The sequence below is a fragment of the Arachis stenosperma genome, chromosome 5 (genome assembly GCF_014773155.1).
Source record: "Arachis stenosperma cultivar V10309 chromosome 5, arast.V10309.gnm1.PFL2, whole genome shotgun sequence".
NCBI classification, from domain to species: Eukaryota; Viridiplantae; Streptophyta; class Magnoliopsida; order Fabales; family Fabaceae; genus Arachis; species Arachis stenosperma.
The window spans coordinates 112,510,979-112,583,067 of record NC_080381.1 but is presented as its reverse complement, the minus strand read 5'-3'; the positions used below and the strand labels follow the sequence as shown (position 1 = coordinate 112,583,067).

At 31.1% G+C, this 72,089-nt stretch overlaps 4 protein-coding genes across 4 annotated transcripts; 1 reads left to right on the top strand and 3 right to left on the bottom strand.

Moving 5' to 3' along the window:
* Window positions 1–923: 923 nt before the first annotated feature.
* On the bottom strand, window positions 924–6,732 carry LOC130983175 (probable 3-hydroxyisobutyryl-CoA hydrolase 3). The gene is made up of 13 exons (XM_057907362.1): window positions 6,710–6,732; window positions 6,356–6,424; window positions 6,103–6,166; window positions 5,777–5,856; window positions 5,298–5,381; window positions 3,181–3,265; window positions 2,484–2,569; window positions 2,132–2,253; window positions 1,978–2,038; window positions 1,774–1,875; window positions 1,577–1,678; window positions 1,406–1,447; window positions 924–1,287 (listed from the first exon to the last, which is right to left on the bottom strand). The coding sequence occupies exons 1-13, from the start codon at window positions 6,710–6,712 to the stop codon at window positions 1,147–1,149; spliced, it is 1,041 nt and encodes a 346-aa protein (XP_057763345.1). The 5' UTR covers window positions 6,713–6,732; the 3' UTR covers window positions 924–1,146.
* A 16,884-nt stretch (window positions 6,733–23,616) lies between these two features.
* LOC130981085 (probable 3-hydroxyisobutyryl-CoA hydrolase 3) lies at window positions 23,617–29,849 on the bottom strand. The gene is made up of 9 exons (XM_057904717.1): window positions 29,808–29,849; window positions 29,175–29,255; window positions 28,668–28,736; window positions 26,274–26,337; window positions 26,057–26,136; window positions 25,880–25,963; window positions 25,115–25,199; window positions 24,299–24,384; window positions 23,617–23,742 (listed from the first exon to the last, which is right to left on the bottom strand). Exons 1-9 carry the CDS (start codon window positions 29,847–29,849, stop codon window positions 23,617–23,619), a joined length of 717 nt encoding a protein of 238 aa, XP_057760700.1.
* A 17,084-nt stretch (window positions 29,850–46,933) lies between these two features.
* LOC130981084 (3-hydroxyisobutyryl-CoA hydrolase 1-like) lies at window positions 46,934–52,036 on the bottom strand. Its single transcript, XM_057904716.1, has 14 exons — window positions 51,995–52,036; window positions 51,492–51,572; window positions 50,861–50,929; window positions 50,162–50,225; window positions 49,751–49,830; window positions 49,556–49,639; window positions 48,846–48,930; window positions 48,499–48,584; window positions 48,173–48,294; window positions 47,970–48,030; window positions 47,772–47,873; window positions 47,575–47,676; window positions 47,285–47,326; window positions 46,934–47,148 (listed from the first exon to the last, which is right to left on the bottom strand). Exons 1-14 carry the CDS (start codon window positions 52,034–52,036, stop codon window positions 47,011–47,013), a joined length of 1,158 nt encoding a protein of 385 aa, XP_057760699.1. The 3' UTR covers window positions 46,934–47,010.
* A 4,443-nt stretch (window positions 52,037–56,479) lies between these two features.
* Window positions 56,480–58,464, top strand: LOC130981083 (secoisolariciresinol dehydrogenase-like). The gene is made up of 2 exons (XM_057904715.1): window positions 56,480–56,523; window positions 57,687–58,464. Exons 1-2 carry the CDS (start codon window positions 56,480–56,482, stop codon window positions 58,462–58,464), a joined length of 822 nt encoding a protein of 273 aa, XP_057760698.1.
* Window positions 58,465–72,089: the final 13,625 nt, after the last annotated feature.

Here is a 72,089-nt window from a genome sequence, read left to right as displayed (position 1 = left end):
TTGGAATTTGAGGCCAGATTCTTATAGCTATAATACATTGTTAGACGGATACTACAGAAAAGGGAAAATAGTAAAGCATTAATTATGCTTTGTGAGGAGATGTTGTGTGCAGGTATTAGTGCATCGGTTGTGACCTATAATACTGTTCTGAAAGGATTGGTTCGTGTGGGATTATACGATGATGCTTTGTGCCTTTGGAATTCAATGATACAAAGAGGTGTGGCTCCCAATGAGTTCAGCTACTGTACACCTCGAGAGACTTGGAGGGGTCTATGAGGCTGTGGAAGGAAATTTTAGGCAGGGGATTCACTACGAGCACAGTGACATTCAATACGATGATCAATGGATTATGTAAGATGGAGCAAATGGTTACCAGATGAAATAACATATAGGACCCTGGGTGATGGCTATTGTAAATTCTCCATCCATTGAAATGTACAATTCTCTTATTGAAATGTTGCCAATCTCCTTGTTGAGATGCAAACGATTGGATTATTACCAAATGCTGTTACCTACGGAAGCCTAATTTATGGATGGTGTGACCAAGGGAAGGTGGATAAAGCTTTTAATTTATATACTGAGATGATTGAAATGGGTTTCAATCCTAATTTAGTGGTATGTATCAAAGTTGTTAGCAGCCTTTATAGGTTTGACAGAATCAATGAAGCAACTGTGATTCTGGACAAAATGGTGGATTTTGATCTTCTTACAATTCATAAGTGTTCTGATAAGTTTGTTGAAAATGATATGTGTAATTCTGTTCCAAATAACATTGTGTACAACATAGCTATTGCAGGGCTTTGTAAATCTAGGAAGGTTGACGAAGCAAGAAGTTTAATTTTTTACCAATATGGTCATCTAGAGGCTTTCTTCCTGATAATTTCACATACTGCACCTTAATTCATGCTTATTCCATGGCTGGCAATGTGGATGATGCTGTCAACTTAAGGGATGAGATGCTGGGAAGAGGGATTGTTCCAAATATTACTACATACAATGCACTAATAAATGGTTCATGCAAATTAGGAAATATGGGTCGAGCACATAGACTTTTCACTAAACTTCGTCACAAGGGCTTGGTTCCTAATGCTGTTACCTATAATATACTAACTAACTCAAGCTTAGCAAAAAAGTATAGTTTTCAATCTATAATTTGCAGCTTGTTATGGATTGGGAATTATTGGATCTATCTGGAAGTTGCAGACGCTCCCATTCATCATGGTTGACACTTTTGAAGCACTGATCCACCATTTCTTCACTAACTAACTCAAGCTTTGAAGGCTCCCACTTAAAATAAGAGAAGAAAAAGGAAAATAAATCAACATTTAGTTGACAGATATGAAAATAAATTTAAAACAGAATTATTTCTCTCTATACAAAAAATGGCATATATATCCTTAATTACCTTGGGCTTCTTGTCCTTGTCAAAGAGCTTTGCTCTTGAACCCTGTCCGTACGATTCAATTAATTTGAGTGAATTGTAAAATAAAAGGAAATTATTAGTTAAATAATTAAAAGTTAATTTCATGATCCTTTTTATTTGGACAAAAAATTGTAGTGGTGTTAAAATATTTACCTCAAAGAGATCATAACTAACGGTTCCTCTAATGACATGGCTGGCAATATTATAATCCCGATAAAGACATTCTTCGATATTTTGTATTCGACTTTTTCTTATCTGAAAGACATCAAATGTAGCATTTTTCTCAATAATTAATAATTAAAAAATTACAACTAACTAATAATATGTTTTTTAAGGACTAACATACTTACTAATTTAAGAGTTATTTTGAGACTTATGGGACTTGCTGAACGCATTGAGTTTAATGCATCTGTTATCCACTTTTCTGTTCCATTTTCTAATAATTCATTTTCCTATAAATATAATTAACCATTTAAAATTAAATAATACTTTATTTATTCCAAGATAAAATGTATAAACTTTGTACATCTAATTAACTTGATGCGTATACTTACCAAAGTATGGATTATATCTTCCACAGTTTCTTTGGAAAAACATTTGTTTATAATCTCCAATCTGTTTTGAGTTGTTGCTCTTCACACTATCAATTCTCAAAGTGCAGAAAATCTATAAATATTTTTTTTCTTTTTATATCAATTATTGACTTACCTCATAAAAGAGCTGTTTTTTCTTGCATATGCTTTGTTAGCAAAAGTTTCTATTAACGTGGCAATAGTTGATACATTTGAAGAAGTAACAGCTTGCAGGGCATTTTCCAAAGATTGTAGCCTCTATTACCAAAAATAAATAAATAATTTATGCAAATATCTAATTATATATTATTATAATTATTTTCAAACTTACTAGTTAAAGATATTCATTCAAAAATATGATGAATTTAATTAGATGAAAATGTAAAGTAGTCTTCTCAGAACAATTTATTAAAATTAAACTCATAAATAAATCTAACAAAAGTGGATCCAAAAAACATCATCAAAAATAAAAATGGTGAAAGTTTTACCATTGAAGGGATGAAATGAGTGGCTAAACCACATGCTAGCATTTCTGCTCCCTTCAAACGTGTGCCAGTTAACCCCAAGTATTCCCCTGCATAAATAAGGTATTAATTTTAAAATGATTTTGATCAAGTTAGATAATCCAACCCTACGTATATGTTTAATTTTTTGAAAGATATAGTTTCTTTTCTCCAACCGTTAAATAATACTTAATTATAATGGCTTTTTTAATAAATAAAAATTTTAATATTTACCGTTTTATACAAAAATACAACTATTTATTATTTTATATATTATTTTTCATTTTCGCAGTCAGTGTATTATTCTCCAATTTCACAATCTCTAATATTTATATGAGTAATGCTATATATAATCAATAAAATTTATTATTTTGATTAATATTTAACTAATACAAATATTTTTGAAACCCTAAATCTTAAGTTTTAATAGTATAAAAATAAAATATTAGTTATTATTGATAAAAAATATTGGTCTCTTGATATTTTTCTTTGATTAAGAAATTTATTAAAAAATGTTATTTGTATAGTAAAATCAGTTATTAATGTATTTGTGTATAAATATATATGTAGTTTAATTTATTTTCAATATATATTTATATTTTAACATATATTTTATAGTGACTGATTTTAGTGACTAATTTTAATATACACGTGGCATTACTCGAAATTTATAGAGATATACCGAAATAACCAGGAAGCCTAGAAAGGAAGTAACTTGCACCGGCATCCGGAAAATGTCCTATATGTACCTCTGGCATAGCAAATATCTACAAATAATTCATTTACAATATAAATAATTATATATATATATATATATATATATATATATAGGTGACTTCTGTGGTAGCCATGTTTTGTGGTGGTTAAGTGTGACTATAGTTGACTGACTAATAAAATTAGGACACATATATAAAAAACAATAACTAATGTATCACTTTAAAGTAAACACGGTAGTCCAAGAAACATCACTACAATGGTAGAATAGTAATTACAAATTACAGGTCTTAGAACTATTTTTTTAATGGATTGGGCCTTGAGTGAAATGAACAATAAAAAAAATGGAACTAGAGTGAAATATTCTAAAAATGTGGTCAAAATAAAAGAAAAAAGTAATTGTACATTCAGTAAATTAAATGATTAGAATGTGGTTTAAAAAAAAAGAGTTGATACAAAATAAAGTAATAAGCATTGTATCATATTATACAGCCCAAAAATAACAGTAAACATTGTAATACCTAATGCTCAAAGGTTCTATTGTAAATAACAATAAAGTAGTAAAAATTATTAATTAAAATAAAAAAAACCGCTACTAGTAATATTATACTTATACAATTGCACATCTTTAACATTTTTTTAATAAAGTAAAATGCATAAATAACATTAGCATGTTAAATTTGGGATTATTTAAGTTAAGAAGCTATGTATTTACGATTAATGGTATCAGAAGTAATATTCATGGTGTAGCCAAAATAATTTAGATCAAAAGGTTTGAGTATTCAGAGATTAGAAATTATAATAAATTAAATTTAAAAGTTGTTAAGTTGAGAATTTAAGATTTAAGATTTAAAAAGTATATATATGATTCACGTTTTCATATCTAAATTATTTAATTTTATTAGTAATAAAATTAATGTATATTTTTTTATTGTTATCAATAACAATCTTTTTTTTATTTTTAATTGTTCTCATAGCATATTTAAAATATAAGTAATATATTGTAGATAAAAAAAATGAATCATCTATGTGGTTAATGTTTACGATAATTAGCATAATTATACAAATTTTAGGGTTTATATTTAATTATAAAGATTAAAATTTATTTTGGGCAAACAAGAAAAATAGTTGCAAATATAGAGGATATGTAGTTCTTCTATTTATTAATTAAGTAATTTATAATTAATTAAATATCATTTGTAATAATATTAGTTTATGGTTTTCAATTTCTCTCACATAAAATTTAATTTCGTTACTTTTTTAGTGTTTAGTATAAAATTCTTTGCGTACAAGTTACAATAATAATTTTCTTACGCTTTTCATGGTTCTTAAAATATCTATAAAATATAAATAATAATGTATCATAGATTAAAAAATAACGGGATCATTTTATAGTTAGTGTTTATGATAATTAACTTAATCATTAGATTTTAAATTTTACCAACTGAGAGAGAATTTACTCTTTTTTTAAATGTTAAAAACTTACAATTATATAAACATAGTATAGATTTTCACACTTCACTATTTAAGATTTTGTTTTACAAATGTTAACAATGGTAGCGACTTTCTTCATTTTAATTAATATTTTTACTTTAATATTATACAAATAATAACAATTGTTTATAATAGATTCTTGAGCATTAGACATTACAATGTTTATTATTTTTATTTTCGTACTGGATATAATATTTACTATTTTATATTTTATTTTGCATCATCTCTTTTTTTTAACCAGTTCTAGGTATTCAATTACTATATATTTCGTCTTACTTTGATACACGTTTTTTGAAATATACTATTATAATTTTATTTTTTTGGTTTGTTGTCCATTTCACTCAAAGCCCAATCCATAAAAAAATGGTTTTAAGACTTGTAATTACTACTCTGCCATTGTGGTCATATTTGGATTCTTGAAATTAGTTATACTCTAGCTAACTTTATTTATACATGTGTCTTAATCTTATTGGCTAATCAACTATAGGTAACTTTAGCCACCACAAAACATAGTCACCAGAGAACTCACCATATATATATATATATAGAATAATGAAAACTTTGATTTTGTAGAAGCGAAGAAAAGCATACAGCATTTTCAGTGATAATCCTAAAAGTTGCGTTCATGGACAGAGTTGCTCCTCCTCCCATGGCCACTCCATCAATCAGACACACCTTAATTGTTATTATCATTAGAAACAATAAGCAAATTTTATTATTATATTATAGTAAAATATCATAATTTTTTTTTGTTACACCTGTTAATCAATGATAGCCAATTTTAATTGTTTAATATACCTAATAAAACAAGAGTTTTGCTATGCTGTATTTTAATGGTATTGATTAATCCATATCATAAAAAAATATTTTAATATTTTTAATATATTCAATGTATTAAAAACGTAAAAAAAAATTATAATAAATAATATTAAAACATTTTTTCAATAATATACTTAACCAATTTTTTTGCCGCACATGCATGTATATGATAGCAAAACCCATAAAACAAAAATGATGAAATTTATTAAGGAACAAGTAGTGTAGTATTAACTATTAACTATATAACTCACCACGAGCTTTTTGTAGGTCGCTACCAAGTGATTTAGAGTGAGTGCTTTCCTATAGAATATTAGAGGATAGGTCCAATGTCCTGGTTTCATATATAGATCATGAGATTAAATTAATGTCATGGTTTCATAAAGCATTGTATATTGGCTTATAACACTCATTCAATATAAGATAATTAATTTCTTCCACCATAACCAATTTGAGTTGTTGGTCAGGGGTCAGCTTACTCGTTATTATCAGCATAACCAATTTTGTGTTTATATGAACAACGTAACTTAATTAGTCCAATAATAACTAGTATAACCATTTAATAATTTATACGATTTACCTGTTAATGAACATGTTACTGTTGCTAATACATCACCGCCGGAACAAAAAGCTTTCGCATTACCCTATTTAACACAAAGATATAAGATTTTGTAGTTTCATTTTTATATCAGAGTACAAATTTGAATTAGGTCCATTATAATATTTTTTTTAAAGAATAAAATTATTAAACTATTTTTTTTTATTCAAAATATAAACTTGCATTTAATCCCCCTAAATTCATCAGAAGACTATAAAATCTTCCTGCTTTCTACCTTCAATATAACAAGCTTGACCGAAGAGTCGTTCTCATATAATCTCAAACTCCTTAAAAGTTGAGAAACCTGCAAAACACAGCAAAAGAAGCAAATAATATCACACTCTTACAATAATACAACAACATTATTTGTATTCATTTTATCAATATATCATGACAATAATGCATTAATTATATTTAAACCACTTGTCGCAAAATTCTAAACTAATAGGCATATAAATGATTATATATTTCCTTTCACAAAACCAATTGATCCTTTAATATACTGGAAGCTCCAATTGAAGTAGACTTAATTGTATAATATTAAAAAGAATAGAATTAATTTTAATGTGAACTACTCTTATTCTTATACCATTTCATGGTTAAGACTATTTAGTTTGCTAGGCCTGTTTAGCATCACCACCTTCACACAAGAGTTTCCTGTGATTATAAGCACCTGTAAAGAGGCATAAAATAATATAATTAATTTGAAAAATATAATAGCCACGGTTGAGTTTGGAAAACTTGAAACACGATGTTAACATTATTAATTAAAAAAATTGTTAATTTGATTTTTGCTTCCAATTGTTTGTTTAATGATTTTTGTTTCTTTTTTTTGGTCAGGTTTAATGATTTTTGTTTAATGTGCAGATTTTTGTTATTAGGCCAAAAGTCACATAAGCTCAATGTGATGAGAAAGTATTCAGTCCTTATGCAAAAATAATTTCAAACTATATGACTGAATCATTTAAATGGACATCAAAATTATTTGGGCCAAATATCATGTGAATAGTCCAAATTAATTTTTGTTGAGAGACCAACAAGTCTTTGTCCAAAATTGAAAAGAAAGCAAAGTACTTGACCAAAAATAAAAGAAAGCAAAGGAGCATATTCTATTCAGTTACTTACTTACATGGGTTATGAAATTCAAATTTTAATTAAATCAAATTCATGCATTGGTAACTGAAAAGAAAAATTAAATTGAGTTAATTGCATTAATGGCTCCATATGTTACTCCAATCCTTGGAGAATGTTAGTAACATTTCAATTTCATTTAATTTCATATTCAATGCTTTGTTTCTTCTCTCTCTTCTCTCTCTTTGATGTTTCGATTGTCACTTCCATTAGAGAAAGAAGATTGAAAAAGTTATCAGAGAAAAGTAGTGAAGCTATGAAGAAATAAAACCAGGGGCGGAGCTAGAGTAATTCTTAGGAGGGGGCCAACATAAAAGTATAATATTAGAAGAAAAAAAATTAGAATTAAGGGGGGGCTAATATAAAAATTAATGACCTTTATACATTAAAATTTTTTATTTAGGGGGGCCATTGCCCCCCTTCTCTAATACTTGCCTTCGCCTCTGAGTAAAACGCTAGGATGATGGCCTTTGCAAAAGGAAGATCCGAAGCATGGTGTGACTAAGATTTTTGCCATTAAAGACAAGATGTGAAGAAGAAGCTTCAAGATCTTCATGCCAAGAATAGAAGCAATCAGATTCGGTCAAAGAAGAAGATCTCTGTGGTAAAGTTTATTTCTGTTTTTGTTCATCCAAGACAGAAGGCAACTACTGGAGCTACGTGGAGGAAGAAAAAAATATGGAAAGGAAGAAGTTGTCAAGGATCAAGGATTCATCAAGGGTCAAAATTCATTCTTGGGGACAAAGTCAAGATGAAAGACTCATATTGATGAAGCTTGATGAGAAGGGATGAGAGAGAGAGGTACATGCATGTTTATTTGCTTTCGATTTTTCCTCTCTCTTCTCTTTGTCCGAACTGGCCTTTTGTTGGAGAAGATGTTGGTGGCTTGGTTGAACCGGTTTCAACCTTGGAAGCTTCTCCTTCTATAATAAGGATGAATGGCCAAGGGTTGAGACAAGGAGAAAAAGCACAGAGTTCTCATAGCTACCTTAAACTAACTGAAGTTCTTCTCCTTCAATGTGTTACATTTTATTTTCTTTTCTTTAATTTTGTCTATCTGAGTCTCATGGTGAAAAAGGCAAACAGAGTGAGATTTGTAAGAAAAAGCCAGTGAGAGGAAAAAGATAGAGAGTGTAAAATTAAAGAAAAAGCCATAGATGTCTAAGAGTTCCTTTGTACATCTATGTTGTGTTTCGTGATCCTGTGGGAATTCCCTTACAAGTTGAGTTAGTACTTTGCGGTTGAAAACTTGGCAGTTGTCCAAGTCAAGTTCAGTTTTAGAGATAAATTCTAGACTTGTCCCAGATAGGAATGGGTAGTTCCTAGGGAAGAATTGGTATATGTAATCAATTGATTATAGTGAAATTCCGTCACTATTGTGATGGAGACTGGATGTAGGTTGCATTGCACTTAGCAGCTGAATCAGAATACTTTTGAGTGTGATTCTCTCTTTCTCTTCTACTCCATTTCTATTTCTGTTGCGTAGGAGACAAAATTTAAAAATATCTCCTAACCGGTTACGAGACAAAAAGAAAATGTCTCTTGACTTGTTATGAGACAAAAAAGTAGAAATATCATCTGAAGCTATCTTAAAAGGCAGAAAGTAATACTCAGCAAAAAAGGGCTAAGATTCAACCCCCCATTCTCTTAGCCACTGATTACCATCAATTGGTGTCAGAGCTTGGTCTCAAAGAGACCAAGCTTTGCAGCTTAGAGAAAAGATCCTGATGGCGGCTAACAGTGGCTCAAATTTGGTTGCTTACACTGTGACAGAAAGGCAGTCAAGCAACAGACCCCCATTCTTCAATGGAAAGAACTACAGTTACTGGAAAGAAAGAATGAAGATTTTTGTTCAATCTATGGACTACAAACTTTGGAAGATAATCTTGGAAGGTCCACAATTTTCAACCATTACAGGAGCTAATGGTGTGGTTACTCTCAAAGGTGAAGCCGATTGGAATGAGTAAGACAGAAAGAAAGTAGAGCTCAACGCCAAAGCAGTCAACTTGCTCAACTGTGCGGCCAGCTTCGAGGAATACTAATGGGTATCGAGATGCACAACAGCAAAAAAAATCTAGGACAAACTTCAAATCACTCATGAAGGCACAACTCAAGTCAAGAGATCTAGAATAGACATGCTGAATAGAGAATATGAAATGTTCTCAATAAAGGAAGGATAAATGATGGATGAACTATTTGAAAGATTCAACGTCATCGTCACTGGCTTGGATGCTATGGGGATCACATATTATGAATCTGTGCTTGTGAGGAGGATATTGAGATGTCTCATAAAAGAGTGGGAACAAAAAAAAATAGTGATAGCTGAGAGTAGTAACATTGATACTATGACATATGATGATTTGAGAGGAAATTTACTTGCCTTTGAAAACACTTATTTGAAAAAAGATACAAAAAAGAAAGGAATTACTCTCAAATCTGTTACTGAAGCTTTGGATGATGAATCCAGTGATAACTCATCTGAAAATAATTTTGTTTTATTTGCTAAGAAATTCAGAAAAATGGTAAGAATTTCTCTTCTTTCATTAATGATGTTTTTCTTGTTGATGGATTAAAACACAATCTACTAAGCATTAGCCAATTATGTGATCTTAGTTATGAGGTTATTTTTAGAAAATTGGATTGCTTAGTCATTTGTGAAAAATCTAGTGAAGTTTTGTTTGAAGTTAAAAGATGTAATAATGTGTATGGATTAACTCTAGAGTATTTAAAAGATAAAAAAGTAACATGTTTTACTTCTCTTGAATCTGAAAAATAGCTTTGGCATAAGAAATTAGGTCACGCAAGCATGTATCAAATTTCTAATCTTGTTAAGAAAAAATTGGTGAGAAAAATTCCTAATATCAAATTTGATAAGGATATTACTTGTGATGTTTGTCAACTAGGCAAACAAGTAAGATCTTCTTTTAAATCAAAAGATGGAATTTCCACTGAGAGGCTATTAGAAATGTTGTATATTGATCTTTTTTGTCCAACTAGAACTCAAAGTTTGGGAGGTAAGCACTATGGTTTGGTGGTGGCGGATGATTACTCTAGATTCGTTTGGGTTCTTTTCTTAGCTCACAAGAATGATGCTTTTCATGCTTTTTCCATTCTATGTAAAAAGATTCAAAATGAAAAGGATTTGAAAATTGCTCATTTGAGAAGTGATCATGGAAAAGAGTTTGAAAATCAAGATTTTGAAAAATTCTGTGATGATTTTAGTATTGCTCATAACTTTTTATGACCTAGAACTCCTTAACAAAATGGAGTAGTTGAAAGAAGGAATAGAAGTCTTCAAGAAATAACTAGGGCAATGCTTTGTGAAAATGATGTAACAAAATTTTTGTGGGCAGAAGCTGTAAACACAACTTGCTATATTCTTAATCGAACCATCATTAGAAAAGATTTAAAGAAAACTCCATATGAGTTTTGGAAATGACCCCCACCTAATCTTAAGTATTTTCACATTTTTGGATGCAAATATTTTGTACTAAACAATAAAGAGAATCTTGAAAAATTTGATCCAAAATCCTATGAAAGAATGTTTGTTGGATACTCCACCATTAGCAAAGCATTTAGGATTTACCTCAAAGAACATAGAACAATAGAAGAATTCATACATGTGTCCTTTTGTGATTCTAACTCTATTCTAAGTGCTGTGATAGAAGATGATGCATGTTGTGAAACTGATGTGAACCAAGAAGCCAGTCAAGATAATCCCAAGTCTGTCCCAGATGGTGAGCCTATCTGTTTAGAAAGGTCTCGTCAAAATGAAGGAGACATTTCTATTTCGTCTCCTGATCAAGATAGAGAACCCAGAACAGAGCAATCAACTGAAACTCATCAAGGCAGAAACTTTCCTCAAAGGCCACGAGAATGGAAGTTTTTGAAGGGTTATCCTTATGATTTTATCATTAGTGATCCTTCCCAAGGCATAACCACTAGATCCTCCAGCAAGAAGCAAGTGGAACCAAGCAATGTTGCCTTCTTGTCCCAATTGGAGCCTTTCAATGTGAAGCAAGCTCTCGAAGACCCCTCATGGGTTAAAGCCATGGAAGAAGAGCTAGAACAATTTGAAAAAAATGAGGTTTGGACACTTGTACCAAATCCAAATGGTAAGAAGGTAACTCGTACAAAGTGGATTTTCAAAAATAAATTGGGTGAGGATGGTAGTGTTGTTCGTAACAAGGCTAGATTAGTGGCTCAAGGTTATGATCAAGAGGAAGGAATTGATTTTGATGAGTCATTTGTCCCGGTAGCTAGAATAGAAGCAATTAAGTTTTTTCTTGCCTATGTTACCCACAAGGGATTTAAGATGTTCCAAATGGATGTCAAATGTACTTTCTTTAATGGCTTTATAGATAGGGAAGTGTTTGTGGCTCAACCCCCCAGTTTTGAAAATAAAGAATTTCTAAATCATGTTTTTAAACTATCTAAGGCTCTTTATAGCCTTAGACAAGCTCCAAGAGCTTCGTATGAAAGGTTTAGTGCCTTCTTGTTAGAAAATAACTTTCAAAGGGATACCACCATACTACTTTATTTATAAAAGAATCTAATGATGATATCTTACTTGTTCAAGTTTATGTGGATGACATTATGTTTAGTTCGACTAATGAAACCTTGTGTGAAGAGTTTGGAAAACTAATGACTAGTGAGTTTGAAATGAGTTTAATAGGTGAATTAACCTTTTTTCTTAGTCTTCAAATTAAACAAACTCCTAGTGGTATTTTTATTCACCAAGATAAATATGCAAAAGATTTAATCAAGAAATTTGGCCTTGAAAATTCCAAACTAATGGGAGCACCTATGCATCCAAACACTAAACTTGATAAGGATGAAAATGGAAAAGATGTGGATGAAACAAGGTATAGAGCAATGATAGGATCCCTCATGTATCTTACATCCTCTAGGTCGGATATTATTCAAAGTGTGGGTGTATGTTCAAGGTTTCAATCTCACCCAAAAGAATCCCATCTTTCGGCCGTTAAAAGAATCATTAGATACATTAACGGCACATGTGATCTTGACTTGTGGTATCCTAAATCTAATGAGTTTTGTGTAGTAGGATTTTGTAATGCAGATTATGCAGGTGACTGAGTAGATAGAAGAAGCACTTCCAGAATGTGTTGCTTCCTTGGAAGCTCACTCAACATGTGGTCAAGCAAGAAACAAGCCACTGTTGCACTATCCACGGCTGAAGCTGAATATATTTCTGTCGCAGCTTGTTGCTCACAATTACTTTGGTTAAACACTCAATTACAGGATTACAAATTGAAAATCAATAGTATACCTTTATTTTGTGATAATATGAGTGCTATAAACGTTTTTAAAAATCCTGTACTGCACTCTAGAACTAAGCACATTGAAGTAAGATATTATTTTATTAGAGAACATGTGCAAAAAAGTACTATTGATATCCAATTTGTGAAATCCGAAGAGCAACTTGCTGACGTCTTCACTAAACCTCTGTGTGAAGACATGTTTTGTTCATTAAGGAATAGTCTGGGAATGATGTATTTGAATTTTGTTGAAAAAATGTGATTTTCATGCTTCTATTGGTTTTTGTCTCATAGGCAGCAGGGAGACAATTCTGGGCATATGATGAACAAGCTATGAAACAGGGAGAGACTGAACCTTGGTGTCTTTGAACTCAAGCCCAACCGAACTCCTTTAGATTCATTCCATGATACTAGCCCATTTTTATTTTTTTCATCATGTTTTTAATAAAATATTTTTGAAAATATTGTTTAGGAAGGTTTTCACATCATATCTTCAAAAAGGAAGTTCATGTCAAATTAAATTTTTTTCCTATTTCTCTCCCACGTTTCAGGGAAAAGACCTTTCAGTTATTTGTTTAATTTTAAAATTTCCTTGATTGAAAATTGTTTCCATTAAATGCTCATTACTTTAAATGATATTCTCTCCACTAAGCATTGAATGTGGTCTAACCTCTCCCCATCTTCCACCCTCTTCGACCTCTCTTCATCTTCTCACTCTCCAATTCACCTCTTTCATCATGAGAAAAAAGTTAGCCACACGAAGAAGCAACCGAACTACCATTATAAAAAAATCCTCCATCTTTGTCTGCACCTCAAACACACACTCACATTCATATCCACCCTAACTCATCCTTTTCACCCTTCTCTCACTCCACAGCAAGCATGGCACGTAAGACTATCCATGCAAGAGCAACAGCAAGGCAGGAAGCTGGTTCATCCAAGAAGAATACCAAGGGACAGGACCAAGTCCCTGAAGAGGAAGAAGAAGAATCACTTCCATCTCCACAACCTTCACCACCACGATGTTCCACACCACACCTCTCTAGCCGGTCTTAAAGAACAAAGAAGCCAGTACTTCACACCACCAAATAACCCCCAAACTTGGATTCACTAGACTTCAAAAATAAGTATGGTAAAAGTCACTCCCATTTTGATCCTGCTCGTTTCATGTCTTGCGCTGTGTTTGAGTTCCACTCACAGGTTCTGGTAAATCTGAAAAGTCTTTGTGAAAAAGGAATTGACTTTATTACATTTTTTGATGATCTTAAATGGGCTCCACTTTTCAAAATTTGAAAACCTGTTTACCCGAATCTGGTTTGTGAGTTCTATGCTAACCTGATGTATAATGATGGTGCTTTACACTCATATGTCAAAAGAGTTCATCTTACATTGAATAGAGATACTGTGAGCACTGCCTTGGGGTACCATGATGAAGGAGCCAGGACTTACATCTCTGGTAAATGGGACTCCCATGTTGGGGTTTCCCTTCAAGTAGCCCTCACTCGGGTCTGTGAAAACTTCTCTGCTCTTGATGGAACAACTCTGACCCACAAGGCTCTCGGACCTGTGCGAACCTTACTTCATCACATCATCAATCATATTCTGATGCCTCAAAGTGATTCCTATCAGCGAGTTACTGTTTGTGATACTCTTGTCTTGTTCGCTATTCTTTCTTCTGCATCTATTTCATTTGCATATCTTATGATGCGACACATGTGGGATTGTGCCCGCAGTGATAAGAAAGCAAATCTTCCATATGGAATGTTTCTAACATGCATTTTTGAGTACTTTAATATTGATTTGAGCAATGAGCCTGTTGAGAACACGGTTTCCACCATTAAAGGAGGCAGTGTTCCTGACTCTGTGAAGGGTAAAAAGGACAAAAGTTCAATGGCATCAATGCTCTCTGATAACGAAAGTGACAATCATCCCTCTAAATCTTCTAAGCTTTCTAAATCTGTCAAGGATGTTCTGAATGAGTTCTCCCACATGTCTAGTATGATGGTCAGGACCTACAAAGAGGCTAGAAAACAAGCCTATGAAAATGAAAAGGCCTGGACCAAATGCCATGAAAGGGTTAATCTGCTGATTAAGAGCTTGGAGAAGGACATGGCTCATTCCGATGGAGACGACGATCACCTTGACTCTGATATTAATCCTTCTGATGCCTGAAAAATTTGCTCATTGTTGCCTATGATCTTGAACAATTTCATATCTTACTGTCTTTTTGAATTAAGTCTCTTTTGAACTGCTTTATGTTGGATGACTGTACTCCGTAATTATAACACTTTGGTTTAGTTTTTAATATCAAATATTTTGCATTACACTGTTGTTTTCATCTTTTTTGCAGGTTCTTTCCTTGATGACAAAAGGAGAAGGAAAAAGAAAAAGGAGCTGAATTGTTGTTGAAAATAGAATTGGGACTGCCAATTCAATTCTTGCGCTCTTCTTTTGAGCCTTTTGATTATTGTTTCATGCCAATTTTTTGATGTTCTGATTATGATGGCTGAACATTGTGTTGATGAATATAATTTTATTGCTTGATTTATTGCTTTATTTGGCAGAAAATATTTTTATTGGCAGGGATCAATTGCTTTGAATATATCATTGTATGTAGTATGATGAATCTTGATCATTTGTTGGACATGTACTCTAAATATACTCTGTCATACTCTGTTTTATAAGAAAAATTTTCTTTGAACAACATGTTGAAGCCTTGATTATGTTTATAAAAATATTTTTTTCAAAATTAGGTTCTTACTTGATAAATCATGATTTCGATTCTTAAGGTCCAAGTGTTGAATATATGAATTTTCTTTGGAACTGCTTGAGCATATTTACAGGTAATGCTTTCATTGGATAAATGCACACATTAAGAGAGAGCAATGTAATCAATTGAAAGGGGGAGGACTTGGTCAAATCATCAAAAAGGGAGTTCACTAATTCCTCATCCTTTTTCAATTCATTTTTTTAATAATGTTTGTCATCAAGAGAGAGATTGTTGAGTTTGGAAAACTTGAAACATGATGATGATCAAACATTATTAATTAGAAAAATTGTTAATTTGATTTTTGCTTCCAATTGTTTGTTTAATGATTTTGTTTAATGTGCAGATTTTTGTTATTGGGCCAAAAGTCACGTAAGCCCAATGTGATGAGAAAGTATTCAGTCCTTGTGTAAAAATAATTTCAAACTATATGGCTGAATCATTTAAATGGACATCAAAGTTATTTAGGCCAAGTATCATGTGAATAGCCCAAATTAATTTTTGTTGAGAGACCAACAAGCCTTGGTCTGAAATTGAAAAGAAAGCAAAGGAGCATGTTCTATTCAGTTACTTACTTACATAGGTTATGGAATTCAAATTTTAATTAAATCAACTTATGCATTGGTAGCTAAAAGAGAAAATTAAATTGAGTTAATTGCATTAATGGCTCCATACGTTACTCTTAGTAACATTTCAATTTCATTTAATTTCACATTCAATGCTTTGTTTCTTCTCTCTCTTCTCTCTCTTTGTTGTTTCGATTATCACTTCCATTAAAAAAAGAAGATTGAAGAAGTTATCAGAGAAAAGTAGTGAAGCTATGAAGAAACAAAAGGCTAGGATGATGGCCTTTGTAAAAGGAAGATCCGAAGCATGGTGTGGCTAAGATTTTTGCCATTAAAGGCAAGATATGAAGAAGAAGCTTCAAGATCTTCATGCCAAGAATAGAAGCAATCGGATTCGGTCAGAGAAGAAGATCTCTGTGGTAAATTTCATTTCCATTTTTGTTCATTCAATACAGAAGGTAGTTACTGGAGCTACGTGGAGGAAGAAGCAAATATGGAAAGGAAGGAGCTATCAAGGATCAAGGATTCATCAAGGGTCAGAACTCATTCTTGGGGACAAAGTCAAGATGAAAGGCTCAGATTGATGAAGTTTGATGAGAAGGGATGAGAGAGAGAGGTACATGCATGTTGATTTTCTTTCGATTTTTTCTCTCTCTTCTCACTGTCCGAACCGGCCTTGTGTTGGAGAAGATGTTGGTAGCTTGATTGAACTGGTTTCAACCTTGGAAGCTTCCCCTTCTATAATAAAGGTGAACGGCCAAGGTTGAGACAAGGAGAAAAAGCACAGAGTTCTCGTAGCTATCCTAAACTAACAGAAGTTCTTCTCCTTCTATGTGTTACATTTTGTTTTCTTTTCTTTAGTTTTGTCTGTCTGAGTTTCATGGTGAAAAAGGCAAACAGAATGAGGTTTGTAAGAAAAAGCCAGTGAGAGAAAAAAGGCAGAGAGTGCAAAATTAAAGAAAAAGCCATAGATGTCTGAGAGTTCCTTTATAATCTGTGTTGTATTTCATGATCCTATGGAGATTCTCTTACAAGTTCGGTTAGCACTTTGCGGTTGAAAGCTGTTGTCCAAGTCATGTTCAGTTTTGGGGATAGATTCTGGACTTGTCCTAGATAGGAATGGGTAGATCTTAGGGAAGAATTGGTGTATGTAATCAGTTGATTATAGTGAAATTCTGTCACTGTTGTGATGGAGACTGGATGTAGATTGCATTGCATTTAGCAGCTGAACCAGGATACTTCTGGGTGTGATTTTCTCTTTCTTTTCTACTCCATTTCTGTTTCTGTTGCGTAGGAGACAAAATTAAAAAATATCTCCTAATCAGTTACGAGACTAAAAGAAAATGTCTATTTACTTGTTATGAGACAAAAAATCAGAAATATCTACTGAAACTATCTTAAAAGGCAAAAAATAATACTCAACAAAAAAAGTTAAGATTTAACCCCTTTTTCTTAGCCATTGATTACCACCAACCACAAAATTTAATTCTTTTTATCGTAGAGTTATTTTCTTTATGTAAGGCAGGTAGAGCAATTAGCTAAAGATTTAAGTAGATAATATTTCGTTCGTTAATCTCATTTGAGATAGGTGTCTCTTATATTTGTTTATGGATTTTATGAGCATGTTTTCCTAGTATTTGGAATAATGATGATTATCATGTTTTAGATTTTTTTTTGTTACGATAAAATGTTCTTAATTATATGATAGTATACTTAGGTTAAAGTATAATATACTCTTTATTCTTAAAGGTTTTGTAAACATTTTTCAAAATATTTTTAACATTTAATTTGATTTTATTTAATCTAATATTTTAATAAAATTTAGTTTTATCTTTTTCTTAAAATTTTTTATGGTCAAAATTATTTATTTTTACCAAAGTTATTACTACTCTTATTATTTATATGTATCAATTATCATAATTCTCATATTCTCTCTTGTCCTACTTCTACTTCTTTTCGAACCCATTCCACATTCTCATTTGTTGACATCACTACCATCCTTCTCTCAACCCAAGGTTCTAGATGAAGGAGGATAAAAAAAATTGAGGATGATGATTATGAGGTGTAAATAGAAATATTTTTAAAAAAATTAATTTGAGTATCAAAAAGTTTAATATAGAGATAAAATTAAAATCTATATATTTCAAACATTAAGAATGAAAATAAATTAAATTAAATATTAAAATATTTTTAAATTTATACAAATTTTAAGAATAAAAAATATAGTTTAAAATTTGCTCAATACTTAACATAGTTATTGTTTGGAGAATAATGCTAGATGAAGAATGGTATTTTATTTATTTATTTATTTTGGGTGGGGGTGGGGGGAAGGGGGTTGTTTTGGTTTAAACATGGACACTAGTACTAGAACTAGAAGAGAGAGATGTATAATTAATTTGTGATAGAAAAAAAATAAATTTAGTAGAATTTAAATTTAAATTTAAATTTGAGTTATTTATTAATTTTAAAATTAGGTTTATATTTTACCTTTTACTATAGGAATAATTACAATTGTAATAAATTTCAATTAAGGTGCTTATTATTCACAACTATTTCATAAAGTTTTTAGAAGGAAGAAAGATCGAGTAAAACCTGGTTTTCTCTGTCATGGGGAAAAACTAGAGCCATGGTTTTGCAATGCAATTATAATATAATAGTGAGAGATACAAATACAATTCTGGAAGAGAGAGATGATAAAAGTTCAAGCATAGATATAAGTTGCTATATATAGCCAAAACAATAGAATAGCCAAGAGAACCTATATAGATGGGATGAACCGATCGATATTTATTCAAACAAAATAAATGTTTAACAAACCTTTCAAATTTCAATTAAGATGTAGACCATCATTCATGATATATAGGACAAAAATGTGAAAAGAAAAAAAAAATCATACAATATCAAGAATAATTTTAGGAAATTTTTTTATTTTATTTAATATTCATTAATTATTACAATAATTAATAAATATTAAATAAGATAAATCATGAGTGATTTTAACTAAAATTTTTTTATTATTAAACATTTCCACAATATCAAAAACAAACTATCTATCAATAACCTCTATAGAGTTAATTAAGAATTTCATATAGTTATGCTTTATTTGGTTTTCAAAAGTTTGTGGGTGTTTTAATTTTATAATAAAAAAGGAGTTTTTTTTTTAAGATTGGTTAATTGTATTTTTTTACAATTAGAAACCCTAATATTATCTTATGCAATATTTTGTCTAGTTATCACACTTATCTCTAACTATAGTCATTTTAGATTTTAAAATAATTTCATCAAATACTATTATTTATAGTTCATGCTTATCGTAAACAAATTTTAATTTATTTGGTTTTAAATCAAATATAATTACTATAATATTTAAATCAATAATATATATATAAAAAACTAGTCACTTATATAAAATATGTATTAAAAATATATAAATATATAAAAATATAATAATTAATTTGATGATTAATTTTTAGTGTATATGATAAAAGTTTTGTTAAAAGTTAACTTTTAAAAACTAAGAGCAATAATCAAACCTACCCTAAATCATATATTCAAATTGCAATTTTTGTATACAACATTAAATCTTTCTATGACTTTATAAGCTAGGACGGAGCTATTACTTTAGGATGGCTACTAACAATTTATTATTTGACAATAATGGCTAAAATCTTGGCCATCCATTAAATTCAAAGCCATTGGTCTCTATACAACACAACTTTCACAAATTATAGAAACTTCATTTCACTTCATGGTCGATAGCTCATTGAACACATTTAGTTAGTTTATATCAGTTAGCTTATGACTCAACCGAATAGTTAATTAATTAATTATTAATTAATTAATTATATATTACGACTTGAGATAGATATTTGATTAATCATGTTCTGATATTATGATATGAAATTAATTTTTTTTAAAACTTAAATTGATAAGATGAGATACATAAATGAATATATTTCTAATATTTTAGATATTTTTAAAAAGTTTTTTTTTTGTAAAAATTTCTACAATTTTTTTCCTCAATAAATCTGAAAATGTGAATTCGATTTAACTTGTTCTTGAGCTAGGACTCAATCGGTTGGAGTATATTTTATTTTATTTGATTTTTTTTTAATTTTGTTTTAAAATACTGTTATATAATAAAAGTTTTTTTTAATTACTAGAAAGATTTTATTTGAACAACCATACAGATTTTTTATCGCACATTTTCATCCTACAATATACACTATTTCATCCTACTAAAATCTAGTTATAAATATCCAAGGATGCAACAATTGATCATGCATTTTTTTGCAGTTCTTTATAATAATAAACGTTTAATTAGGAAGTCAATTTTTTTAAACAATATATATCAGTCAAATTTTTTAAAATTATTTTTTATCTTAAATTTTAAATATTAAATATTAAAATTTTAAATTCTAAAATAATCTTATAACGAAAAAAAAAAGTTTATTAATATTAACAAATTAAAAATTAATTTCTCATTTTTTAAAATAAATAAATGTGCTTGATTGTTATATATTCTTGTTAGTAAGGTTGGCATGTTACATTGATTATAATATAGATACAATAAATAAACCATCAATTACAAATACGGAAAAATTTTATATTTTATAGTCATATTTATCATCATATGAAGTATGGATACTAACATAAAATCTAAAAAATTTTGATAGTGGAGTAAAATATATATATATATATATATATATATATATATATATATATAATAATAATAATTTTTATAACAAAAATATTATGTATATATAAAAATTAATTATTAAATTATTTATTAATTATTATATATTCGTATATAAATATCTGTATTGTTTAATTTATTTTTAATGTGTATTTTTTATTTCAATATATAAACATAGGTAGTTATTTTCGATGTAAATATAACATGATTAGTTCTTATAATATCTAATTTTACAAATTAAAATACTAAAATAATTATTTATAAATAGGGTAAAGTATAATTTTTGTACTTAAAGTTTGACAAAAATTTTAAAAATATCTCTAAGTTTTATTTTATTTAAATTTTGTTTCAAAAATTTTCGATTTGCATCAAATATACTCCTGACAGCTAATTTTTTAAAAAATTTAAGATCGATTCAACAACAATTTCGTAAGAACAACCCCTCAACACAAGCAAATCAAGCATAATTTTCATGCATTATTGTTATATTAGTCTTAAATTTTTTAAAAATTTAGCCTTCGAAAATATATTTGATGCAAATTCAAAATTTTTTGGATAAAATTGAAACAAAATAAAATTTAGGAGTATTTTAAAAATTTTTGCTAAACTTCAGGGACAAAAAATATACTTTACCCTTATAAATATCTGTCTTTTTATATAGGATAATGCTACATATTCATATTTTTTGTTAACCAAGTCCAATCAAATTTGTCTAAGACAACAAAAATCAGTTATGACTAATATTATTTTAAGTTTTATTGATTAACTTTGTTAGACTTAGTTCATAAAAAGACTTGGATGTGTAGTATTTCTTTTACATATATATAAGTAAATACTTATTTAAAAATTTACTTCTTATACAATTAGAAGTCAATTCTTATTGAAATTCATAGTTAAAAAAGTTCTTTCAATTAATTTAGTTGTTACTGAAAAAAAAAAAACTAATATAAAAAAAAGATAAATAACATTCTTTCGAGTTGATTTCTAAGAAAAAACACAAATTTCATTTAAATTGAGAATTGATCATTCCAATGACATCTAATATAAAATTTTTAAATTGACTTACCAAAAGTTGAATAAAAAATTATTGTAGAGTTAAATTTAATAATTTAGTGGGGCAAATAAATATTATTATCTTATACTACTCAAAAAAATTTTCAAATCATAGTGGGGACGATTGCCCCCACACTCATATACATAAATTCGTCCCTGATACGAATGATACGAATTAAAATATATGAATACACAAATTTTTTATTTTTTTACACATGAACATGACATATATATGAAATATAAAGTATTTTTTAAATAAATTATAATTATATTTTAATAATTTACTTTTATTAAAATATAAATTATATATTTTAATTATTTTAATATTTTTTAATTATATAAATTATTAAAATAATTTTTTACGTTAATAAATAATAATATATATTATTTTTAAACCTATTTTAAAAATATAGATTAAGAATAAAGTTATTAGATACGACTAATGCGTGATAGTATTTTAGTGTGTTTAAATGTGTTAGAAAAATATTTTATATTTTTTTATTAAGATATGGTTAGATACAAAAAATACATATATCAAATGAATATCAAATAAATGTCGTATCTAAAATGTGTTTTTCACAAACATGACAATTAAAAAAAATGTGCATGATCATAAATAATATAATTAAAGAAAAAAAATTAGATGTATATCTCAGCTAAATCTCCAATAATCAAATGGCTCAAAAAAACAAAAATTTTCCCCCTTTTTTTTCCAATTTAGTTCTAATAAAAATACAACATCAATAAATTTTGGTTGAAGAAGACAAAGTAAATAAAACATAAATCAAGACCACAAATTCTTAAATATAATTATGCTTATAAAAAACACGTTTTCACTCTTACATATGTTTATTATTAATGATTACTAATATAGAAGATTGTAGGATTAAAGAACTTAACGATGTACAACACAATCTGCAATTTTGAGCTTACAATTTGGGAATTATTATATTTGATCTATGAGGGAGTTGCAGATACTCCCATTCCTCATCGTTGACTTTTCTGAAGCATTGGTCCACCATTTCTTCACTAACTAACTCTAGCTTTGAAGGATCCCACTATATTAATTAAAAAAAAAAAACAAAAAATAAAATAAAATCATAGCTCACGGTTTAAAAATAAAGAAATATAGTTGATCATTTGTATGTAGAATTTGTAAGATATAAAACTTTCGTACCTTGGGCTTGTTGTCTTTATCAAACATCTTTGCCCTTGAACCCTATTTATATTTTATGCGCACTTTTTAATTTGAATAAAAGTATAACACTAATTTATAGCCATTATTTACACAACAATTAGTTCATACTATTCAATTTATTCATTTTCTTATTAACTTGCTTTCTTTTAAAATGGTGTTCTTATTATTGTTATTAGAATATTTACCTCATAAAAGTCATTGCTGACAGTTCTTCTAAAGGCATGACTGACAATGTTATAATCTTGATAAAAACATTGTTCAATATTTCGTGTTCGACCTTTTCTGATCTAAAAAAAAAAAATCATTTGATTTTAGTCAGTAATCAATAAAAATTTACAATTAATTAAAAATAATAATATTATATATGTATGTATAAGTATATCTACTTACCGATTTAAGAAAGATCTTCAGACTTAAGGGACATGCCAAAGTCATAGAGCTTAATGTATTTGTTATCCACTTTTCTTTTCTATTTTCTAACTCCTTTTCCTATAAATAATTAATCATTTTAAAAATGATAATCTATAAATAAATTTTCAGCATAAAACTTAAATAGGAAAGGATATATATATATAAAGCATATGCTACTTGATAAATACACTTATTACCAAGGAGAGAATTATGTCTTCAACCGTCCCTTTTGAGAAACATTTGTTTATAGTCTCCAATCTTCTTTTTAAAAAAAAAAAAAACAAAATTAGTTCCATTATTAGAAGTCTCAATATAATAATGATCAGATTTCAAATTAAAAAATACATAAATAAAATGAAAGGGAGTCAAGCTTTTTAATGACTTTAAATCTTTAATTACCTCTTGAATGGACTATCTTCTTTCACATTTGTCTTCTCTGTGAAAGTTTCTATTAGGGTGGCAATTGTTGATACATTTGAAGAAGTAATATTTTGTAGGGCATTTTCCAATGAATTTAGCTTCTGTTATATATACATAAAAGTTAATACTTTGACAATCGACAAATATTTGTAGACTTTAAATTTTAAAAAATAAACTACTATCAACTTATAATAAGATTATATCAAATATATTTTATAAATAATAGTTGTATATATTATATTATCTCATAAAATTAAATATGAATAGAGTATTGCATCTGCTTATAAATTAATAATGAGTCTACTATGTCCAACTACTTATAATCATTCTACAATTTGTAAAACTCAAGTGTTTTAATTATACAATTTTTTTCTGTTACATTGTTTAAAATAATTTACTTTAAAATTTGATTTGCATCAACTAAAAAGTAGTTAGCAATTTTGACGAGTTACTTTATTAGCGTATTTTTTTTCTACTACTATTAATTGTCATAAAGGTGTATGTTTGAAAATAAACATTATTGATAACCACTCATTAAATTACATAATAAAAAATAGAAAAAATCATTTTTGATAATACTTTTTATTGACATTTATTTTTGACAACCGATACTCTTATAAACATTAAAAAAAAAAAATCTGAATTTGCTGTATATACCATTGAAGGAATGAAATGTGTGGCTAAACCACATGCTATCATTTCTGCTGCATCCAAACGTGTACCAGTTAGTCCTAAGTATTCGCCTGCATAAAATTTAGTCAAATAGCTAAGCCATTCTTAATTCTCTTAATAAACCCAAAATTAACCAATGGATTCCACTAAGGAAAATAAATTGTTTCTCTTAAAAAAAATTGTCATCATATATAAGGAAGAATAATGTGGATCGGATGCTTTTGTTTAATTAAATTTTAAAACAATTTTTTTATGATAAAACAATAAAATATGTTAAAGTTTTTTGTTTAAATTATTCGATTAGTTTCTATAGCTTTATCAAATTTTTAATTAAAGATCTTATAATTTAAAAGTTTATAATTAAGTTTTTATATTAATAAAAATTTTCAATTAGGTCACCTCCATTACAAGATATTTTTTGTTAAAATATACATAATATTTTTAGAATATTTATTTTTGTATTTGATATAAAATAAAATTTAAAATATTTTTAAAGTAAATATTTTTGAATTATTGTATTTTTTTCTTTGCTAAAAAAAATAGTGAAGATCTAATTACAAAGTTTTAGCTAATATAAGGATCCAATTGCAGTTTTTAAAATTTAATAATCTAATTAAAAATTTGGTAAAATTACATATATGTATTAATATAATAATTACACTTATTATTTCAGCAGTTACTCTCTTTATATAAGTAGTTGTTTTTACTTTCTTTTTTAAACTTGAAGTCTCAAACACTCCTATAAATATATTACATAAATGAATCAAGTTACGCGTACATAAAAAAATTTAAAAAATGTACCAAAATAGCCAGGAAGCCTAGAAAGGAAGTGACATGCACCACAGTCCGGAAACACTCCAATATGTACCTCTGGCATAGCAAATATCTGCAAATATTATTTATTCCATTAACATTGAGTTAGCTTATTCATTTTGATCTCTCAAATTTGACTCCTAATTTTAATTAATTCAATCTACACGACAAGAAAATTAAATGAGCAATTTTTATGACTAATAAAAAGGGGTTTATTATTCTTGATGGCTCAATATAATTATGTCAATAATTATATAAAAGAAAGTTTAAAATTATTTTTCATGGCCACTTAAAATAAAGAAAAAAAATTCTTGGCAACTTTTTTTAGGTCAACAATAACCAAACCTAAACAAAAGTAGGATAATATTAGAAGGTCAATACATTTATAAAGAGTTACATATTTAAATAGCTTTTTAACAAATTTTGTATCGGACATTTTTATCTCAAAAAAAAAAATTATTATGTTGAGGTTCTTTAATTTTATAAAAATAAGATATCTAAATTTTTTGTCACATTTTTTAAAATTTATTTGTTCAAATAAAAATAATAGATCTAATTAAAATAAAGACTTATATATTTTACTTTTATATAATTTAAAAATTTTAATATAATAATTTTTTTAAAAAAACGAAAACGTTGGATGTAAAATTTTTTAAGAACCTATTTGAATATATATCTTTTATAAAAGGATGCTAGTAAAAGTGTAAAACTTTCAATGCCAATTACAATTTTGATTTGGAAAGAGAAGCATACGGCATTTTCTGTCACAACTCTAAAGGTTGCCCTCATGGAAAGAGCCGCTCCTCCTCCTATGGCCACTCCATTAATTAGAGACACCTGAAATTCAAAACTAATGTTGAAATTTGGAGCAATTAAAACCATTAATTCAAATGTGTGATTAGGAATTAGTTAGAAAACTTAACAACTCACAATAGGTTTTTTGCAGGTAACAAATAAATGGTTCAACATGAGTAGTTTCCTGTAAAAGCTTAGAGGATAGGTCCAATGTCCTGGTTTCATCATTCAAGAGTTTTTTTTTTTAATGTTATTGGATAATTTATATGTTTGATAAATTTTTGATAAATCCAAATAAAACAAAAAAAATCTCATTTTAAAAAAGGATGGAGTATTTGATAATCAGTTATACCTGCCAGTGAAGATGTAATCAGTGACACTATATCACCACCAGCTGAAAATGCTTTTCCATTGGCCTAAGTAAAGAGTTATAGATTAAAGAAATTAAAGAATATAGCCAATATTGTATTTTAATTATGTCGTTTTTATATCCATATATAAAGAGAATAAATTTAAAAAGTTAACTAATAAAACATATATTAAAATTATTATAAATAGAAGTTTTTTAAACTTTTTATTATAATAAATTTATTAAAAACTTAAATTTTATATATTTTTCATAAAAATCTTTTTGGTCGAATTTCGACGAGGCATAACTTGGCTTCCAAACTCCCAAATGATGTCAAACTTGTTTTATATAAAAATTGAGTCCGCGAAGTTTATGCCATTCGAGAAACGGATGAAAAATGTTTTAAAACAAAAAAGTTATGAGCATAAAAAAATGTGAGCAAAAAATTATTTTTTTTAAGTTCTGGCAAAACCAGAATTTCTGATATGTGTGCGCACGCATACCCTTGTGCGCGCACTTTGAGCAGGGCCAAATTTTCACTTGTGCATACACACACTCTTGTGCACACGCACACACGATGATTTTCAGAAAACGTGTGTACGCACACTCTGATGCACACGCACACTATGGGATTCTTGGCAGATGTGCGCACGCACACACCCTGCTTCTCAGCACATATATTTTTGTAATTTCAGAATGATTTTGAATTTTTAAACTTCTATTTTCATTCTTCTAGTCATAAATAATAGTAATGAGCCTGGTAATTAGATGAAGTTAGGAAATGGAGATAACTTGGAGGTAAAGTAAAGCTAAAAAGGTGATGAATTGAGTATGCAATTTTATAAATGATTATGTATAATATTTGGCTTAAGCATTCAAATGATCTGAGATATGAGTTTTCTTGGGTAAAGTACCGTGGGTTGCCACCACGTGTTCCACGTTAAAACTCGATACTTTATTAACCCTACGTCATAAGGGTGACCAGGCACGTATAAATTTCCGGGAATGGTAACCCCCATTGAATAAAAATGAATGTATGATTTATGAATACAAGAGAAAAAACTATACGTAGACTCATGGGGATGCGCGACGGGAGACAGTCTAAGGGTTTAGCAAACCGGACTTGTCGGGTTGGCTTGATAGCCGACAGATGAGACTCATCAGCCATAGGACAGACATGTATCATGTACATATTGTCTGATTTGCTTGTTTATGAACTATGTGGGATTGCCTATGTGACTATAACTTGCTACTTGTTATAACTGTTATTTGTACTACTTGTGAACTACTTACGTTTGTCTTGTTTTACTTGTTTGTCTGTGCAAATCATGGGAGACGGAGGTACGGAGGACAGGTGGAAAAAGTTCAGTATATAAGTTAAGTTTAGTTAGGTTGAGAACCTTTAGATGACCACCTGTTTATGGCTTCTGTTTTTAGTTCCTTAAGCTTTACATCTGAGTGTCAGCGTTCTAGGATTGCCTCTGGTATTCCCAAGACCTTATATCTTATATGTGTGGCACCTTTACCATGCTGAGAACCTTTGGTTCTCATTTCATACTATGTTGTTGTTTTTCTGATGTAGGTCGAGAGGCACCTCGCTAGGCGTCTGGACTTCTGAAGTGGAATAGTTACTGGGTTTCCTTTTGATGTATATTTATGTATTTATGTACTTAGTTTTCTCTTCGGATAACCTGTTCTTTTGATCCTCTTAGAGGCTCATGGAGAAATAGGATTTTGTTTACGTAAATTTGGATTTTGGACATGTATATATATGTAAATATCCTCCGACCAGTCTTGGTTTCGTAGGCTGCGTCAAGAGCTAGTTATTCTATATTCTTGACTCTTTAATCTCACTTTCTGTTTACTTACACCTATATATGATCTTTAGGTTTCTTAGTACGCAAGTAATCCCATTTTCTGAGCGTTGCGCTTTTATTTTTGTGATTTTGTTTCACCTGTTTTTTTTAATGCTCCTAGTTTATTATATTCTTTTTGCTATTATATGTATATATTTTATTTTAGAGGTCATAATACCATATCACCTCTGTTTTATGGCTTAATCGTAAAACTCTGTGTGGTAAAGTGTTACATATTAAATATATCAATAATAACTAAATTTTTAAAAAAATTAAGATTGATTTAACAATAATATTTAACAATTAGGAGTCAATGATGTATACTGATGAAAATAGTTTTTATAAAATTATTGTTAAATTATTTTTTTTTATTTTCTACTAAAAGTATATTTGATATAAATAAAAAATTTGTAAATAAAATTAAAACAAACTAACATTTAAAAATTTTTAATAAATTTTAAAGACAAAATATCTATTTTATCCTAATATATATGTCCATATCTGCGGAGGTAAAGACAAATATTGTATTGGCATTTTTTACCTTCAATATGACAAGTTTGATTGAAAAGTCATTCTCATACAATCTTAGATTCTTTAAAATTTGAGAAACCTGCAAAACAGTAAAGAAGCCATATATATTATCACACTACTCTTGCAACAAATTAAAATAACTACTTTTAGTTTGTTTATATTCTTTTTGAATTTTCGACATTAGTTATAGATCAACTTCAAATCCTTCTTCAGTCACCAAAAAAAAAAAAAACTTCAAATCCTTCTTCCATATTATATTCCTAGGTACCAATCGTTTAAATTAAAGTAAAACAGGCTAATTAAAAAAATATATAAAATGTTCTAGATATTTAAAAGAAAATTATAATTAACAGGTTGTAAATAACTATGAAATGTCTTTTATTTTCTAAAAAAAATGTTTGATCATTAAGAACGGAAAGAGTAATAGCTAAACTAGCTAGCTAGGTAGCTTGAAAACTTTAATTTACAGTTTACACATACCTACCATGCATTTTAATTTATGAATTTTTGAACTTACCATTACATGGTTAAGGGTATTCAGCTTTCCAGGCCTATTTAATATCACATATCTTACAGAAGAGTTTCCTGTAAAAAGCACCTATATAAAAGGGCATATCTATATAGTCAGAAAATTAGATATGTAATTAGTTTAGCTGAATATAATTAATTTAACTAATTTGATAAATAGCTACAAGGATTATATATTTTTATTTTAGAATTTAATGTTATTACATAAGAACTATTGATTTTTAAAATATATCATATATAGTTTTTTTTTTAAATTTAATTATTAAATATTTAAATAAATAATTAATAAATACTCAATTTATTGATATTTATTCATAGTTAAAAATATTAATAAAATGAAGAATAATATTATAGAATAATAGTGTTAATAAATTAAACCAAAGAAGCCCTGCGACTACGATACTAGATATAGAAACTGGTGTTGTATGTAATCCATTAACATATTGTTACAAGCAAATGATACGAAGATATATGTATGCATATATTTTCTTAAAATAAAATTGCTAGAATCATGACGATATTGCAATCTTATTTCAACATAATAAGGTGCATGTGGGAGATCAGATAGAGAAGAAGAAGAAGAATGAAGAAGAAACCCGAAACATGATAGAGATATGTAAACCTGGTTTTCTGTGTCATAGTTAAAATTCAGCGTCATTGCCATTACGGTTATGAATCGTATTTGTATATTATAGTGAGATATATAAAAACTTGCTTTATAGCGAATATTAGAACATCTGCCCTGCTGATTTTAATTTTATTTTAGATTTTACAAGATATAAATATTTGTGGGGATTATATATTATAAATAATAATTTAAAATTAAAAATAAATTTTATACTTAATCTTAATTCAATTAAAATTTTATATTATTTTTAATTATTTTATCAATATAATTATATAAATAATAAAATTTTATTAATTTTTCATTAAAATAATATTATATCTTTAAGAGAATATCAATTTTATTTTATTAATAAATTTTGATATATATAAATTTTAATTTTAAATTAATTTATTTTTTTAAAATATTAAAATACTATTTTAAAAATACTTCATTAAAAATGTACGAAGCTAACAAATATAAAAAGTATTCAATTAATAATTAGCCGCCCTAGCTAATATTCTATGCTTAGCCATCTTACGTATGAATTAAATTTTCTCAATATAAACAACCAATTATATATGGTAAGGTTTAGTTCAGATTCATAAAGTTTATTAAAGTCAATCTTTTTAAAGATTGGTTTTCAAAAAAGTTATAGTAATTATATTTAATAAATTAAAACAAAATTAGTTTTTAATAAGTATATGTTACAAAATTTATATTTTAGTAAAATTATTTTTAACATTTAAAATGAATTTAATAAGCATAAATATAATAAAAAATAGCTTTAACTATTTGAACATAAAAATAAAAAAAGGGGTAGAATGCTCATTTGTAAGTTTTTATGTCGTCCAACAGTTAACAACTAATTCGTTATAAATTTAAATTTTATATAAAAAATTTTTTACTAATAATTTATACAAGATTGCATATTAGAAAAAAAATTATAGATTTTTTTTTAATATACATATATACAGGACTATTTTATGGAATGTTAATTTTTTTTAGTTGGTCTCATTATTGCTTTCAGCCTTAAGCCCATAATTAAAGCCTTAATAAAGGCCTAACATTCAAGAACAGAACACTTTGCTTCGGGGACTTAAGTCAACAATTAAAGTCCCAAAGGCCTGACTATTCAAGAATTCAATACTACTTTTTTATTTTCGGTGACTGAGAATCCAGCACTAGTTACCTAAGTTTTCCTAATTAAAAGTGTTATGGTGGGTAACCGGAGATTAATAGAATGGATGGCGTTGGTTGGCCCAATCGTCTGCGGAGGGTGGCTTCCGAGTAGGTTCGCGCGCTGGAACCTCCTTCCGACTTGTGTACGTGAGTGAATGGGGGGTGGTACCTGCAAAGACACTCCGATGCCTAAGTTAGCAAAGGTGTGAGCAAGTTTTGAATGTATTGGGCTTAGAGATACCTGAGGGGTGTCAGGGTATTTGTAGTGTGAGCCAATAACCACCGTTGGAGTAGTGCCATATTTTTAGGGTGTTAACCGTCCCATTATCTTAGGGGAGTTAAGATATGGCTAGCGGAAGTGGTTAGAGAGATTTTAGGGGCAGTTACTCATTTGACTGTCCCGACTTCTTTAGGGCAAGTCGTAGTCAAGACCGACTTCTTAGTACGAAGGTCGGTGCTCAGCAAGGCTCAATCCTCTGGACTAGGCCTTTCGCTTGGGCCTGGGCCTTTATTATTGGGCCAGGGTATGAACAGTGCCCCTACTTGAGCCCAAGGTCTTTTTAAGGCTTGGGTTCGAGTATTTTACTCGGGTTCGTAGCCGAATTTCTTGGAGGAGACGCAGGTTTTTAATCCGACGTGATTTTCGCGACTTTTTGTTTCTGACAGTTACGTCTATTCAAGCGTCGTGTCCGTTAGGGATGCACTTAGGGATTGATGGCTTTGGTAACGGTGCACTCTCATTAATGACTGCCCCGTTTTTACCATTATGCCCTCAGAGTATTTATAAACACTTTTCCCTCTCTTTCATTATCTTCTTTCTGCGATTTTTCTAAAAAAAATTTTTTCCTCGTTCGTTCTTCATTTGCTCGTGCTGCATTCTTGTGCTTCGGAGATTTCTACTTCTTCCAACCTTCATTTTCAAAAAGAGGTTAGTTTCTTTTTATCTTTCATAACTTTCGTATGCCTTTACTTTGTAGATAAGTAGGTTTGTAGACTTTTGCTTGGTTCCTTTTTCTCCCCTCTAAAGACCTTTATTTTGATTTTTTCTTTTTCTTTTTTCCTTTGTAGGTTTCCTCATCTCCTTTAGGAAAAAATGGCCTCCGTAGATTGGGTTGATGTTACTGTCCTAGGGGAGGAGCCGTTGGTTGATGCTGAGTTTATTACTCATCTTCGTACTCACCACCGGCTCTGTACCTCAGATGAGGATGAGCCTAAGTATGAATTGCTTATCCCAAGTTCAGAGGACCGAGTTTGCCATGGGAGGGCCAACGGAACGGCCCCTCATTTCTTCTTTATGTATGAATGCATGATCACCCGTCTGGGTGTTTTTCTACCTTTTTCAGATTTTGAGATGTCTGTTCTACAGCATTGTCGGGTTGCCCCTACCCAGCTTCATCCCAACTCTTGGGGTTTTTTGAAAATTTATCAATTTATTAGCCATGCTTTGGAGTTCCCGGCTTCTCTGAAAATCTTTTTTCATCTTTTCCATATGACCAAGCCCTTCAGTGGGCTAAACAATAAACAACAATGGGTTTCCTTCCGAGCCATACAAGGTCGGAGAATCTTCACTCTTTTTGACGAATCCTTCCACGACTTTAAAAATTATTTTTTCAAAGTGCAAGCTGTAGAGGGTCACTACCCCTTTTTCCTGGATGATAATTCCTCTCCTCGCTTTCCTTTATACTGGCTGGAGGCTTCTCCTTGTGAGAAATATGGTCTGGATGACCTGGATAAAGTAGAGGCTGCCATTGTGGGGTTCCTCCGAGAAGTGTGGGGGAGGGCCCCATATTTGGATACTAAAAAGTTTCTCCAGGGGTCTCCGACCTTTATCCAAGCACAGCTAGGTAGCTTTCTCTTGTTTGTTAGATTCCCGACTTGTTAACCGATCTTTCCGACTTGTTTAATTCCTTAGCTATCGTTTTCTTTTTCAGAAATGGCGAAGACGAATGCTCAGGAATCTTACCAGAGAGTCCAGGAGGCCAAAGCCAAGTCTCGCGCCCGGACTGGTGGTGCTAGGGTTATCTCTCTTCCTCCTCCTCCTCGGAACGTTGGGACTCTTTCCAAGCCCATTGTGATTTCTTCTTCAGCTCCTTCTCAGCCGCCCCCCGTCGTCCGACCCTCCCCTGATCCAAAGAAGCGCAAGACCTTAGAGTCTGGCTCTTCTGGTGAGGCTAAGGCGGATGCTCTTGCGTTCGTTCGAAAGAATATCTATCCCCATGCTCGTATAAGCATGGATGATGTGTCCGTTCGGAGCCACCTTACCAATATGATTGAGGAGAGTCTCAAGACGGCGGGGGTTTGCGGCAAACTCTTGGATATTTTTGATAAAGCTCCTCTCAGCTCTTTAGAGATGACCTCAAGGGTCGAGGAGCTGGAAGGAAGGCTTCGTTCATACCAAGAGCATGAGGGAGAGTTGAAGAAGGAAGTCGCCAAGCTGAAGGAGGAGAGAGATGCCCTCCGGGAGAAAGGGAAGGTTTTGCAGGCCCAATGCAACATGGAGATGGATTTGAGGAAAACAGCACAGGCCAGCTATCAAAGTTTATTCAATGATCTTGTGTCTGTGAAGAATGATCTGCTGAATTCTCGAAAGGCATACGATGAGTTGGAGGACTCTATTGCTGATGGCGCCGAGGAGTCTTGGAGTATCTTCCTGGAGCAAGTCAGAGTTATTGCTCCCGACTTGGATCTTTCTCCTTTACATCCTGACAAAGTTGTTATTGATGGGGCCATAGTTGATCCTCTTGTCCCTGTGATCGTTTCTGAATCAGAGTTAAAGACTCGAGGGCAGAGGATCATTGAGTCTCCTCCTCATGGAAAGGATGCTCCGAGTTCTTCAGTAGTTCCTCCTATTTCCTCTTCATCTCCCATGGATGTCTCTGGTGGCACTCCTCCTGACTCTGGTGGTGGTGATCCATCTACTCTTCTTCCTAAAAAATGATTTGTGGCTATTTGGGGGCCCAGCCTGTGGGCTCCCCATTTTTAAACTCTTTTATTTATTTTTTGGTTGGTGGTGTGGGTTGAACAATTTCCTTTGGCCTTTTAAGGCCGTAAACAAAATATTTAAAAAATACCCTTTTTAATAAGGGTTTTTAAATTAAAATAAATACCCTTTTTTGGATAAGGGTTTAAGTTACCTTATGCGTATATGCTTTTTTGATTTTTCGAAGTCCCCTTGACCTTTTTCTGAAAAACCTTTTCCCTTTGGCCTGTTTGTTTTTCTGAGCCTTTTGTTTAAGGACTTTAGGATAGTCTTTAAACTTTTTCCTAGGTTTTTTCAATCTCTTTTTTATTATTCCTTATACTCAACTTAGTGAGTTCTTATGACTTAGGTTTTTTGCGACCCTTTGATTTTGGGAAAAAAATCATGAAGATGGGAAAAGAGTGCATCAGGGAGTAGAGTTCGCTTTTAACTGTAGTACCTTTTCAGATTACAAGCATGCCACGACCTTGGGAACTCAGTGCCGTTCAGGTCGGTTACTTTATAATAACCTTTTCCTAAAACTTTATTGACTTTGTATGGTCCCTTCCAATTAGCAGTAAGTTTTCCTTCTCCCGATTTGTTGACTCCAATGTCGTTTCTGATTAGTACCAAGTCATCCGGGGCAAATGTTCTTCGAATGACTCCAATGTCGTTTCTGATTAGTACCAAGTCATCCGGGGCAAATGTTCTTCGAATGACTTTTTTGTTGTACCTTGTAGTCATCCTTTGCTTCAATGCTGCTTCTCTTATCTGGGCATCTTTTCGGACTTCGGGGAGCAAGTCGAGCTCCTCTTTGTGCCCCTGTATGTTTCCTATCTCGTCATGGAGAATTACCCTTGGGCTTTGCTCATTGATTTCTATTGGTATCATTGCTTCTACGCCATAGACTAGTCGGAAAGGCGTCTCTCCAGTGGCGGATTGGGGCGTTGTTCTGTAAGCCCATAGTGCTTGGGGGAGCTCTTCAGCCCAAGCTCCTTGTGCTTCTTGCAATCTTTTCTTTAGCCCTGCCAGTATGACCTTGTTGGCTGCCTCGGCTTGCCCATTGGCTTGTGGGTGCTCCACCGAGGTGAACTGATGTTTGATTTTCATACTGGCTACTAAGCTTCTGAAGGTAGTATCGGTGAATTGGGTTCCATTATCTGTAGTGATGGAACGAGGTATCCCATATCTTGTGATGATGTTTTTGTAGAGGAACTTCCGACTTCTTTGAGCGGTGATGGTGGCTAATGGTTCTGCTTCTATCCACTTTGTGAAGTAATCTATTCCCACGATCAGGTATTTGACTTGTCCTGGCGCTTGGGGAAAAGGACCTAACAAATCCATACCCCATTTTGCAAAGGGCCATGGAGAAGTGATACTGATGAGCTCTTCTGGTGGAGCCACGTGGAAATTTGCATGCATCTGACATGGTTGGCATTTTTTCACAAATTCTGTGGCATCTTTCTGCAAGGTCGGCCAGTAGAATCCAGCTCGGATTACTTTCCTGGCTAGTGACCTTGCTCCGAGATGTTTCCGCAGATCCCACTATGTACTTCCTCTAATACCTCGGCGGTTCTTGAGATCGATACACATTTTAATAGTGGTGTTGATATCCCCCTTCTGTAGAGAATATTTCTCACCAAGGTGTAGTGTTGTGCTTCCCTCCGGATTTTCTTGGCCTCTTTTTCCTCTTTTGGAAGGATGTCAAATTTTATGTATTCGACCAAGGGATTCATCCATCCGAGGTTTAAACCGACTACCTCAAGTACTTCTTGTTTGTCTTCTGTTTTTACTACTGAGGGTTCCTGGAGGGTTTCTTGGATCAGGCTTCTGTTGTTCCCTCCTGGCTTGGTACTTGCTAACTTGGATAGGGCGTCCGCTCTGCTGTTTAGATCCCGAGTTATGTGTTTAACCTCGGTTTCTGCAAAGCGCCCAAGGTGCTCTAGAGTTTTCTCCAAGTACCTCTTCATATTTGGGTCCTTTGCCTGATACTCTTCGCTTATTTGGGAGGTCACCACTTGTGAGTCGCTGTATATCATCACCTTTGTAGCACCGACTTCTTCTGCCAGCTTCAATCCAGCAATCAAGGCTTCATATTCTGCCTGATTATTTGAAGCTGGGAATTCTAATTTTAGGGAAACCTCTATCTGGGTTCCTCTTTCATCTACCAATATTATGCCTGCACCGCTTCTTGTTTTGTTGGAGGATCCATCTACATAGAGTTCCCATGTAGTTGGTTTTTCCTCCTAATCCCCTTCGTATTCTGCAACGAAGTCGGCGAGGCATTGGGCTTTAATAGCCGTCCGAGTTTCATATCTTAAGTCGAACTCGGAGAGCTCTATTGCCCATTGAACCATTCTCCCTGCAACATCCGTCTTTTGGAGGATTTGCTTCATGGGTTGGTTCGTACGGACTCTTATTGTGTGAGCTTGAAAGTAAGGCCGTAGCCTTCGTGAGGCTATTATTAAGGAGTAGGCAAACTTTTCTAGTTTGTGGTACCTTAGTTCAGGGCCTTGTAGAACTTTACTAATGAAGTAAACTGGATGTTGTCCGACCTCGTCTTCTCTTATCAGGGCTGATGAGACAGCCTTGTCCGCTACGGATAAGTACAGGACGAGGTCTTTTCCAGATACTGGTCGGGTTAGAATAGGAGGTTGGCTTAAAAACTTTTTGAACTCCTGGAACGCCTCCTCGCATTCAGGAGTCCATTCGAACTGGCATCCCTTTCTTAATAAGGAGAATAGTGGAAGGGATTTCAGTGCCGACCCTGCCAAAAATCTGGAGAGGGCTGCAAGTCGGCCATTCAGCTGCTGGACTTCTCTCAAACAAGTCGGACTTTTCATTTCTAGGATGGCTCTACACTTGTCGGGATTGGCTTCGATCCCTCTTTGTGTTAGCATAAACCCTAGAAATTTCCCTGCCTCCACCGCGAAGGCGCACTTTGCGGGATTTAGTCTCATCCCGTGCAGCCTTATGGTGTCAAAGACTTGAGAGAGGTCTGACAAGAGGTCGACTTCCTTCTTGGTCTTTACCAGCATATCGTCGACGTATACTTCCATTAGACTCCCCAGATGAGGGGAAAACACTTTATTCATCAACCTTTGATATGTGGCTCCTGCATTCTTTAATCCGAATGGCATGACCACATAGCAGAAGTTAGCTCTGGGTGTGATGAATGATGTTTTCTCCTGGTTTGGCTCATACATTGGGATTTGATTATATCCCGAGTAGGCGTCCATAAATGATAAGTATTGATACCCCGAGCTGGAGTCCACTAAGGTGTCAATACTTGGCAGTGGATAAGGGTCCTTGGGACATGCCTTATTTTAGTCGGTGTAGTCGACACACATTCTCCATTTGCCATTCTGTTTTTTGACCAGCACTACATTGGCTAGCCATGTTGGGTACTTGACTTCTCTGATGAAGCCAGCTTCCAGGAGCGCCTGTACTTGTTCTTCTACTATTAGGGCTCGTTCTGGGCCGAGCTTGCGTCTTCTTTGTTGTACAGGTCGGGATCCCGAATAAACCGAGAATTTGTGGGACATGAGCTCGGGGTCTATCCCAGGCATGTCAGAGGCCTTCCAGGCGAAGAGGTCGGAGTTATCTCTTAGGAGTTTAGTCAATTCTTGCTTTAGGGTCTCCCCTAGGTTAGCTCCTATGTGAGTATTTTTCCCTTCCTCTTTGCCGACCTGTATCTCCTCGGTTTTTCCTCTCGGTTGTGGTCGCAGCTCTTCTCTGGCCCTCGCACCACCGAGCTCTATTGTGTGAACTTCTCTGCCCTTTCCTCTCAGATTTAGGCTTTCATTGTAGCATTTCCTCGCCAATTTTTGGTCTCCCCTTACCGTTGCTATTCCCGCTGAGGTCGGGAATTTCATGCAAAGGTGGGGAGTGGATACCACTGCTCCGAGTCGATTTAGGGTAGCTCTGCCGATTAAAGCATTATATGCTGACCCGACATCAATGACTATGAAGTCTATACTCAGAGTCTTAGATTTTTCCCCCTTTCCAAAAGTGGTGTGGAGGGGCAAAAATCCCAGTGATTTTATTGGCGTGTCCTCTAATCCGTATAGGGTGTCGGGGTAGGCTCTTAATTCTTTCTCGTCCAACCGTAGCTTGTCAAAAGCGAGCTTAAAAAGGATGTCCGCTGAGCTTCCTTGGTCTACTAGGGTTCTGTGGAGATGGGCATTGGCTAGGATCATAGTTATTACTACTGGATCGTCATGTCCAGGGATTATTCCTTGCCCATCTTCTTTAGTGAATGAGATGGTGGGGAGATCGAATGACTCTCCTCCGACTTGATAGACTCTCTTGAGGTGCCTTTTGCGAGAGGATTTTGTGAGTCCCCCTCCCGCGAACCCTCCTGAGATCATATGGATATGTCTCTCAGGAGTTGACGGTGGTGGGTCTCTTCTGTCGATATCATCTCGCTTCCTCTTCCCATGGCCGTCCGACCTTTCTATGAGATATCTGTCAAGTCGACCTTCTCTAGCCAACTTTTCTATCACATTTTTGAGGTCGTAACAATCGTTCATGGAGTGACCATATATTTTATGGTACTCGCAGTAGTCGCTGCGGCTTCCCCCCTTTTTATTTTTGATGGGTCTGGGGGTGGCAGTCTTTCAGTGTTGCAAATTTCTCTGTACACATCCACTATTGAAACTTTTAGAGGAGTATAAGAGTGGTACTTCCTTGGTCTGTCGAGACCGAGTTCTTCCTTTTTCTTGGTTTCCCTTTTCCTTTCTTTTGTTGAGGGAGGGGGCCCAGGTCGCCAACTCAGGTCTCTCAATTTGGCGTTTTCCTCCAAATTTATGTACTTTTCAGCTCTTTCCTGTACATCACTTAGAGAAACGGGGTGTCTTTTAGATATGGATTGTGATAAGGGACCTTCTCTGAGTCCATTGACTAACCCCATTATGACTGCCTCTGTGGGCAGGTCTTGAATCTCCAAACATGCTTTGTTGAACCTTTCCATGTAGGCTCGTAAAGATTCTCCGACCTCCTATTTTATTCCCAGGAGGCTCGGTGCATGTTTCACTTTGTCTTTCTGGATTGAGAACCTCATCAAAAACTTCCGTGAGAGGTCTTCGAAACTAGTAACCGACCTCGGGGGGAGGCTATCGAACCACTTCATCGCCGCTTTTGATAGAGTGGTCGGGAAGGCCTTGCATCGCGTAGCGTCGGAAGCATCAGCTAGGTACATCCGACTTTTGAAGTTGCTCAGTTGATGCTTTGGGTCCGTGGTTCCGTCATAGAGGTCCATATCAGGGCTTTTAAAGTTCCTCAGAACTTTTGCCCTCATTATGTCCTCGCTGAAAGGATCCTCCCCACCTAAGGGCGCCTCTTCTTGTTCGTCACGGGAGTTGCGACCTTTAAGGGAGGATTCTAGCTTTAAGAGTTTTCTTTCTAACTCTTTTCGTCATTCCATCTCCTCTTTTAGGTTCTTTTCAGTTTCCTTTTGTCGCTCTCGTTCTTGTTCTAGCTGTTCCAGGCGGCTGTGGACTAATCCCATGAGTTCAGTCACATGGGATGGTCCTTCTTTTTCTGATTCGCGCCCTTCTGAAGAGTTTACCTTCGGGTCTTTTACTCCGGAGGTGCCTTCTCTGTGCTGATTATCAATTTCCTGGTGGAGGGTAAAGTCCGCATCGTTATTGCCTATGTCCAGATTTTCTTGCTCAGAATCTGTCTCCACATGACCTTCTTCGTGGGATCTGTCCGCCACTGGTGGCTGATCTCTCGGGTCTCCGGCAACGGCGCCAATGTTACGGTGGGTAACCGGAGATTAATAGAATGGATGGCGTTGGTTGGCCCAATCGTCTGCGGAGGGTGGCTTCCGAGTAGGTTCGCGTGCTGGAACCTCCTTCCGACTTGTGTACGTGAGTGAATGGGGGGTGGTACCTGCAAAGACACTCCGATGCCTAAGTTAGCAAAGGTGTGAGCAAGTTTTGAATGTATTGGGCTTAGAGATACCTGCGGGGTGTCAGGGTATTTGTAGTGTGAGCCAATAACCACCGTTGGAGTAGTGCCATATTTTTAGGGTGTTAACCGTCCCATTATCTTAGGGGGGTTAAGATATGGCTAGCGGAAGTGGTTAGAGAGATTTTAGGGGCAGTTACTCATTTGAATGAGTGTTTATCTACCAGCTATGCTCTGTCCCGACTTCTTTAGGGCAAGTCGTAGTCAAGACCGACTTCTTAGTACGAAGGTCGGTGCTCAGCAAGGCTCAATCCTCTGGACTAGGCCTTTCGCTTGGGCCTGGGCCTTTATTATTGGGTCAGGGTATGAACAAAAAGTATAGTATACATCGAGCTAAACTTTAAAATAGTCTTTAAAAATATACTAAAAGTTTAAAGTGATTTCTCAAAATTTATAATTACTCAATTTTATTTTTAAAGTTGCATTCTAAAATTTAGAATAGTCCCTCAGCCAATTTTCGTCTAACACTGACCATCAAAAAGCTGAGATAATTTAATAGGAGTCACTTAAATAAAAATACTTAAAACGTCTTTTTTTTTGAAATATTTTTAATTAATTAAAATTCAATACATATAATTAATTAAATTATATTATTTTTTATCAAAATTTAATGAAATAAATTGATTTGGTCAAAAAATTGATAAATTATACCTTAAATCGGTTTAAATTAATAATTTTTTTATAAAAAATAATTATAATATTTTTATTATAAAAAAATAAATAAAATATTTATATATATATATATATATATATATATATATATATATTAAAAACCTTAAATTCTAACTTTTTTTGTGTTGTTATAAGGTCAAAATTTAAGATTTTTAAAATTTTAAAAATATATAATAAAAATATTTTAGTCATTTTTTATAATAAAGTTATTGAAGTCTTTTTTTATAAAAAAAAATTAATTTAAATCGGTTTAAAATTTGGTTTACTAATTTTTTGACCAAATCAATGTGTCGAATCTAATTTTAACAAAAATAATATAATTTAATCAATTATATGTATTAAATTTTAGTTAATAACAAACATTTAAAAAAAAAAGAGACGTTTTCAACATCTTTTGGAAGTATCTCTCTAACTTAATACCTACCACATTAGTATGCCAAGAACGACGTATATGGGAGTTCATGCATCTTTTGGTGAAAACGGCGTCGTTTGATGATGTTGATAACTTGATATAATTTCACTCCATAACGTTAAAACTTAAAACCCCAACTTCTATCCCCTTCTTTCCTCCACTAACAAACAAAGACTTTTCTTCTTCTTCTCCTACTCTTGAATGGAGCCAATCTGAGCTGCTGTGCCGTGCGATTTTTCTCACAAACAAACCGTGGTGTGCATAACGTCATCATTGTTATTGTTGTTGTGCTGGTTTGTTGATGACCTGCATTGTCTCTTAAGGTAAAGGTTTGGAAAAGAGAAAGATGTAGTTCAATGTGCTCTGTTTTTTCTTCAGTTTGTTGACTCCATTTTTTTTAACATTTTTAATCTGGTCTTGCTTCTTGTTTTTGTTAGGATACGTGTGTTGATTTCTTTGAATTTTGTGCTAAGGTTTATGCGAACTAGTTTCTTATTATTAGGGTATAACTTTTTGATAGATTAAAGATGGTATTTTACGATTCATCTGTGTTGAATAGTGGTATTTAATTTATTTTGATTTGTATTGTTTGTTAGCGTTTAGTGTAACTATATGGTATAAGATCCTGGTTAGTTAGTAAATGTTGATGATTGAATTTTGTTAGAGGTGATTGATCATACTGATGCTAATCATGTCCTTTGATTGGATTTTAGATGAATGGTGATCTGATCATTATCATATATCACCATGGGATTTTTTTACACCAAATCCAGATGGAAGTTTGTCATACATTAGTGGCCAGACCTGTGAGAGTTGCCTGGATTGGATGTAGACACTATTGATGTCTTCGCAATTCGAGACTACCACAAGTAAATTGGTTATGACAAGGTGACTTAGTGTTGGTGATTGGCTCCGAATAGGTTTCTGAAGACTGGTATCCGAGCTCTCATTCATGCTGATAAAGAGTTCAATCATGCTTTGTCTCGGTTCGTGTCAACTGAAATGCCTTTGTCTGCATTAACACTTTAATGGTTTGCTATAGTGGAATGTAAATTTACAAGGTTTTAAAAGTAAAAACTTATTTATATAGGGTCATACCAATTTGATTAAGCTCTATTAAAAACTTAATTGCAAAATATCCCTTTTTTCTTGTTCAGTCTACTCGAATTTTAAGAAATGAAGGGAAAATGAGGAGCAAGCTGCTGTCTCTTATTACAGTTCTTTGGGGAATTGTTTCTGTATTGAAAAACACAGATATAGTCTACATTTAAGGATATCTTAGGTAAGGTAAATTTATAATCAGTAATATGAGTAAACATTTTGCATTTGTAGGGGCCATGGCTAGCCTCTATTGGTTTTTCGGCATTGGGAAGTGATAAATATAAATTCCAAATCCAACCCAAATTTTGGCGACATTACCAACCAAAAACACCATATGCACCTCAACACCAAATCAGATTACTTTACCAACAACAACTCCAAATCTAAGTCTGGCTACAAAAGAAATCCCGCTTCCAGAGTCATCATATTGTTTTCATTAGCGTAACTAAATATAAATACAATTTCATTGAAACAAACTGTAAAATCCATTAATTAATTACTAGAAACAGGAACGATTTTAACAATATACTTTAACCACATCTCATCTATATTCTTAGCGTGAGATACATCAGGTCAAATTGTCTTTTCTATTTTTTCAATAAAATACCTACAACAATTAGCAACAAACATATGATAAACAAAACAATGCCTCCCATTTTCAAACTTCTAAAAAATCTTCATCATCAATTATAGCACCCACTCTAGCATTCTTCATTCTCCGTTCTTTATCTTCTTTTTGGATTTTATCAGCCATAAAAAACCCATACCATCTCTTATCCACAGTTTATAGCCACATACAGTACAAATTACAAATTATCAGAAAACATTATTGCTAGTGAAAAAACAAAAAGGAACAACCATACTCAACTATGATTTACATTGTAGGTCGGACAACCAAAAAAGGACTACTTTTCTGGATTAGAACTAATCAGTTCCTAATCATTGAAAAATCTGTCACGAACCACACCCATACTACTCTGGCAGACATGATTCTCGTCTTCTATTGCTTCTCTTGGCAACGCTTCTATCGTAGCAATGGTTGTTCGAGCTTCCAGTGCCATTACTATCGCTACCCATCGTCATAACCAATAGACCAAAGGAGAAGATAAAGGAAAGCTCTACAATTAGTGGACATAAATTAGAAATTAAGGTTTTAAATTGGAAAAAGAGACCACATTGCAAAAAATGTTTATTTCGCCATATTAGCTAGTTGTTGGTATGCCAGCGTGGCATGTATTAGGCCATCTCAACTTTCGATGGTTAGAAAATTACTTGCTGAGGGATGACTATGAGTTTCGAAATGTAATTTTAACGACAAAATTAAATAACTATAAATTTGAGGTAAATTTGGCGTACAACTTCAGAACAACTTTAAATAGACTTAACTCTATATATAAAAAAAAGTATAATATATATGTCAAAAAAAGTCATATATATTATTTTCAAAAGATTAAAAATAAAATCATCGTTTATAGCAAAAAAGTATCATATATATCTATGACAAAAAATAGCATCATATATGTTAGTTTTATTAATAGAAAACTTTAATTATGAAAATTTTGTTGAATAAAAAAATTAAATTGTGCATTCAAGCACAAGCTAAATATTATGAATTTGATATAATTTATATTTTTATGTAATTTTTATAATGAATTTAATGAATACAATAATGTTTATTTCATAAAATAATTTATGACGTTTGACCCCTTAGCTTAGCTTCATGTAATTTTCAGCCTAGCAGTTTATTTTTTTCTATCCATTAACATCAAACTCCTATATATAAAGGTTTTATAAGTGTATCTCATATGAAACTAAACTTGAAACATGTTCGTCTGTTCGGGTTTTTCACGGGTCGGGTTGAAGAGATGTTAGAGCAGGTGCAAAGGGGAATCGAAACATGAGCACAAGTTGGAGGATGGAGTTTGGCTGCAACGTTGGATAGACGTCAAATGGAACCATCTGTAAGGACATTTCAATGTCAAAGTCAGTGTTTATATTAAGAAGTGATTAATTAAGATTAGAAAAGATGACGTATTTCTGGAAGAAATAGGTTCCCTCCCTTTTATACTCTGTACTCAGGTGGACTTCTTATAAACAGACCTACTCGCCTGAAAGTTTTAACCAACTATCTAGGTTTTTTAGGAAAAAAGAGGTGACACGTGAGTCTCCTCTTAGTTCGGGTCAAAAGAATCGTCAAGTCGGTGGTTCACGACCAAACCCGAGATCTTAGCGGGTTGGACTGGAACAAAATACCACAGTAATAAAATATAAATGTCTAGTTAATTGTGTATTATTATTATTACAAAAATAAATATAATTATATAAATAAATATTATTAATTAAGAGTAATTATATTCCACCAAGAAGGTGCAGCACTAGCCATTTTGACTACTATTGGCTAGAGGTGGCAATATACACTTTATCTGCGGGTATCTAATTCGATCTCACCCGATCGGATAGGGTTGTTAATCTGATCCTCAGTGGGTAGGGTATAATGTGGGTAGGATTTTTGTGTGGGTCGAGGTGTGAATTGAGTCTTAACTTTATCCGACCAATCCGTACCCTATATATGTATATGTTATATACTTATATAAAAATATATTTCAAGTGGATTTTGAATCAAAAATCTCTTACTAAATGCAAAAAAAAATTTAGCCACTAAAAAAAATTATTAATTGATAATTATATGTTTTTATTTTTTACATAAAAGTCAATTCTATTTTAAATTATCGTCAACTTATATGATAACGTTGCATCTTTTTTATAACCCACGGGTAGAGTTGGATACCCGTAAATTAAGAATGAATAGAATTAGAGTTGATGAGATATTCTCAACCCGCAAATAGAATAGGCTTAAATTTATATAAAAATATCAACCTACGAATAAAATTAAGGTTAGCTCCAAACCCTATCCTACCCTAACCATTACCACCCCTGTTAATTGGCTAGTGATGAATTTAGTTACATTATTGTGGTGGTCATCATAATTTGAATGTGGATCGTGACTTTACTACTATTAATCCAATGTTCGGTACTTGGGCGTTTATCTTCACAATCTTATGTTTGAAGTCCTTAAACTTTTATCTCAAATTCTTGTTGTGTCATTGTGCTGATGTGCAATAATAGTATAAGAAAGTATAGGGAGCCAATGGTTTAAGCGTATAATGTGTACAATGGAGGTTTAGGAAGTATTAAAGATATGACTATTAATTAGTGTTGCATTGTCCTGTCAGGTTACACTTTTAGGATGAGTGGGTTCATGACATGGTGCTAGAGTTCTAGATCCGAAAGGTCAATGGTTTGATCTTTGGTGAACTCCAAAATCAACTTAAGTTTTTAGGGTGAGTGATTTTATGACATGAGATGTTTATTATCCCTAGTATCCAGATGATTATTCTGGATAGTATGAGTGATGTTCATTTTATTCATGGACCAAAGATTTAACCCATTGTACATATTGTACGCTTAAGCCATTGGCTCCCTATCACTACCCTAATAGTATATTGTCCTGTTTCTATGCAATGTAATAAACAAACAATTTTTGGTGGTTGTTCTCGTTTGCAGGTTTCCATCACTATAAAAAAAAAGGCCTATGGTCACGGTAAAAAACCGTGACCATAGCTAGTAAAAAGGGTGGCCATAGATCTGTGGTCACGGTTTTGGACCTATGGTCACGGTTTTTTTCCGTGGCCTATTCTCTCGTGGCCATAGGTCTATGGTCACGGTTTTTTGATCTATGGTCACGGTTTCAATTTTCAAAATCTGACACTTTAGACCACGTTTTTTTATCGTGACCATAGGTTAATCTATGGTCACGGTAAAAAACCATGACCATAGCCTTATCTATGGTCACGGTTTTCACCGTGACCATAGCCTCTATGGTCACCCTTCCTTAAAACCGTGACCATAGATAAGGCTATGGTCACGGTTTTCACCGTGGCCATAAATTACTTTAGGCCACCCCCAAAACCGTGACCATAGACCACTTTAGGTCACCCCTCAAAACCGTGACCATAGACCCTTTTAGGTCACCGTTTTTGAAAAACTGTGACCATAGACCCTTTTTGGTCACTGTAAAAAACCGTGACCATAGACCCTTTTAGGTCACCCCCAAAACCGTGACCACAGACCCTTTTAGGCCACCCACCAAAACCGTGACTATAGACCACTTTAAGTCACCCCCAAAACCGTGACCATAGACCCTTTTAGGTCACCCTTTTTTGAAAAACCGTGACCATAGACCTTTTATGGTCACTGTAAAAAACCGTGACCATAGACTCCTTTAGGTCACCTCCCAAAACCGTGACCATAGACCCTTTTAGGCCACCCTTTTTTAAAAAACCGTGACCATAGGTACTCTATGGTCACCCTTTTTCTTAAAACCGTGACTATAGCTTTTTTTTGTCACGGTAAAAAACCGTGACCATAGTTTTTTACTGTGACCAAAAAAATCGTGACCATAGACCCAAAATGTTGTAGTGCATGCTATTTCTTCTTTGGTTAAGCAGTATTTCCTGGTTTTTTAAGAAAAAAGTAAGAAAAAATAATAAAATAATCCTTACATACAGAAAAAAATTAATCAGACGAATAAATAAAGACATACACAAATCCAAAAGATAAAGTTAATACTAAATAAAAAACTATAAAGAATTAATATTAGTGATGAATACCACTCACTAGAATATATCACTAGAATATATTATCTGTTTTGACAATTTAGATTTCATAGTTTTTATTGCAACTTTTACATCTCTCAAAAATATAATTTTTTATTTATAATAACAGTACATGAAATTAAATTCTTATCATATAGCATTATTAAATTACTGTAGTAATTATAACTAAGATTAACCTTTAACTTTTATCTTTTTTTTTTCTCACTTAACCTTCACCCACCAGAGGTTATATCTTGAATTCAATAATTATAATCTGCTGGCAGTTATGATTGGAGAATGGAATCTTTGAGGAAGTTGTAAAGGCTCCCATGCATCGTCATTGATATTTGTAAAGTGCTGATCCACCATTTCTTCACTAACCAACTCTAGCTTTGAAGGCTCCCACTAGTTCAAAAATTAAAAAAAAAAAACAAACAATGAAAAAAATTAAAATATATATTATTTAGCTTAATAAGGAGTACAAGAAATATTATGGAAGTAATTATTCATATCTAATAGATAAAATTAATATCACTTTTACCTTAGGCTTGTTGTCTTTATCAAACAGCTTTGCTCTTGAACCCTATTCATCAAAAGTTTTAATTTGAATAATTATTTGCCAAAAATAAAAAGAGAAAAAATTATTAGGAGGCAAATAATAAAGCCAATCTCAATCTCTTCATATACTTAATTAGTAGTTATTAACCAAATGGGATGTATATTAAATTAGTTCATATTGATTAAATAATAATCCCGGAACTATTTATTTATTTGCTAAACTTTCTTAGCTTTATTCAGAGGAAAAAAATATTTATTTAAATATTTAACTACCTCGTAGAAATCATTGCTTACTGTTCTTCGATTGAGGTGGCAAGCAATGTTATAATCCCTGTAAAGACATTCTTCAATGTTTTGTATTCTGCCTTTTCTGATCTAAAAAACATCAATGCATAGAGATAGATTAATGCAAAAATTTGCAATAATGATGAATTTTAATTTATATAGATTATTATTTTATATATACTTACAGATTTTAAAAAGATCTTAAGACTCATGGGACATGAAAAACGCATAGATCTTAATGCATTTGTTATCCATTTTTCTTCTGCTCCGTTTTCTAATTCATTTTCCTATATAAATAATTTTAAAAATTATAATTCCATTCCAATTTTTCAACGTAACAGATATATAATTATGGGTATAATAAATAATATATATATACTTACCAAGGATTGAATTATATCTTCCACTGTCCCTTTTGAGAAATATTTGTTTATAATCTCCAATCTTTTTTTCATAGTGAGAACAGGATTAGTTGAAATGCATTATTAGTCAATTTTATCAAATAGCACACATATTATAATAATATATTTCTTAATTAAAATTAAAGAAGAATAATAATATTTTTAATGACGTAATAATTAATTACCTCTTGAATGGGCTATCTGTTTTTACAGTTGGTTTCTCTGTAAAAGTTTCTATTAAAGCAGCAATTGTTGATACATTTGAAGAAGTAATAGCTTGTAGGGCATTTTCCAATGCATTAAGCTTCTATTACGTAGAATGAAAAACAAAAAATATAAAATTGTTGAGAAATGAATCAAATGATACTTCAAAATTACAATGTGAAAAAAAAATATGGTTACATTATTTTGAATCCAATTATATATATATATATATATATATATATATATATATATATATATATATATATATATATATATATATATATATATATATATATATATATATTACCGTTGAATGGACGAAATGTGTAGCTAATCCACATGCTGCCATTTCTATTCCATCCAAACTAGCTCCAGTTAACCCTAAATACTCCCCTGTAATAATAATTTGGTAAAAGTAGCAAATAAATCATCATATTGATTCATTAATAAGGCCATTTTTATGAAAAAGTAAGAATTGTAGACAATTATTATTTTATAGATATATGATGTGTCTAATATGGGTTAGATATATAATAATTTACGTATTTTTATTATTAGTTTAAAATTTTAGAATGAATAATTTAGTAATGTTTTTCCTATATATACACACATATAATATATGAAATGAAGCATTTGATTTAATTAGTTAATCACCAAAATAGCCAGGAAGCCTAGATAGGAAGTAACTTGCACCCACATCTGGAAAATACCCTATTTGTGCCTCTGGCATTGCAAATACCTACAAATAATAATAATAATAATAATAATAATAATAATAATAATAATAATAATAATAATAATAATAATAATAATAATAATAATAATAATTCATCAAATATCAATACTTGTTTTTATAAGTGAAGACCCAATGTGACTTTTTTTCTTGATCATTTTTACGAAAAGTATAACGGAAGAAAAAGAACACTTCGGCTTCAACGACCCTCAATTCTATTTTTTCTGAGACTATGGGATTTTTCTGTTATTTTTAGCATCAACTTGAAACAAAAATTATATAATTATCAAACTAAGTTGATGAATTAGTGGTTATTAAAATGATCACAGATTAATTTTTCTTTTTTAATTTCACTATCAATTTTATTCTTTTGCATACATGTGATGAAAGGCCTTTTGTGTAAAAGAACACGATATGATTGGTGAAACTTTCGCTCTTGTACCGTAAATTTATTTATCAGAACATTATATAATCTATGTCGCATCCTATATATTTTAATTGGAACATAATATATATTTTGGTAATTCAGTTTATAATATCACATACTAGAAACCTAATTTTATTTTTGTTATATTGATGATGAAATTTTCTGCTGAAATTGATCTTATTAGGTAATAGTAGAGAAGCATACAGCTTTTTCAGTTACAATTCTGAAGGTTGTGTTCATGGAAAGACCCGCTCCTCCTCCCATAACCACTCCATTAATCAAAGATACCTGTTTCAACAATTGAAAAAAAATCATTTATGATAATAATTAAGAATTACAAAATGATAATTAATTTTGAAAATTTTAATTTTTAATTATTATTAGCGAATGCAAACTTACTAGAGGCTTTTTGTAGGTTGCTGCCAAATGGTCCAAAATGAGTGTTTTACCATAAAATTTCACAGGGTAAGTCCAATGTCCTAGTTAGATTATTAAAGTAAGGGTTACAGATTAGAATATATAATAATCTCTTGATAAATTTAAACTACATAATACATGATGAACATCCAATTATCACATTTGCATGTAAAAGTGATTAATCTGATCATTATTTACAAGAAAATATTTTAGTTCTATATGTTGTATACAAATTAAAGTAGTTAAAATTCAAATTTCATAAAATTTCGGAATAAATAAAAAATGACGATTGCTTTAAGTAAAATTGTAATATTAAAATATTACAAGAATTAAATCGAAATATTAACTATTTTGATTATATCTATGTTGATGGTTTTTATTTGAGTATTATACCTATGAGTGACGTAGAAATTATTGATACTACATCACCTCCGGCACAAAATCCTTTTCCATTACCCTAATTAACATTGGGAAAGAAATTCAGAAACATATTAGTTCACCAATATATATAAATGCCAAATATTGTTTAGTTTAAATTATAAAAACAAACATATAATAATAACAAAATTATTAATAACTATAAGAAACTGTATATATATATATATATATATATATATATATATATATAGGTGAAGTCTGTGGTGAATGAAATGAAACCATAGCTAAATTCAACAAAATTAATCTAATAATTTATTAATTTAGTTTTTTTTTTTAATTGGGTCTCAGTTTTTAATTTTGTAACTAGATCATTTTTATATTAAAAATATTAAAATCAACAAAATATTTTTCACAAAAAATATGTGATGATTATATTCTTAATTCTAAATATCTTCAATTTACAAAAAGATATTCAGTTAACTTTAATATTTTTTACACTGAAAATGATCTAATTACAAAATTAAAAGGAGTATAAAAATCAATTAAAAAAATATAAAAACCTAATTAAAAATTTAATAAAATCATAAAACACACTAAAATAATTAAATCTTAAAAAGAATTAAAAATCATATAAAAAATAATTTAATTAAACTTATTACAAAAATAACTTATTCACCTAATATTTTTTCATATTTTAAATGGCGTTTTAATTACCTTCAATATTACAAGTTTAACTGACGAGTCATCCTCATACATCCTTAAATTCTTTAAAATTTGAGAAACCTGCAAAAAGTTTACCTTCCTCGTTGTTATCCTTATTATATTTATTGTTTATATAGATAATGGTTCTAAAAAGTTGCTACGAAAAGACAAGCTGTATGAAAACAAATATTTTTGTTTAATTACTGAGGTCAAATAAAAGGAGAGTGCGCAAATTAAAATCACTTTCGTGCATTATGGTATGAATTTCATATACCACGATTGCTATAATTAATTGTGTATTTAAATTATTTTTTTAATTAAAAGTTTTTTTAAATATATTAATTAATAAAAAGTATTAATATCAAAATAGTGTTCTGTGTTCACACTTGATACTCTTGTTATAGATACCAAAAAAGTGATACTATTATATAAAAGATACAATGTAATATTTAAATGGTGAGTTCTATGGTATTTATAATTTGATACTTAATTTTTACCTAATTTATTTTTTATGATAATTTTTGAATATTTAATAATTATTTACTTTTATACTTTTAAAATTAAATATTAATTTTTAATTTCTTTTAGTAAATTAAGCTAACACTTTTAAACATCATAGCAATCACCTATTTAAATTACTTACCATTTCAAAGTTAAGGACATTTAACTTATGAGGCCTATTTAGTATCACTAGCTTCACAGAAGAATTTCCTTCGAAAAGTACCTGCAATGACGTTGTAGTGAACCATTATTACTGTTGCAATAGTATTTAAATACTTAAATTTATATTGGAATTTAAATTTTAAACAGTTATTTTATTATTTTTAACTTATTTTATACTTATAAATAGACTGTAATTTGTATTATATATAAATCATAATAAATATAACGATATATTTTTCTGTAATCTTTTATCTTAGTTTCTAACTATTACAACATATGGTAATAATAAGAAGGTGAAAATTCAGGTGCAGTCGACTTCACGTAAAATTGATATCTGAGAGCCGTTAGATGATTTAATTGATTTGATTAAATTTTTATCAAACGACTTTTAGATTTCAATTTCACGTAAAATTGACTTCACCTGACTTAATAGGAAATGAAATACGAAAAACAAATATTTAAAGAAGAGAGAGAAAAAAAAACCTGGTTTATTGGTTCTGTGTCAAACTTAAAACTCAGAGCCATGGTGCAATTTAGTTCTACTACTGTTCGTTTCTATATAATGACACAATTCTGAATGAGATATATAGAAAATTGCATGTTTGAGCAAAATACGACGCTCTCGATCTCTATATATATAATCAAAAGAATAATGAAACGCTCGTGAACTAATTAACACGCAAAAGGATAAAAAATAAAATAAGAGAATAACAAAGGTCTAAACATGTATATAAAAACAATAATCACGGTTACAGAATATATATTAAAAATATATAATATAATAATGTCAATATATGTAAATATAAAATAACTAGTTTGTTAATTAATTTTTAATATACATATATAATATATATTTTTTTTTGTTAAAACTTAAAACTAACTAACAGAAACAATCAACTTTTGAAAAACATCATTAATACCAAACCAGCAAACCTACCCTAAAAAACCCCTGAATCATATGTTCAAATTGCAATTTTCTATACAACATTAAATCTCTCTGACTCTATATTATATGACGGATCGGAGATGGCTCCTTTACTTCCACTTATTAAAACTGCCTTTATCTTTTATAATAGAATAAGATAAGATATTATAAATAAAATATAAATAAAATATAAATTTAGTATTTTTTATTTTATTTAGTAATAAAATAAAATAAATTATAAAAATTTAATTTATTTTTATCTTTTTTATTAAAAAAATTTTAAAAAATATAATTATAAAAAATTAATAAGAATAACGAAAGAAAAAAATAAATTGTGTCTTTTACTAGTGAATTTATATCCTTTTTATTAGGATGAACACAAATATACATTAATTCAGTATTTTTAAATACATTACCTCTATCTATATCTCATCTGTTAAACACAAATTTATATCCTTATCTCAGTATCCTATTCATATAAACAAATACAGTCTAAATGCGTGTTATATATTTTTTATTTTTAAAAATCATTAAAAATTTTAAAAATATTTTTAAATTTAAATTTATTTTAATTTTATTTCTAATTTTTAAATTTATTTTAGTTATATCTTTAAAATTAATTTTTAAACACCCAACATTATTTTTTTTACAAAATTCAATCATCATCATACTTCTCTCGCTAGCCCAACCCTATCTCACCACACTACCTAACACGGTCATACTCCCCCACACGGCTTCTCCTCATCTTTCAATCTCGTCGACGAGTTCAAGTAATTTTTGGGTACATATACATAAAATGAGAAAGAGAAAAACAAATTAGTAAGAGAGAAAAAAAATGTATGATTTGTAATTTTATATAATTGATAAGGACAAATAAAATTATAGGAGAAAGTACTAAATTAGTCTCTTATGTTTGGGCGTAATTCTGTTATGGTTTTTAAGGTTTAAAGTGTTCTATTTTAGTCTAAAAAAATTTTATTTAACTTCAATGTAGTCCCACTGTAAGGTCAACGTTAAATAATTAACGAAATATCCTATATAATAACATGCAAGAATAAGATCGATAATCTAAAGAACAAGTACAAGCTCCACAGGCACAAAATCAACTGTGTATGCATCAATATATTTATTTATCATTCTCTTTAGTTCTATGAAAAATATTTTATTTAAATTATTAAAAAAATAATAAATAAATATATTAATACATTCACCGTTGATTTTGTGCCTTTTGAGCTTGTACTTGTTTTTCAAATTATCGATCTTGTTCTTGTACTGTTTTTATATAGGATATTCTATTAATTATTTAACTTTGATCTTACGGTGCGACTACATTGTAGCTAAATGAAACTTTTTTTAGATTCAAATAAGATACTTTAAACCTTAAGGACCAAAATAGAATTACGCGCAAATGTAGAAAGCTAATTTAGTACTTTACTCTAAAATTATATAACTATCTATACATAAATTAAGTTAATTTAAACTGAAAATTTTAAGTGCTTTACGAAATAATGAGCAAAGAATAGCAAAAACCCATTAAATTTTAGATAAATTTGATATCAATCATCTCACCAAAGATAAAAATATAGGTAAGCTCAATAAATGTTTAGAAAATTTTTGACATGTGGTCTATTAAACCTAGCGAAGTCATTTTTGTAACATACTAGTGTACGAAACTATGAATACACGTATTTTTTAATTTATTTTTAATATATATTTTATATTTTAATATATATTTATTATAAAAATTTTTTTTGTCACATTTTTAAAACATGTCAAAAAATGAAAAAAAATATAGCCATAGTTTTCGGCCATATTTTTTTTAGCTATGGTCATATTTTTACAGGAATTACATCCACGCGTACTTGTTACTTTATCAATATGCGTTCTTATTGAACTATAATTGCGCTTATTTTGTTGTCACGCAGTTAATTATTGTAACACTTTAAAAAAGTGATTGTATACATAATTCTATAACTACGTTTTTTAAACATATTCTTTGGTGAACATACGACTACGCTTAAAAAACATACTAATAATTAAAGATATGGCTACGATTTTTAAATCTTGTGCAGTTGTGTCACGCTTTCGAAGATATGGCTATGATTTTTAAACGTGTTACACAAACTAACCACCCTAGCTAGGTAGCTAGAAAAACGTATATCACTCTATGCTTAGAAACTCTCTTGTTGGTATAGTCGCTGCTACTCAATAAATACCAAGCAAGAGCTAACAGCCTAACACAAAGATTGCAAAGGAACGAGAGATGATTTATCAAATAATTTGAGAATAAAAGAGTTGTGGATTTCCTCGCCCGTATAGTAGTAATTAATAAGGTAAGAACAACTAACCTGACATTTTTGGCGGTCTTCACACATCACTCGATTATACATATAATTTCAACTTATTATATTATTATAAGGTTTATGTTACTTTTTTTTTTCATAATACCATTTTTTAAAACCTTAAGTTGGTAAAAAAAAAAAACATAAATAATTATATTTCTAATATATTTTGTTAAAAAAATGTTTTTGGATTTAAATAAATTTTTGTATTGATATTTTTTTCTTTTTATTTATCTTACACCATTTTGTTTTTTTTTTTAAATTTAACAAAGATTAAATTTTAAATTTTTCAATTAAAAAAATTTTGATATCATAATATATGTAATCACTTCTTTTAAAATTTAAGTTGAAATATTTAAAAAATGAGCTATCATCATAATCATACAGAACATGCATATACTAAAAGCAAGAAATATAATTCATAATTTTCTTTATATATATTATATTATATAAGACTAACTCGTGAACTAGTCAAAACAATTCGTATACTTTTGGTATATTTAAATTTTGAAATTAACCTAAATTATTTATTTATTAAAGAGCCAATCAGCCAAGCTATTATTTGTGCTCAATTATTATTTGGGTACACATAGTATATGCTCTGTTAGATTTATTTATACTAATCTTTTTAAGAGATTAATATTAACATCATATTCACCAGAGAAATGATAATGTTATATTTTATAAAAAAAAAAACAGCAGTGATGTTGTCACTATGTCACTTAAATTTCAGCAATTACATATATAATATATAATAAAAATAGATTAAATTATATTATTGTTTTAATCCTTAACATTTATTTAAGATTATGTTCTAATTTTGTCACTAATATTTAAAACGTCATATTTTTATGACAAATAATTTATTTTAATTTTTTAGTCAAAATTAAAATATTTTCTTTTTAAAATACAATTTTTTTATTATTATCTTCTTTTATTATTATTATTATTATTATTCTATCTATATATTTTCACTCTTAATCATTATAATAACTACAATGACCACTATAATTACGATTTTTGTTGTTATTTATAAAAAAATCACAATGGATAAAAAGAGTATTTTTGGAAAAAAAATTTAATTTTAACCAAAAAATTAAAATAGAACGAAATAAAATGTTTCGTATAAAAATAGGACGTTTCAAATGAAATTAAGACTTGTCTTAAATATTAGGGACTAAATTCAGTATTTTACTAAAAAATATTATTGTCATAAAACTACTTATTCTAAAAATAAAGTGATAAGAGGAAGTAATATGAATGATTATATCTTTAATATGCTCCCTCAAAATAACCTCTTTTGAGTTTGTTTAATTTTTTACATAAATTTTTTTTTCTCTTTTTATTTGCTTTATGCTATTTTTTTATTTTTTGGCATTCACCAAAAATCGAACTCTAAACCTTTAAAACATAGAACTCCAAAACTATATCATAAAATTACTTCTCACAAAAGTTTAAACTGATAAAAAAATAATATAAATTGTTATATCTCTAACATATACAAAATCATTTAATCTTAAGCGATATTGGTGTAATTTAGTTTTCTTACTTTAAAATTTTAATTTGCAAGTTTTTATGAAAACTGCATAAAATTATATATAATTCAATTTGATAATCTTAAAAATTATTGTCATGCATTTATAAAATTTGGATTATTATATAAGTACATAAATCGTCCATCTTGCAGAGATATATTTTGTTATGGCAACTGAGAGCTTTTCAGATACTGCTCAGGATGCAAAAAGGTATGACAAACAAATTAAAACTACCAATACATGTAAACCTAGCTAGTATGCTTTTTTGTTGTTATATATTTGTTATATATGACGATATATATGCACAAATTAAAATATTTCAATTATACGTACAACACACACACTAACATACTATTGATGACCACTTAGTTTTTATCTACTTTTAGTAATATATTATAAAGAGTTTTATTTTGATGTACTGACAATATAAATATTTTATACGATTATGTAATCACATTTGTTCTTTTGGATGGCTATTTATATGATTAATGTGAAAGATAATTATTTTTATTAATATAGCATTATATAATTAAATACACGTATAAATTTTTTTATACTAACTATAATATATTAAAATTAAATTCATATTATATAACATAATTATAGGATTTAGGATTTATTAAAATATTTAGAGTTTAAAATTTAAAATTTAATGAAATAATAATGATATTTTAGGGGAAAAAAAGGTGAGACAGATAAAAAAATAATTTTAAAAAAGTTGGCTTAATTGATAATATTGACAAATTGAAAATTAATTCCCTGTTGAGATTGATATATAATAAAGGGTACAGTATGTTTTTTATTCCTAAAATTTGTAAAAGTTTTAAAAATACTCCTAAATTTTATTTTGTTTTAAATTTATTGCAGAAATTTTTAATTTGCATCAAATATATCTTTGACGGCTAAATTTTCAAAAATTTAAGACTAATCTAACAATAATACATAAAAATTATGCTTGATTTGCTTGTATTGATGGTTGTTCTTATAAAATTATTGTTGAATTGGTCTTAAATTTTTTGAAAAATTAGTCGTTAGGGGTATATTTGATGCAAATCGAAAATTTTTGGGATAAAATTGAAATAAAATAAAACTTAAGGATATTTTTAAAACTTTTGTCAAATTTTAGGGACAAAAGATATACTTTACCTATAATAAATTTAGCAACTTGAAGTATTGATTAATAATATATATAGGAACTTAAATTTTACTTAGTTAATATTAATTAATTTTTAAATTTCTATTTTTAAAATTTGAAAATGAAAATGAAAATTTTAAAAAATAATTTAAAAAAATCTAATTAAACTCATAAATTATTAATCATTATTATATTTCATACCAAGATTGTATTGTTCTGTACCTTAAAATTTATGCAGACTTGAAGGAAAGGTGGTTTTGATTACCGGTGGTGCTAGGGGCCTTGGTGAGTGCATGGCAAGGATGTTCTACAAACATGGCGCCAAGGTTGTGATTGCCGACATTCGAGATCAACTAGGACTCGCACTCCAAGATAGCATAGGAATTGAATTCGCAACCTATGTACATTGTGACGTAACAAAAGAAACCGATGTTGAGAATGCAGTTAACATAGCAGTATCAAAGTATCAAAAACTAGACATAATTGTGAACAACGCTGCAGCAATAGATAATTATCGTAATCCTAGCATTATAAACAATGATGTGTCCGAATTCGAGCGCATTCTTAGGGTTAACCTCATAGGACCTTTCTTGGGAATCAAGCATGCAGCTAGAGTGATGATCCCGGAAAAAAAGGGTAGTATTGTAAATGTAGGGAGTGTAACTTCAAGCGTTGGAGGGATTGCAACTCATGCGTACACAAGCTCCAAACATGGCTTAATTGGACTCACAAAGAATGCAGCTGCTGATCTTGGCAAATTTGGGATAAGAGTGAATTGCTTGTCTCCTTACTTTATTGCGAATGATGCAGGTAAAGAGTTCTTCAAACTTGATGAGGAAGGGTGCTTAAATGTTTATTCGAATCTTAAAGGGGTTCATTTGATGGAAGAAGATGTAGCACAAGCTGCAGTGTATTTGGCTAGTGATGAGTCGAAGTACGTTAGTGGTCATAATCTAGCTGTGGATGGTGGTTTTACTACAATCAATCCAATTTTTGGTGTGTTCTCACAATCTTAAATTGGAATCTTCAATTCATAGTCATCTCTTTTATGGATCTGATGAGTCAATCAATAATGTAATAACTGATTCACTCTTCCTATGAAATCTTTATTGTCTCTGCTTCCAGCTGCTTAATATATATTCATATTTCCTGGCACTAGGTAAACTTTATGTTTATATCATAGTTAATTTAATCTTATGAAGGGTATTGGTGCTTAATTGTGTAGGGTGTTGTGTTATATCTTGTAATGCCTCAAACAACTATCCATTTGTAATTCACTTTACTTGAGATCAAATTACACTTTCATTCAATCTTCTCTATCTCAATTGCTTTCTTACAAAACCATTGATCATACTTTCATAAGACACGTTTTATTTTTTATCTCTAACGGATATAATGCTTTATAATTAGGGGTGAACACGGGTAGTAAGTATCCGATTATCCGTCAGAATCTAAACCGAACTAATCTATTTTTAATCAGTTTGGTTTGGTTTAAATACATACACAAAAAAACATAAATTCGAACCAAATCGAACTAATTATAACTTATTTAATTCAGTTCTAATTTCACCATAAACCCAAATTAACCCGAGCCATATTCACCCCTGTTTATAATAGCTATTTACTTATCACGTTAAATATTACCAAATTAATGCATTTACATTAGAAATCAATTAAAAACTTACATATATTACACCATAACAAATATTTTTTTTATTAGTGACAATAACATAAGATAGATAATGTTTAATTGCCAATAAATATATTAGCAGTCATTTTTATTGTGACTAAAAATAAAATAAATGACCGATAAAAATAATGTTTTCAATAGTGTTATTATTAAGGATAATCATGTAAATAAGTCTAGTAGTTAGTTAGAATTATATTACTGACTAGGCGGAGTTTGTTATTTCACTTAGAAGAATCTATTTTTGTACATTGCTATATATATTTATCTATTATCCTTGTACAATACAATAGAGGAATATATTCTAAACCTTCATCATATTGCGTTAGTTCTCTGCTCTCATTTTCTCTGCTTTAGTTTGTTCAATATGGTATCAAGAGCTTCATCTTGAACCTTCTTGAATCTTCTTTTTTTTCTTTCTTTTTGACAAAAACTCCATTCATTGTTTCTACTGCACAACAATGGCGTTACTACGCTATCTGATTCCTCTTCAACAAAATCTACTTTAGTTTCTATTGCAGAAAAACTTAATAATAACAACTATAATACTTGGAAGCATCAAACATGATTTGCTATTCAACTTCTTAGCATAGATCGGAAGATCACTTGGATGTTTCAAAAGTACCTTCAAAATTCAATCCAAGCTCCAACAATGCTGCTGTCTCTGCTAGCACAATAACTTGTGAGACTTCTCAAAAGAGTTCAAATTCAGCCACAACAAAAAAATCTACAAAGTATCAACAATGACGCCAAAATGACTTGGACTTCACCACTTGGCTTATGGCTTTAATGACAAATAACTTCAAAAATAAGGTTCTTCATTGCACTACCTTTGCTGATACTTGAAATACCCTAGTGAATTACTTCTCTATAACCTCTACAACTTGTGTTCAAAGTCTCGAGGCTCAACTTAAATCTGTTAAAAAAACTGGTTTTAATTTTGAGTATTTGAACAAGATTCGCAAACTTGTAGATTCTTTGCTTGCAATTGGATACAAATTGCAAGACGATGATCATATTCAATCAATTATAGATGGTTTACCCGAAGAGAATAGTGGATATATAACTTCTGTTATGTCAAGATTAGGCACTTTAGTGTTAGCAAAGAAGAATCTTTTCTAGTTACATTCGATGATATGCTCGAGCGTTTTAAAACTCCATCTCAAGGTATGACTATGGCTAATTTCTCACAAACTTTCTACACCAACATTGGATGAAGAAGCTCAACAAGAAGAGGTCGTGGAGGCAGATCTCAAAGAGGAGGAAGGTTTTCTTAGAACAATCCCAGGCCTTTTTGTCAAATCTATGGTCGCAATGGACATGTTGTTTGGAATTGTTTCTTTTGATTTGATCAACACTTCAACCTAATTCATCTTCATCCTCATCACAAGCAACACCAATTCCATATTCCAGCATTGTTCCTCCACCACCCTCTTCATCTTTCCACCAATCTTAGGCTTAACTTACAGCACCTTTCTCTCTTAATGCTTCAGCTTGCTGCCTGATTCAGGTGTGAGCCATCATGTGACTAATGATCAAAGCAATCTTTTTTCTTCTCTTAACTCTAACCGTGGTTATGACCATCTCTTCATAGGTAATGGAACAGTTATTGTTATTAAAGATTCTGGCATTTCATGTTTAATTGATCTTCTTTATATGCCTGAAATAACCAAAAATATTCTAAGTGTATCCAAGTTTGCAGAGGATAATTGTGTGTTTTTTTTTTAAATTTTGGCCTAAACACTTGTAAGATCCATAATTTTCAAAAAATATTATTATGAGTTAACTTCAATTTATTTATTCATTAAAGATTTTAATTTTAGAAATTATTTTATTAAAAGTAATTAAATCAAGTTTTGACAATTAAATTAAAAATTTTACTTAATTTTATAATTATTGAATAATTTTCTATATTTAAATTATACAGCTTAACAATTGTAAAAGAATAAGAATTTTATACAATCTAATTAAATAATTGAGATTTTAGAATTTAGTACTTTAATTTTATAAACAAAGAAAATAAATGATATTATCTCTAATTTTAAATTCGAATGCTTGAATTAAAAGTCAATTAACAAATTCATAATTAAATACTATTTTTAAAATAATTTAAGAATTAAATTAAATTTTAAATTAATACAACATATCCTAATTTAATTAAAATAGCTAAAGCCAAATATTTTCAAATTAAATCCAAACCCTAACTTTAACTAAATCAAACCCTAATCTCCCAACCTAATCCTAGCCGCCATTCATTTATTTTTCTAACCTAGCCTACGGAAAAAAGAAACAAGGAAAGGGAAAGTAAGGAAACAGGGGAGAGCTCGAGAAGGGGGGAACCAAGAAAGGAAGAAAGGGGAAGGGAGTGAAGAGAAAGAGAAGCAGAAAGGGAGATGAGGAAGAAGAGTGAGTTGAGAGGGAGAAGTCGCTGCCACTGCTGTCCGCATTCACGTCGTCGTCATAGCGCTGCCATTCTCGCGCCAGTCGTTGCCGCTGTTGGTGATGAAGCCCATCGCTGCTATTTACGCCTCTATCGCTGTCAGAACTGTACGCCGCCGCCAAAAGGACCTTAACAGTTGTCGTCGCTGTTCGCGGAGGGAGAGAAAGCAAGCGCGCCAGAGAAAGCGAGAGAGGGAAGTGACGAACGAAGCTTTCGCGGGAACCGTCGCCAGAGGGAGACTCCGCCGCCGTTGATGTCGTTCTCCACTGCTGCCATAGTCGCCGGAAGTTACCGTCAACATGTTGCCACTAACCATGACCGTCATCAAAACCGGAACAGTTTGTTCCACTATTCTGATTATTGTTGGTGTCTTTGCTACCTTAGTCGCTCGGATTGATGCTATAGCCGCCAGGATTGATGCCCTGGTCTGATTTCTACTCCTTGCGGCTCCATCGTTTTGTTTTCTGTAGTTTCAGTGAATTCCCGATCTATAACCCTTATCATTATTGTTGTGTTATATGCTTGTTCTGATTCGATTTTTGTATATGTCTTTGTCTTGGGTTTCTTGAAACAGTCAAATGTTCGAAATATGAAGAGTTCAAGTATTATTTAGAAGATATTAATTTACATTTTTAAAATATTTTAATTTAATTTGATGTATTTTGATTTTGTTTATTTAATTACTAGATGAGCCTTATGTTTATGAGCTTAGGGTTTTCTATATTTTAACCTAATAAGAGATTATAAATACCTCATAAACTAGGGTAGTTGTAGAATATAGAATGGTTTAGAGGTTTCAAAACCTCTTTTTTGGTTTCATGATGAAACCATGATGTGGACAATTGAGGTTGAGGAGTCCCTCTTTTGTTGTATCGGGGAATTGAGTAGAAGATTTAGGAGTCCTTTCGATTCAATTTTCAAACTATGACGTTGACAAGTTAGGTTGAGGAGTCCCTTTCTTGTTGCGTCAAGAAATTGGATAGAAAGTAGAGTGATTCTCTTTGTACTCAATTTCAATCTATTATTTTTATTTCTATTCAATTTCAATTCTTGTCTTGTTTATCTTTTATTTCTTTATCAGTTGGTATTAGAGCTCAGTTATTAGATTAATTCTTATTAATCTATATCTGTTCTTCTTTAATAAATAAAAAAAGAGTTCAGTATCTGTCGTATCTTTCTTTGAATTATTGTGTTTTTATTTTTTGTTTGTGTTCCATTATTGTTTTAAAAAAAAGCATAAGTGTAAAAAAAAGAAGAAAATACAAAAAAAAATAAAAAAAATAAAAAAAGAAACACAACTAGAAAATGGATTAATACAGACAGATTTACAGACAGATTTAGTCTTTATTACAGACGGATTTTTGGTTACCGACGAAATTACCGACGGATTTTGTCCCTCTGTAAAAGCCCCGTCGAAAATTATTTACCGAAGGATTTTTTTTCTGTCGGAAAATTACCGACGGATTTTTACTAGTTACCGACAGATTTTCCTTCTGTAAATTTTTCCTCCATTTCTTGAAGGCGACAAACTTACAGACAGATTTTCCGTCTGTAATTACAGACGGATTTTCCGTCTGTAATTACAGGCAGATTTTCGGACGGATTTTCTGTCTGTAATTACAGGCAGGGGTGTGCATGGCCCGGCCCGGCCCGAAGACCCGGCCCGGCCCCGAACACTTTTGGGGCTAATTTGGTGTGATTTCATCGGTTTTAGGGTCGGGTATGGGTCTCAAAAATAGACCCGGTCATTATTTCGGGTCGGGTCCGGGCCATAGCTCGGGTCACCCGAAATCGGCCCGGTGGTCCGGTCATCATACACAATTAATATTTTGTGTTATTAGTGATGGATGATGGCTATTATTATGTGAAATTTAAGTATTGTAAACCTTAATATTTTGTATTACTAGTCATTATATATAAGACTATAAGTTAATGTTTTATATTTAAAATGCATAAGACTTTAGACTAATGCATAATCTTGTGTTATTTGTATTGATTTAAATATTTGGTGTTATTAGGCAATATTAGTATTGATTATGGTTATGCTTTAATTTTAGAGAAAAGTTGGTTCTTATTATATTTTTCTAAGTGAATTTTACCATGTCAAATAATAGTTGGAGTCTTGAAAATTTGGATATTTTTACATGCTAACTTACAAGAAGGTATCAAGGTAATATAATGTTAATGACCCGGTTTTCACCCGGTTTTTACCCGGTTTAATCGTGGCCCGAAAGTGTATAGGTTTCATCGGGTCTAGGGTCGGGTTCGGGTCTAACAAATAGGCCCGGTATATATTTCGGGTCGGGTCTGGGTCACATCAAACCCGGTTTCACCCGACCCATGCACACCCCTAATTACAGGCGGATTTTCAGACGGATTTTCTGTCTGTAATTACAGACAGATTTTCAGACGGATTTTCTATCGGTAATTACAGACAGATTTTCAGACGAATTTTTCGACAGATTTTCCGTCTGTAATTTAAACTTTGAAAAATCATGATTACAGACAGAAAATCCGTCTGTAAATCCGTTTGTAAGGTAAAATAGAATTTTTTTTTACTTTTTCTAATTTCAAATTAAACTTGTTTTCATACAAAATAAATATAAATTTAATACAAATTTTTATCTAATTTATATTCGAATATTTACAATATTTCAAAAAATAAACAAATTCATCGTATTAAAAATAAACAATATTTACAATAAATTATTCAATATGAATTGAAGATACAGCTGAAGTGATTTCATTTGTTCTAGGGTCAGCACTTTCTAAAGAAATGCCACAAGGATCTTCTTTAACCAGAAGGGCAAGAACATTGAGTGAGCTCCATGTTTTTGTCACATTGCTGCTTGAATCTCCCAAAGTAACAGCAAAGACAGCATCAAATCCTCCTGCTCCGGAACTCCAGCCATCAAATTACAGAAAGATTAACTGAATTCTTTTTCAAAAAATGGACATGAATCAGCATCCATCAGCCATATGTGCATGAATTCTTCTGCCTATGGGGGGAAGAAACAGAAAAATAAATCTGCCTAAAAGAACAAATAGCACCAACCATCATATCATTTGTCTTTGTCTCAGCTTCTAAAGCTGATGCACTAGCACGCTCAGTCATTGTTGCATCTTGCGAGTTGGCTTGCTGCTCACCACCCTTCTCTTGTTTAGAAGCTTCTTCTGTAGCTTTTTTTGCAGTTGCTTCCTGCCTGGCTCTCTCTTCTTCCATTGAAACTCTTAAAGCAGGAGCTAGCTCGGGGTCCAAGTTTGGATCCACACCGAACTCAAATCCAGATACACCACCAGCTGCAGCTGCTGCTGCAGCAGCTGCAACTGCTGCTGCTGCAGCTGCAAATCCACTTCCACCTTCACCATTGCCAGTAAAAATAGGTGTGCTGCCACAAAACAAGGTTACAAAATTACTTCTCAATAGGGAAATCAAATTTGTTATTATACTACAGGAAAGAATTAAAAAAGAGTCGGAGCAACAATGAATCCTCTAACACAAAAAAAAAAATAGGATGACAGAATAAGTATGACAAATATTTCACGAGAGCCATCTAAAGCATGCCATTTTTGCTACTTGGGTTTGGCAAAGAAAATATATGAAGGACGAGCCAATGTCTATTTGGTGAGCTAGTAAATAATTGGGGAAAGGATTAAAAGAAAAAGCACAAGAGTCCAAAGCCCCAAACTTCAATCAGATTGGAAGAAAACAGAACAGAATTGGATAGAAGCCGAGCAGATAATAAACAAATTCCTTAACTCACATGTATATCAAAGAAGTCCTGGATCAAATGGGAATCCTTATTAAAAAATAAGAAACAGAAATAAAATAAGATGAATTGAATTCACGAACCTTATAAGCACATCAGAAAGAGCATTTGTACCAGTTGGAACATGAACAATGTGGCTGGTATCATTATTGTTCATAGCTGCAAGGAGTGCTTCTAGCTTCTCTGTCTTCCCCTCATCTTCCTCGCCGAAATTGACAATGTCAAGTGCAACATTATTCTTTTTTAACTTTCTTCCAATCATCTCCAATACTTTCTTCTCATGCTTGACAAGACTTTAGAAACCATGAAATGAGATAATTAGATGAGAAAATAGCTACAAACAAATGAATTAAATATTTCAGAAAGGGACAATTTTTTGTACCTCCAGCAAAGACAATAATCCTTTGCTGCTGCTTCTTATTTTGCCAATGCTTAAGAGCCAATTGTGCCACCTGAATGCCAGCGGCTAGGTTCATATCACCACCTATTTCTAATCCTAAATCAGGAAGAAAAATCTTCCTTCGGTCTCCCTATACCTGCTCAGACAAGGACAAGAAGGAGGAGCCAAAATCAAGTCATAACAAGAACAGGAAGGAACTAGAATATGCATGCAAATTTCAGATAAAATATCTCAGCAATTCAAATATATAGTTCATAAACAAACTTCATTCTATACTACAATCATAGAAATTATGTTTCAGATTTCACAAATTACAGGAATATACAAAGTTCATACCTTAGAATTTACAAACTTCATTCTAAACTCAGTGTATGATGCTCTCGCTGATAGAAGATGATGCACAAGTGACAAAAAGAAATTAGTCAATTTAAGGAACAAAATGCCCTATCCTGCCACAAAACATTAAATAACATTCACCACAAGCTTTGATTTCATGAAAGACATTCACCACATTAAAATTACAACAAGTCAAGAACCATTAAATAACAAGTGTAAGAAAAGAAACATTTGATAGATTTAAATTTGTAGGAGAGAATGAGCACCGTGCAAGCATTTACATCTACGCCTAATGGATCTTCTTCTATTATTCATGTTCCTCTGTTTGTGATAGCTAGCTCCCTGCTTCATCATCTCCATCATCCGCCAAGTTTCCATTCTTCATCTCCACCTTTTTCTAACATGTAACATTTTCTAAGGTACAAAACTAAATGAAGCTCAGAATTGTATGTTAGAAACATACCACTACAACCTTAGTGTTGGTCTTGGTCCATTTAAATAAAGCAGCCCTCTATACAAGTTCATGTTGTAATGCTTTTATCTGAAAATGAGTTTCATCAAAAGGTTTATATCATTGCAAGAAAATAAAATTTAAATTTGCAGTCTAAATATCTCAGGGAGAAATAAAAAAGATAAAAAAAATTGAAGAATAAATATTATTGTAAATATTAAGCAAATGAAAAATCAAACTTAAATATACATTAATATAAACAATGGTATTATATCGAAAGAGTATGCTCTGCAAAGGTGTCAGCACTTTAGAAATAAGCACAATCTCATGATTAAAGATATAATATATATATATATATATATATATATATATATATATATATATATATATGTATGTATGTATACTCGCTATAGATACATATATTGTATGTGCACTGCATATATACTGATGTTAATTAGCATAGAGAAGTGTCATGCATATGAATCAACTTAGTGCATGAATTGTATGTTTTGTAAGTGAAATATGTTGTAGCAATATATAATTCCTAATTCAATTCAGATGTACAAATAATACTAATAACAATTAATGAAGTATAGTATAAGTTATATGAATAAGACACGCAAGGTAGAAAATAGAATTATCTTCAAAATATATAGATAAAATATTAATTAAGATTCGTTTTATGCAACTAATGTCAATTAGAAATTGTTCTTATTAGCCCAAAAGGAATACCGTTTTAAAGAAGAGAACTAAATTGAAGTGGACAGTCACACAATTCAGATCCTAATTAAGGGATTAAACCATCAAATAATCCATTAAAACACCACAGATAGTGGAAGCAACGCCGTTAAAAAAGCATGAAAAAGTAGCATTAGAGAAAATTTTGTAAAAACCTTTTGTCATTTGGCTATAACTATCTGTAAAAACAACTTTTGAAGCGCTCCAGCTACGAAAAGCTCAACTTGCTATATATCCAAACCGTAAAGGAAACAAGAAGCCACACCTGAACTCAAATTCCGAGTTTTGACCCCGTAATTTTTCCATGAAGCATACTTGTGGAATACATAGATCAAGATTCTAATTGTTGAGTTCCAGACATAAATTCAATTCTACAAAACCAGTTTATGAATTTTTAAATAAGTAATATATATGCTCAAAAAGCAAATTTTATTGTCATATGATTCAAAAAATTAAATTCTACTGAAACAAAATTGAGTTAGAAACTTAGAAGTAAAATGAAAAAATGAAGAGAAACTCACCTTTTCTTCTCCTTTGGAGGCAGAGATCAAAATCCAGAAACAGGGGAAAGATTGAAACTTCAAAGTCAAAACCAACCAAAATTTAAAACTGTCATTGACCAAACCACAACCTAGTCGTTTATTGTGACATGCAATAAGAAAAGGTTCAATTTTGATGATATCATATCCACCATGCAATGAATGAAATTTTTTACTCCGAACTACAACCACAACATCAAACACTTCTTAAAGGCATGAAAATAATCAAGAACAAAAAGAACCATACACAAGAGATGCAATCGAAAGCTTCTTGCTGTTGTTCAAAAGCTGCTGCTGCATCATCTTTTAGATTCTGACAAAGAAAAGAAGATAGCTATAACTTCACATCGAATAACAGAGTACACCATATATATATATATATATATATATATATATATATATATATATATTAATCTAACTATGAAAAGAAATGCATGCTTTCTTAAAAAATTACCTCAATTTCCACACGAAGGGCTATGATTTCCTCATCTCTCCCATCCTGTGTTTGTTTGCCAGCCTTGAGAGCATCCTGTGACAATAAATAAATAAAAAAATTGAGTATTCCACAAAATTCTGTCTCTCAATATAATTGAGTATTCCACGAAGGGCTGTGATTTTCTCAGTTCATATTTCTGCCACATATAATATGATTCATATCTAGCTGCAAAATAAAAGATGAATCAGCTTCAAAGCACATACTTTATGAATTACCAAATCAGCACCAGTATAAAGATTATAAGATTCAATTTTTTGGAGACAGAAAATTTGATGCATTTAAATATATACTTCATCACGGAGTGCAGAGGTATTACTACTGCCGCAGAGCGAACTGAAACTGCCGGCCTTCCAGCTGAGGTCAACCGCACCGAAAGAGTATGTTCTGCAAAGTTTCGACCTAACTAAATGAAAAGCACCAAAATCTTATTAGCACAAGAAGAACGAGGTGAATAACAATTGAATTGGATCCATAATTTTAACACTTAGATCACACTCAATCACTATCAATGGCGCCAAACTAAGATAGATGTATGGTTGGCTAAGAAAACCAATAAGAAACTTAAAAACCGTCCATCTAATGGAAATTAATCATAACTTATACTTATAAACAAAATCAATAACAGCAAACGAATATTCATATATTCATCTAATGGAATTAGAGGATTGGAGTTCCTTCACAGAAAGCTTGCCATCTCTGTCTCTGTAATAAAACCCTAAATTGTTTTGAGAAGATGAAAACTGCAAAGAAAAATTGATAAACCTAAAATTGGCACAGAAAAATTGAGCCATAAGCAACAGAATTATAAAATCAGAGTATACCTCTTTATAGCCGTGGAGTGTTGTCCGAGGGAGCCTGGTGGTTGCTCCGAGGAGAATCTCACGGATGACGATGTTTGACACGGTGGCGAAGAGGTGGAAGAACAACGCCGATGGTGGCAAAAGGAGGAGGAGAAGCGCGTAGGGACGTGGGGGAGGCTCCGGGAGCGAAATTGGCGGAGGTGTATGAAGCAAAGGGGTAGGAAAAGGAGCACGAGGAATTGGATGTGACTGAAACTCGTGCGATGAGGAGACGCGATGGCAGCGGCGGCGGCAGCGGCAGAAGAAGAAGCTCGTGGAAGGAGAGAGGAAGAAGCTCGTTTTAGTTGAGTGGAGTGTGAATGGAGCTCGAAAGAGCCGGCAAGAATTAGGTTTAATCTGATATTTTTCGACGAAAAAGTTTAAATTACAGACGGATTTTCTGTCTGTAATAATTTAATAAAACACAGCGTTTTGTCTATTTAATTATAGACGGATTTTCCGTCTGTAACTATTTCTCACGAAAAAAATTAAATTTTTCGACAAAATTATAGATAGATTTTTTTTTCCGTCTGTAATTTATGCTAATTCATTTGTTTTATTTTCCAACAAAAAATTCCTCTGAAATTTCGTCTGTATTTCCATGGGATAAAATTCATCGGAAATATCCGTCTGTAATAATTAATTTTCTAGTAGTGAAATAAAATTATCTTCCTGTAATTATTGTTCTTTTTATATATTATTTTTTTCACCTACACAATTTTAGGACGAATCTTTTTTGAAGAAGAGGAAAATGATACATGTTTCAAATGTTTGAGATATAAAGAGTTCAAATATTATTTAGAAGATATTAATTTATATTTTTAGAATATTTTTAAAAAATATAAAGAGTTCAAGTATTAATGCATTTGTTATTTACTTTTCTTCTGTTCCATTTTCTAATTCATTTTCCTATAAGTTTAATTCAACGTAACAGATACACTAAATAATATACATGCACATGTGTATTATAAATCAACTATGCTAAGGATAAAAAAAAGCCATTATTAAATAAATTATTTATCTAAACTATACATTAAAATAAAATTAAACAATTATGTCTTTATACATAAATAAATTAAATTAATAACTAATTTTAATATATCAATAATATTTTTACCATGTATACTTACCAAACATTGATGAATTATATCTTTTACTGTCCTTTTTGAGAAACATTTGTTTATAATCTTCAATCTATTTTTCATAGTAGAAATAGGATTCATTATATATTAGAATTTATAATAATAACTCGAGAATAATAAATTAAATTTATATTGATCAGATGTTGTCTGAATGTATAATAAAAAGTATATATTTATAAGTTTATGATATAATTTGATCATAAAAATTAAATCATCCTAATATCAAACTAAATAAACATGGAATTAATATGAAATATATCTAGAAATGATATTAATTTATAATACCTTAAAAAATAATTATACTATATACGTGCGTGAGCGGAGGAGAATATGTGGCTGGGAGAGAGGGTTAGGGATTAAAAGAAGTTACGAAGAAGCTCAATGGCTAGACTTGGGAAATGGGTTTAGGAAGTAGAAGCTCCATAACTAGGGTCACGAAGAGAACGGAAGTTAGGAATTGAACTTAGAACTCGTGGTTTCTTTAATTTTTTTTATGTTTGATTATCATCAATGAATAGGGAATTTGGAGAGAGGGGAGGGTTGGGGAATTTTGGGGGAAGATGTGACTTAATCCACATAATCAAAGCTTATTAGCTGGTTAACTGTTTTCTTTTTTTTCTCTCTTCTGGTATAACTTATAACTAACCCAACACATGAGAACTGATTGCTAGTTTTCCTAACTGAATTAGTTTAGACCATAACATAATCCTTTAAGTGGCAACTTTATCCAATGTATATATACCTTTAATATAAAATTAAAAAAAAATGATTGATCAACTAATTTTTTTTTTTTGCTTTGTGTCTTCTCTGCTAAAGTAAGAAAAGACCGCAGAAAATTTCTTTTTTTCAATGTTCACTCTTGAGTCACTCCTTTGTTCTACAACCAGCTCGACCACCTTTCACATGGTGCGGTGAGCGTGGAGCTGGGAATCAAGATCGAGAGATTTATGTAATCAAGAGAGCAGGTTGATCTGAAAATTCTCAAGGTTTTGAATTTTTCTTCCCTTTCACAAAGTCTTCATTCTTCACTCAATCGTTCTTCTTCTTCCCTTTTTTCTTCCCTCTTCTTCCGAACTCACGCGGTAGAGTTTTGATGAGAACTTGATCGCTTCGCTGATTCCACATCAAGGTCGAAGTGAAAGTTTCGATCAAACAAGATCGTGGAGAAGAAGATCTGGATCTTCGACACTGAGATCCATTGATAACTCACTAAACTCAAGAAAAGTTTGTGAGATTCAAGTCCAGTCATTGAGTCAAAACAAAATCAAACCTTTACAAATATTGACTTGCGAACTATCGCAAATTTGATGAATCAAATCAACACTATGCAAGCACAGGCGGCAAGAAACAATGTCAATTCCCTCAGCGATCCGAATGATCCGTATTATTTGCATCCTGGTGAAAGTCTAGGAACTTTATTAATCTCCATGATGCTGAGTTTTAACAACTACCACAGCTGGGAAAGAGCAATGTGGAGAGCATTGACATCTAAGAATAAAGAAAAATTTGTGGATGAAACAATTGTGAAATTAGCTCCTGATGATCCTCTAAGCAAAGCATGGAATCGTTGCAACAATTATGTAGTTTCTTGGATCAATTTGGCATTGAGTCCAGAAATCGCACAAAGTGTAATGTGGCACAATGTAGCTTTTGATTTATGGTAAGATCTCAAGCGTCGATATTGTCAAGGAGATATTTCAAGATTGCTGAGCTTGATGATGAACTCTCATCAATCAAGTAAGGAGACCTCACAATAACTGCATACTTCACAAGATTAAAGGTGATTTGGGAGGAGCTTGAAAA

Coding starts and splice junctions, on each gene's coding strand:
- LOC130983175 (XM_057907362.1), bottom strand. Junction 2,570..3,180: donor TAGGCTTCCTGGTTATTTCG/GTATATCTCTAT, acceptor TTATTTATGCAG/GGGAATACTTGGGGTTAACT. Junction 1,876..1,977: donor AAGATATAATCCATACTTTG/GTAAGTATACGC, acceptor TTATATTTATAG/GAAAATGAATTATTAGAAAA.
- LOC130981085 (XM_057904717.1), bottom strand. CDS start 29,849: ATGGCAATGACGCTGAATTTTAACTATGACACAGAAAACCAG. Junction 28,737..29,174: donor ATACCCTTAACCATGTAATG/GTAAGTTCAAAA, acceptor ACTGTTTTGCAG/GTTTCTCAAATTTTAAAGAA. Junction 23,743..24,298: donor CACATTTCATTCCTTCAATG/GTATATACAGCA, acceptor TATATATAACAG/AAGCTAAATTCATTGGAAAA.
- LOC130981084 (XM_057904716.1), bottom strand. CDS start 52,036: ATGGCTCTGAGTTTTAAGTTTGACACAGAACCAATAAACCAG. Junction 49,640..49,750: donor CAACCTACAAAAAGCCTCTA/GTAAGTTTGCAT, acceptor TTGTTGAAACAG/GTATCTTTGATTAATGGAGT. Junction 47,677..47,771: donor TTAAGATCTTTTTAAAATCT/GTAAGTATATAT, acceptor GATGTTTTTTAG/ATCAGAAAAGGCAGAATACA.
- LOC130981083 (XM_057904715.1), top strand. CDS start 56,480: ATGGCAACTGAGAGCTTTTCAGATACTGCTCAGGATGCAAAAAG. Junction 56,524..57,686: donor ACTGCTCAGGATGCAAAAAG/GTATGACAAACA, acceptor AAATTTATGCAG/ACTTGAAGGAAAGGTGGTTT.